A 60,948-nucleotide genomic window follows, 5' to 3' on the forward strand; every position below is an offset into this window, starting at 1 on the left:
AAATGTAAACGAGTTGGCAGTTGTAGAAAGGGTGATCATCCTTTACTAATTCATATACAGCGGTATCCGAATTGCAAATTTGTTCAGGATGAATCTACAGAAAATGTTCCCGTGCTACGCATAACGAACAATCCTTGGAATTTAAGCCCAATGCGATCTGAATTGGTACGAATACAATCGTTTAAAAATTTCCCGATCGATCACATAGACGTAAGAGATTTGGCACAAGCCGGTTTTTACTACACAGATTTCAAAGATTGTGTGAAATGTTTCTCCTGCAATGGAAAGCTGCTATGCTGGAAAAAGAACGATATTCCTTTCGAAGAACATGCAAAATATTACCCGAGATGTAAATTTGTTTTAAAGCAGAACTGTGGTAATATACCGTGCGAGTATCGTTCAAATCAAAAACCCTATTCTAGCTTAAGCGAGAAGGTTTTGGTCTATTGTTTAATTAATAATTTAATTAACAGTCTAGATCGAAAGAAATCTAAACGATTTTGTAGCATTTTATAATTAATTTTTTAGTAAAATATCGGTCGATCGAGTACTATAAAAAAATATTATTTAGTTAACATTTAAATTAAAACAAAAGATAAAATAAATATTAAATTGTTTGTAATTTAGAGTAAAAATATTACGTTGAATAATAAAAAAGGTAGTATGAAAGACTTTTATTTTTGAACATGTTTTCAATACTTATAATTGTGTCTAAAAGAAACGTTAACTACCGAAAAACTCCTAAAATTAAAACAGTAAAAATGTTTCAAAGTTAAAAAACCAATGTTTCAAACTTTAAAAAAATGTGTGTGGAATATATAAACCTTACGAACCACCATACAAGTTACAAGCAAGTGTTTTGATAGGTCACAAAACGTCAAACATCAAAGAAATTGGTAAATTATATAAACGGCAAAACTGACAATCAAATATAGAATTATACAAATAATTTCAATCCTTATGTGCAAAGATTTATTGAAAAGTTACTCCATCGGATGATATTACTGAAAGCACCCGAATCCAATTTCTACAGGGTTAACATCCAAGGAAAAATTGAACGAATTTTTTACACAACGCTATCAACATAATGAAAAATTGAAATTATTTAGAAGTTTGTAAACTTTTGAAATTACTTTGAATAAATTTTTTTAAACCTTATCAAGCTGGCTTATTTCATATTTACTAAACATTTTGGCTGAGGCAAGGAGGTTTGTACTTTTTACAGACAAAAATACATTTAAAAAATCGAGATTGTTAATTTTGTGCGACATTATCATTCGTCTAACTTGTTTTCCTCGAGAACGGTGTAAATGACTAAAAACTATGCAAAATTGGTAGTTTGAAATGTTTTTCGTGACAGTGTGCTCAATTCGTGTAAGACTGTTTTATAAAACTTGAAACTATTGCGAAAATATAAAATTTGTTAAGTAGTAAATTTATGAAATTTTCTTTTAATAAATATTTATTTAAATGTGATGACAGAGAATACATTATTTATTTACAAACTGAAAACACTTTTTAAATATTGTACGTCATTTAAACAATGATACATTAATTCCCTTACGTCAAATGGGCAATAACCTATAAATTGATCCAAAAAATCTTCTTCCACTTGATAATCCTGTGAAATACGAAAGGCGGCGTAGATTTCTACGAAATCACAGAGTGCTTCTCGCTTTTCCAGTGGTTTATAAAAATCTTGAAATTTCGAAAAATTATCAACCAATATAGAAAACATTTGGTTTACAGCAAACATGCTATTTCTTAACAGATTTAACTGTTCATCTATACGCAGTTTAAATTCGTCTAAAGCTATCACTTGCACTCTACTAAGTGAAAAACTGGTTGAATAGTTCATTTCGTATTCAAGATACTTTTGCGTTAAAGGTAATAATGACCACATAAATTTTCCACCATCGGAAGACACTTCAAAACTGTGATGGAAAGTGCAATCGGAATAAGGATCAACGATCGGAATTGGCAGATTAACTTTTTTTTATTGATGTAGAGCTTAGATTTTCAATAATTGAAGACCATGATTTTGTGAGGGCGTCCCATGTTTGCAAGGAAATGATAGTGCTTTGGTTCCCATTGGAAATGTAAATTCCGGGCTCTTTCCGAAAAATTGATACTGTTACAACTAGTCGACTGTCCGACCTAAATTTTAAAGATACTACAACAACAAAAAACAATTTTAAAACAATATAAGTTATTTTAAAAATACAAGTTTTAACGTACCCTTTTTAAAAACCATTGTGTATTTAATGAATTCTTCAAGAGAAATAGTACCAAAAATCCACTTTTTTGTGATCAAAATACACAATTTTTGCCGAGTTAATTAGAAATTCCACGTAACGGTTATAAAACACAGTAAATTTAGTTCTAGCTAGATCGAATAAAACGTGCAGGAATGTTTAATAGAGAGCGTTTCTCACCGTTCTTCCTTATCGTAAGGCTTTTTCTCCCGGTATACCCTGGAGTTGGTGCGCGTAACGTTTTCCCTCACGCTAAGATAGCCCGCCGGCTAAGACAGTTGGGGAAACTCCGCCTTGATGAGGGTTGTTTTATCTGAGCGTTTAGTATGTAATAGTATTATGTAAATTTATAACGCTACCAAGTAAAAACGGTTTTAAATATGCGGTAGATGGCCAAGTCAAATATCGATTTAAAATACTCCTGTATTCATCCATACAACATATTATAAATATAACTATTAAAATATAACTTAACATTTTTAAAGACAATACAAAAGTAAATTAATTAAAATTTAAAAAATGCAGCCGATACATTTAAGCGATCGTACAAAAGAGTAAGAAATCAATTACACGAAACATCGTTATATTGTTTGATTTATAATACATTTTAAGACTCGCTTTTACTCTCTGCTACGTTTTACAGTCTGTGAGGTTGGTATGTTAATTTTTGGGTTTTAGTTCTTTAACAATTAATCTAGTTTACATCTAAAAAGACTAACTTATACCGCCAATGTCTTGCTTATTTGAATAAAATTGATAATAGAACTTTTTTTGCAAAACTTTATTTTTAACATAAAACTCAAAAATGAATAATACAATGTTATAAAATAATTTTCAACTCTGAACCTGAAATTAAATATGTTTGTAAAAAATTGTTATAATTTGTTTTAAAATTATCTTACATCCTTCTAGCTATCACACTCTAAAATTAAAAACTCTGATTTAAAATTTAAAACTTTATAAATATTTTACAACATTTTTTGTTGACACAAAGGAACTATCGTTAATAACATTTAACACGCTTTCAATATAAACCACTAAATCGTCTATCGCCTTTAAGAACCCAGTTTTTGGGGCTCCTTCCAAAAGCATTTCGTGATAATTATGCTCTTTTTGAAAATATCTCATTCTTTGTGCAATCAAATCCATTTCAGTTTTTTCAATTCTTTATTTAAATGTTTAATCAGTTCATAGTCCTTAAACGGTTCCTTATTTTCTTTATAAGTCATTATTCGCCAACAAAAATCAAAGCGAAACTAGTTTGTATAGAAAGCGATGTGGTTTGTTTTATCTAACAGACCACGTAATATAAACTACATTAACAACCCGATTTTAAACAGGTTACACAAAAATATTTTATCGTTACACCTTGAAATAAAAATTATAAATAAAAATTTTTTTAAACTTTTTTTGTGATATTATTTTACATTTCCAATTTGGCAAGAATAAATGGACACAAATGAATCTGATTACCGCGAACTATTAATGGTACATCACAATCTTTCCGTCTTTCAACAATTAAACCGTAGAAAGGGCGAAAAAAGCCCCAGGTGGATAATTCATCTTTACTCAATAATCTTTTTTCTTCCGAAATCCTTTGCAAATATTCGTTAGATAGGTTCCTTTCGTATGAAAGGTAACAAACTTTCAAGGAGTATTCTCTCTGCTATATATTCCGCTTGAAGTTTTCGTTTCTGTTTTTTCAATTCTATAATTGTATGCTGTAGTGACAACAATTCATTCTCCTTACACAATTCTTTATTTTGTTCAGCACTCATTTTTTTCGACTGTCGTCAACAGATTTTATTCTGTTATGTGTCAAAAGTAATGAAATAGGCAAAAATCCATAAAAATCCAAATTTTTGGTATTTGTTCATAGAGTGCCGGTTTTAAATAAAATTCTTTTTTTAATCATCACACTAACATCATTATGGAAAGCACGTGCCAGTTCTATTATTCCCGCCCATTATTTCGTTTTCCATGAAACCTAACGATCGTTTTGTCGTTATAAAACACCAAAGAGCTTGTGAAAATGATAAATTGACTAATCTAAGTTATATATATTATATTTGCTGTTGCCAATAACTAAGTGTTTAAACCAATCTTGTGACGTATACGCTAAAATGTAAAATAATAATAGATGGCTGTATGTATTAAAAATGCAATATACATACATTTTTGTAACGAAATTTTCCATTATTTAATATTTGTACCCAATTAAATTAATTATAAATATAATTAAAATGAAGCATAAGCAAGCGACAATAAAAACCATTGACTGTACGCTTAATAAAGAAACCATTCAAATTAAAAATACCGCCCTCTAGAAATTATAATAGTGGTAATAATAAATGTAATTATAAATGTATTTCATAGTTTACACATAATATAGGTTGTTTACATTAAAAGACGGGAGATAAATAACTCCATATGTCATCTTCAAAACTTATTGTAGCCTATTGAACCAGAAAACGTACAAATACAATAAACAGACTAAGATACGATAAGAACGATTTATTCTTAATTTGTTACGTTTATTCAATACACGAAGAGAAACGTTCACGAATGCAAATTTTTTCACGCGGACAAATACATGAAATTAAGTTTTAATACGCTTATACTAGTTAAGATGCCTAAAAATTCCAGATAATAAGACGTACGTAAATTCTGGTACCTTACAATATTCATTTACCTAATTTTAAGTTTAATTTACGCTTAGATTTATCTTTGTTGTCAACTTATTTCAGAAAATTCAAACTGATCCCAGTTTTTTACAAACTCAGTGAAATATTTCATGCTTCACATTTATAATTTTTAAAGCTTTTAAATAATTTTGTGTGGCAATATAAATTTAGTTTGAGGTCGATGCTATCAATTGTTAATAAAAATTATGCGTTATTGAGTTTTTATTACTAAACTTGGAGAGACTTATTTTATCAATTATTATATTCATCAAACAATCATAGAAGGGATGAACTGATTTAGAAAGAATTGGTCATATATACCCAGTTAATTTTTTAATCGGAATTGTATTTATACATTGTTGTTTTCTTGTAATAAAATTATATTAACTCTATCTTAACAAATTCTATATATAATCATATATACCAATATTTCTTTATATAAAAATTAAATAAAACATTTTTTAACTGTTGGTTAAATATTTATTTAATTATTTTACATAAATTAAATTAAAAACATTAAGTTGTGTTAGTTGGTTGAACCGAACCCATGACATCCTCTTTCCGTTTCTTTAAATTTCTGATTAATAACAAGAAATAGTATATTATGTCAAAACTTTAGGTAAAGTCTTGGTTAAACATACTTCACACTCTACTACTGATGGATAAAATATTCTCTCACAAATCAATTGAGCTATTTTATCACCTCTTAAAATTTTATAATCAGCTTTCCCATGATTGATTAAAACAATACCAATTGGTACAGTATAGTCTATGTCAATAACTCCGGCTAAAACATCAATTCCGTAATGAAGGGCCAAACCACTGCGAGGAGCTTTTTAAACATGGTAAATTAAGAACTGATTTCTTAAATTTTTAGAACATTATGAAAAATTTTACCAATACGACCATAGGGGTTTTCGGGAAGTAAATTTTTTAAATCTGTTTCTATTAACAATCTGGCTCCAGAAACCAATATATAATCATATGCAGATTTTAAATCTAAGCCTGCTGAAAATTTGGTTGCGCGAACTGGATCGAAAGCATTCTTTGATATTTTTACAAATTTTATTTCCATTTAAATCTAGTTCACTTTTATGTAAGAAAAATGTTCAAACACTTGTCTTATTTGAACTACGTCCCCGGAACGAAACAAATTTGTCAGTCAGTGTGCTTTCCTACCATGGAAATGTCACCTTTTTATGCAGAATGTGACTGTATGTGTAATACTATTAACCGTAATTTTTTTAATCTGACAACGCCCTATTTTTATACAAAAGAATACACATGTCTAAAAAAGATAATTAACATTTAACTATACTTAATGTATAATATATCCAAGGTTAGGTTTATAATTTAAAAAATAAGTATAGTTCGTTTTTGTCTTAAATTTGAAATCACCCTTTTAATATGTTTAAAGGATATGTATTTACGAGAATGATGTATTATAATTTACGTTTGATATTAAGTTAGAAGGTTACACCTATTATTTATAATTATAAGAAATTAATTATTTTTGAGACAGTTATTTGATTAATCATTTCTAGAAATGTTTTTTAAAATATGTGACAGTATTAAAAAACTGTACCTTGACACAAATTTGATCAATATTTTTAACTCTCAGCATTCTAATTTAAATTCTTTACTAATTTATATATTTATATTTATCTCACAAAATAAATAAAAACTTGAGAATTTATCTTCAATTAGTTAATAGTAAGATATTTTTGGTTAAAACAGTTATAAGTAAATAGATATATTACCTCATTTTTTAGTTAAGAAGAAAAACTTCTACGAAATAATGTAATTATAAATATTTTTAATTATATCGTTATAATATTTCTAGTTTTTTACAACCATTATTTTTTTCATACTCCTAATAATATCTTTATTGGATGGTTTATTTTGTACAGATTTTTGGAATTGACTTATTTTTTTAAATCTTTATGAATTGTATAATTTATTTTGTAATTCTTCGCAAAAAATGATTTTATTCGAGTAAAATTTTATTTATTTTAATCTTATTAAGTGGTTTGTACTAGGATGGTATTCGTTACATATAGACTTTCTGTGGTCGCCTACAAATTTTGTCTTTGGCAAAATAAATATTATTAAATATTATAAAAAATTGTATCTTCAAAAGTAAATTGTTATTGAATTTTGTTTGAAAGAAATCTTACGTAGGAAAATAATAACAGTGGATTTTATAGAAAAAAGATTTATTTACATGTTTTAAATCATTTTACAAGTTTTTTCAAGATTTTGCAATACTTCAATAGAAGTTTTCATTTTGTTGTTGGGGATTAAAATTTGATTATTTTTACAATATTCTTCAAAATAAAGAGGTGCTTCCAACTGATTATCGCTCGGCATTTTCAAATCGTTTGTAAGTACAGGGTTAGACTCCATTAAAGAATTCAACGTTTCTTCAGCCATGTTAAGAATATTCGAATCTATACTTTCTTCTTCTTTAGTAGTTGGTTCAACATTTGAGATCGAAGGTTGAATCTTACCGTCGATTACTAAATCATCGTACCATTCTTGATTTTTTACGTTAAACTCGTTCAAATAATCAATAATTTGATCGTCTGATATTTCTTTTTCAGGTGTGTATTCCCGTTGATTTAAATCGCATTCATCACGAATGACTTGATTTATATAGCTGGTTGATAAATGATCCATCAAGTGTTGTTTAAAAATTAACTTGTTTGTACATTGTTTTGTACAAATCCAGCATCTAACACTAAAGTTTAAACTATCTATAAAATTAAACGCGTGTTTAGGACATGCCGGTACATAATAACAAGGGTTCTCAGTAGGAGATTTGCATTTAACTTCTGGTTTCCCCATAAATAACTTCATTTTTTTAAGTTTTAAAGAGGGCGATTTTTTAGACGTCTTGCGTTTTCCCATTTCAACTGTGATAAATTAAAAAAAATTACTCGCAATTAGGTTTTTACAGTGATATTATACAGCTCAATCGGGCCCACTACCTGTTGAAAAAACAAGGTCAACAAATAACTTATATTTTGAAAAATATTAAATTCCTCAAGGTTAGCAGGTTTGTGTATTGATGGGGGAAATCACATTCCAACGATACGAACATCCTTTTTAATATATAAAAAGTACATGTATTTACGATAAATTTGTATTATAATTAACGTTTAATAAGGTTGATAATAATTACAAAATATAAATTATTTTTGAAACATAATTATTTGATTAATTATTTCTAAAGGTGATTTTAAATATACTATATTATGAAAAAAGATTTTACCTTGACTTATTTTTATATAACTTAAAATCTTCGGGGTTTTTAATTTATGATAATACTAATATCTACACATACAGCATTTGTATAAAAACTTGAAATATACCTTTAATCATTAGAAATATATTCGCCGTGTAAACGAGAGAGTTGAATATTAAGAAATACAGTTTTTCTTCAATTTTGGAGATAAAAGTATGTTATTTAGTAATTTTAATATTCTTTAATTATATTTTTTAATTATTTCTTCATTTTATACAGTGGACGAGACTTCTTGCAAAATTTTGTTGGAAAGAGGTTCTGTTAAAGTACAAAAAGATGGTTTTATTTGTTGTCCTTATTGTTTTGGATATACTGAGTCGTTAGAAACCTATGGTGGACTCCTATATTATTGTTGGAATAAACAATGTCGATTTTACTACCGACCTGTTGTTTTTAGACAGGGCAATTGTTTATCAATGAGAATTCCATCGGATGCATTATTAATCTTTCCTCAACATTTAATTTGTATAATATGTGGTGTAAGTGGAAATAGAAGACGTTCGAGAGATACAGATTGTATAGAATCCGAATATAGTTCGGTATGAATTTATCCTCAATCTAAAAAAACACTGTGTATAAAATGAAAGAAATCTTTTTTTTATAAATATTTCTTGTATTATATAAAGAAAAGTTACATAAACAACAGAGCAATACAAAATAAAATTGAATTTTTTTAAAAAAAACCGTTTTTTAATTCACATTAAATATATACAACGTTTGTTAGAGCAACCAGTTTTTTTTTCTCTTTATAACGGGGCTCTGTTGAATGTCTCCTGGAAAAACGTGATCTGCGTTTATAATTTTATTGATTAATTCAATCTGGCGCGGAGATGCGAAAGTTGGGAAAAAATAGAGTAGGATCAATGATGCCAGATGTTAATAAACATTTTTGCGTTTAATTGATATAATTAGTCAATTGTTGAAAAATCCAAACTAGTTTTACAAGGCTGTAACTGTAGTTGACAACGTTTACACGTGACGATAATTAAGGGTGGGTATCAAATTACTTCTACAAGGCTAATGCAATAGAATGTTGAACCAGTTATATCCTGGAGGTAGTTTTTATTTATGAATTTAAAGATATAGCTCGCAATCCGGCAGAATTTCATAGAGCGTGTTTCTGCTAACGTGTTTCAGCAGAAAGTTAAAATTATCAATCAATGTAAGTAATGTTTAATTTTGAAAATAATTCAAATTATTAAACTTAATGTTGTTTTAATTTAGCCGCCAATAAATACCCGTTCGTTTACTGTGTATAGTCAGAGAAAATTCTATCTACAATGTTGCTATTTTTAATTTAAAAAATTTAATTATTTTTTATTTATTTTAAATAAATGGTTTTGGAATTCTTATTGATTATGTAATTTAAAAAGGTTTTTCCAACTTAAGAATATATTATTTTACTATTAAAAATTAACCAGACATCCCTTTGGGTAAAATTATAGTCTTTCGAGTTGCAAAAGTTAGTGCTCGGCAGTCGATTAATTTTTTTCCATGAATAAAATAAGCTCGGCTATATTTCAATATTTATTTAAATAACTAATAGTTTAATAAAAATTGCAAAATGTTTAAATAATTGAAAGTGAATAAGCCTATTATTTAAATAAAAACAAACAATTACTTAAATAAATACCGCTTTTATTCATTGTAATTTGTTGTGTTTTTAAAATATGTATTGATTGTTTATTATGTCGTTATTGTATTATTTATTTATCTCCAAAAGTAAATAAAGTTTCATTTCAACAGGGGTAAAACATAAGTTATTGGGCGGATATTGACCAATCAGGCCTATTGCAATTTGTTGTGTTTTAAAATATGTATTTTATTTCGACCGGGGTTATACATAAGGGAATATATCTCGGGCGGATATTCACCAGCCCCATTGTAATTTGTTTTAAAATGTGTATTGATTGTTTATTTATTTATTTCCAAAAAGTAAATAAAGTTTCATTTCAACAGGGGTAAAACATAAGTTATTGGGCGGATATTGACCAATCAGGCCTATTGCAATTTGTTGTGTTTTAAAATATGTATTTTATTTCGACAGGGGTAAGTTAAATTATATTTTATTTCGACCGGGGTTATACATAAGGGAATATATCTCGGGCGGATATTCATCAGCCCCATTGTAATTTGTTTTAAAATGTGTATTTATTTATTTATTAGCATTTTAAACGGCGAAAAAACGAAAAAACGAAAAAAGTGACACCAAAAGTAAATAAGTTGACGTAATCGGGGGATCGCATATTACCGCCCATATCTCGGGCCGACCTTGTCCGATCGTGTCCCAACTTGTTGGGGTGATAGACCGAGGCTTAGGGGTGGTAGACAGTGCTCGAGTGTCGAGGTCAAAGATCATCTTCAAGGTGAAATTTGAGATTTAAATTAAAATATGTTTTTCAATTTTTCCAAGGACAAAAACGGTTTTTTGAATTTTTTTTGACGTCATCATTGGTGAATGGGTCTCTCGAACAATCAAGGTATTACCACATTCCAAACAAGGGTGTGGCCACAAGGAAAAACCAGGGGGGAACATAAGCACTGTTCAAAGCTATAGGCCACCATCTTGGATTACATGTTTAAAGGGACTTACTATCTACTCTGACTATGTCTGTCTGACAAGTCAGCCCGACTTGTCAGGTCAGCTTTCGCGTTCATACTATTTAACTCGTCAGCTTGGTGTTGGATGCGTTTTGTCGGGTAGTTTAAATCGAACGTTAGACGCATGAGGTCGTTTATATATCATTAACCAACCAGAGAATTACTCGATTTGGTCGCGTGACAAAAATCTCGTGGCTTGTCAACTGACTTTAGTGGGAATGGGCCGTAAAAGCGTACTTCCAAATCAAAAGGATATACTGAAGTCCCATCAGGCGTGATTGATTACATTGCGCTGGTCCATTTACATATGTGTTTCTAATAAGTACTTCATATAGTACTAAAGTAGTGAAATATATTTAATTGACGTGTAAAGAATGTTTCTCCCGCTTGAAAATTGATTAATGAGATGGTCATATGCAGATTTAAAATGTGACATGAACTTTACGTTAATTCAGTTCAGTCCTATTGTAAGTTATCACTGCGCAGAGGCATTGTCGTAACTAATGAGGTGTAACCGAGGTGCGACTATTGCTAGTTGAAAACTTAACCCAATTCCCAGCCAAGACGACGTGAAATATCGTCGGCTATGGCAATTTTTGGCAGCCTCACGGGGCTACTTGAGCAATGCAAAATCAAACACCTGTTAAAATTAGTAAGAGAAAGACAATATTTAACAATAGCAATTTAGTGTAACGTATATTTAATATCGCGTAAATGCGATTGGTCTCGTATTTATCGGCATCAAACTACAATGGCAGTAATTTAACCCACAAAGAGAGAGCGTATTTTAATAGGCTTTTCCATGAACTCGCTACGACTGCCCAACTTGTTCTTGAGATAGTGCAGTCTAGCCTATGCACGAATTCATTAGTTCTCCTAAGTGGTAGAGCTGGGCAGTATTGTAGGAGTGGAAATAAACACAGTGAACAAGATGATCGCGTTATTTTATGGAAAAGCCTTTCATCGTACTCGTCGACAATTTTAAGACAATTATTGGGCCGTACAATAATCGTTCTATATAGTAAGTTTGTTCCGGTCATTCGGTCTGAGCGTATCTAGCCTTTTCAATAAACTGCTGGATATTCGCCCCAAAGCATCTGCTTGAAACTTTTTATATTATTTTATTTGTTTTAGTCAAGCTTTTTTACATGGGCTTAACTTGATAGGAACGTTATTGTCATTTATGATTTCTCACTAACTTGTAAGTTTAAGTCAAATTTGCAGCCAATTTACAAATGTTGGATAGTTTTTTTGGGAAATCGAAAATTTTCTGTCCTTGGCACGATACTTCGGCTGGCACTGAATTTTTCAATTACGTCATTTTTCAATTATTCAATTCAATTGAATCTCATGGGAGCTCCCATAATATAAAGAAAACCCTGTTTTTATTGTTTATTGTCTTTCTAATTGAATAAATAAAGAAAAGTCTAGTTTTGGTATTCTCCACACCTTCCGCCTCCAGTATGCCAATTTTAATAAAAACGATGCTACACTTTGAACTTAGCCAAATGTCTGAGAAAGTCATAGGCATAGCCCCGAGTTCAATTTCACAATTTCGGCCCCATTACGTCCCGCAGACTTCTTAGTTCTAGATCTACTCAACGTTCTATCCATGAGCGCGCGCAGGGGGTGGGAACGAATCAAATGCCCCCCTTTTATGAGCTATAAATGCACTAATAAAGGTTTGAAGTTCCTTCCACCTTTTGACTTGGTAAGATCATTGCCCCGAACACTGTCTGCGGGTGCCCCTGATTTTATTAAATTTGCTTGGATTATCTTTGAGAATCAGTGTTCCAAACTAGGACTGACAGCAGGATTAAACTACACTAAAATAAACTACAGTTTCAACCAAATACATGTAGTTTATTTATAAAATGTTAGTGGTTTGGTTTTTAACAGAAAGGTTTTCTTTAGTTTAATCTACGCTCAGAACTTTCACTCAATTTAAGGAGCGTTCAGACTATACATTTTTTAAAGGCCAATTATAGATTGACCACCAAATTTGTCCAGCTTATTGCCAGTTATTTAAGCAGTGTGAACAGCAAACCTTGTTATAACTTTTGGGGGAATAATGCGCCACTAATTTCGGGAGGTGAACCGATTTTGAACCAATGAAATAAATTATTCCGCAACGGCACTCTCGCCGGAAACTAATATACAGGGTGTCCATTAAAAATATGGACCAGGTCGTATATCTCCAAAATGGTTTTAGGTACGAATTTGAAATTTTTAGGTCAATAGTAAAAATTCCAATTAGAAAGTTGTTCTTCGTCACATTTTATGTATTAATAACTTGAAATAAGTTATGAAATTGTAATCAAAATTATTTTTGAGTAAAATTTATTTGTATTTATCTGTCCGATATCTGTTAATGGTATTGGTATGGTGATGGATCACATTATGCACGACCATTTTTATAATTGGTTCAAAACATTTATACCCAATACTCAACATGGTTTTGTGAGAGGACGATCTATTGAAACTAATCTTCTATCCTTCTCAAACCTGATTGATAAGTCCATAAAGGAACGAGGACAGGTCGATACTATTTATATTGACCTGTCAAAGGCATTTGACAGGGTCTCTCATGGACGTCTTATTAATAAGCTCCACATTCATGGTTTATCTGGATCATTACTAAATTGGTGCGAAGACTACTTATTAAATCGAACTAATATATTTAAATGTAATGGTGAAATTAGTACCATTCACTATCGGGTAGGTTGTGGTGTACCACAGGGTTCTTCGTTAGGACCACTTTTTTTAACATATATACGTATGACATTCCTTCCTGCATTTTAAAGTCATATTTATTCCAATTCGCGGATGACCACAAGATTGCGAAATTTATCACTTCTGCAGCGGATTGTCAAGACCTGCAACGTGATCTAGAATAATTGGTGTAGAAGTAATAGCATTCCCATTAACGGAAAAAAAACCTCGGTTGTCTCTTATACAAAAATAAACATAAAAAATATTTATGACTATACATTAAATGGCACTATTCTTGAACGTGTCAGCTCAATTAAAGACTTAGGTGTCACTTATGACGAAAAATTTAATTTTGGGCAACATATTTCAAACACTATTAATAAATGCAACAAACTTCTCGGGTTTAGCTATAGTATTTCCAAGTAGCTAAAATCGGCCGCTTGTTTTATAAATCTCTTTAAATCACTAGTTCTTCATTCGCTATTGTATGGGTCTATAATTTATAGTAATACCTGCCGTACCAATTTGTCTCGGTTGGAGTCTTTACACAGAAAATTTATTTATTTATTAAATTCGCTCTCTCTCTCTTTCCCCTTTGATGGGGTTTAATTATGAGGATAGACTTAAAAATCTCTTGATGGACACTATAGCTGTACAACTTATTAAAACGGATGTAAAATTTTTGCACCGCATTTTAAATAACAAAATTGAATGTTCTGGTTTGACCGAATGTATTAATTTCAACTCCTTAATTCTCGCAATAGAACTTTATTATATTCCAATAAGCAGAGTCCAAGTTCTATGGAACGTTTAATGAATAATTTTAATTATCATGGTTCTCTGAACGATCTATTTAATGGTGTGTGTTTTAAAAACAAAAATATGAAAATTGTATAGTTTTTAAATTATTTTTTCCTTCTAAATTGTAATTTAATTCCGACTATGATTGCATTCAATCGCTTTTGCACGTCCTCGCTAAATTAATTAACGATAATTATTGTTTTTTGTTTTATTTTCCGGTGCAAACCATGTGCGCCCGCTTGCTGGCATACCAAATATGTACTGTTCTGTCGCACAATAAACTTTATTATTATTTATTTATTTAACAATGAAATAAATTTTAAAATAAAGTAACATTTTAAAATTTAAAATAAAATCCTTTATCTTTTCAGACCGAATTATTAGAAAAAGTTTACTATATAGAACGACAATAACGACAATAACGCTCCTATCAAGTTAAGCCCATGTAAAAAAGCTTGACTAAAATAAATAAAATAATATAAAAAGTTTCAAGCAGATGCTTTGGGGCGAATATCCAGCAGTTTATTGAAAAGGCTAGATACGCTCAGACCGAATGACCGGAACAAACTTACTATATAGAACGATTATTGTACGGCCCAATAATTGTCTTAAAATTGTCGACGAGTACGATGAAAGGCTTTTCCATAAAATAACGCGATCATCTTGTTCACTGTGTTTATTTCCACTCCTACAATACTGCCCAGCTCTACCACTTAAGAGAACTAATGAATTCGTGCATAGGCTAGACTGCACTATCTCAAGAACAAGTTGGGCAGTCGTAGCGAGTTCATGGAAAAGCCTATTAAAATACGCTCTCTCTTTGTGGGTTAAATTACTGCCATTGTAGTTTGATGCCGATAAATACGAGACCAATCGCATTTACGCGATATTAAATATACGTTACACGTAACGGGAATATAAAACGTTATTTAAGCCTAAAACGTGACGGGGAACACTTTTATAATTGGAACCAACTTAATTCTAACACTTACGGTTCTCGAGATTGTTTTTGGATGACCTCGAAGATATGGTTCAAGGTCATCGAAATTTTGAAAGTAGGTTTTCCCCTACACACTTTATGCGACATAAAAATTTCAAATTCGTACTTATAACTGGTCCATATTTTAGTGCACACCCTGTATAATGTTGCTATTATCAAAATAGTGGACATGAATTCTTTCGATAGGCTTATACAATTTCTACATTTCAAATGGGAAACTATAGAAGACGCCTACTAAAAAATCCGCAAGATCCTATTGAACAAAGCCATTTTTTAACTCACGGGTGAACCATTGTCGCGCTATACGGCTATATTAAGTGGTGAGTAAAAAATGCTAAACGCTCGCGCTGTTTAAAAGCATGATAAGTCGCTAGATGACTTGGGCCTTAGTTGGGGCTGATTATTATATTTAACTTTCCAACCAACGTGACTTATCTAGTCCGTTATTTTCAGCTCCCTACTTTCTTTGATGCATAATCGAACTCAAAAGGTTTAATTTTAATCATTTTGTTTTGAAATAATTATCTTCTTAGTTCAATTAAATTAGTACTGTAATTTTCGTAAGTGAAGCAGAAAAACCCAATTGAACCGTAAAGCGAAATTGGGAATATTTTTACGAACGAGAAGTCAGAAATAGAAAATTCGTGAAGAAAGCGATCAAAGGCAGACTGAAACCATCGACGGGTTAAAAAATTCGGTAGTTTTGTTAGTTATATAATGAAACATTCATTTAAATAGTTTTGCTAACCATTTCAATTAAACAAAAAAATTACCAATTTTTTAGAATGTTTAAAAATAATGTCATTTAGAGTTCAAACCGGACACGAGACGTGCTCCATAGATTCAATTAAAGAAATCGCGGAAACGCCAGGATGAATGGGGAGCCGAAGCATTAACAAAGTTTGTGAATACGAATCAAATAACGACGAACGTAGAATCTGCAGATCATTGATTTTTAGGTAAGTGGTACAGCGAAAAGAACGAAAATGAAGATGATGAAAGAAAGCGAATTGTAAAAGCCGCCGCTAATATTATTCGAGAAGATATTCGCTAACGAGTCTTCGACACGACGACGTACCCCTCTCATCAAGCGAAGCTCGTCGGAATGAATTCAATGACTGCGATAGTAACTTTGCAGAGATTAAATTGAAGCGTAATAACAAAGTCAAAACTTTGACCTCAATGGTAAATGGAGTAAAAATCCGAGATGAAATTATAGACGTAAATTATCAACAGCTTTTCAACAGGATTACACGCGTGATGGAGTCTAGCGAGAATCTACTGGATTTCATGTCTTACGAGCTCGCTCCACGCTCGCCGTCGTTATTCGATGATATATCCATGAGTAAAGGGAATAAAGCGTCACTAGCAAAAGTGCTAATAGACATAGCGACTAAAGACGCCTATTTAACTAACCCGGATACCGGCTACGTTATCGATGGTGGACATCTTACGCACAAGGTGATTTGGCCAAAACCAGCTACCTACGCGGAAGTATTAGATTTACACGAATCCTACGTGATGGTTCGCGAGTAATTGGGGTTTTTGATGGTTATAATACCCTTAACTCTACAAAGGTAACAGAAAAAAATTGAAGAAGTTCGAAAAACCTTTCGGCCAACTTGAAGTTAAAGATAACATATTTGTGTCAACTACAAAGGCCAATTTTCTAAGTAATTCCCACAACAAAAGCCAATTTATAAACCTCTTACACGATAGACTAGCAAAATCTGGAATTACCAGCTACCAAGCAGAAGTGGACGCTGACAGATCATTCGTCACAACTGCCATTACTGAAGCGAAAAATAAAGATATAACAGTTGTAGCCGAGGATTTTGGTACTTTTGATTGCACTAGCTGACGATTGTCTTGATATTTTTTTCATGAAGCCAGGAGCGTAAAACACTTAAAGAACTCTTATTGGTATCGAATTCCTCAGAAAAGAATTGGTAGAAGTTGCAGAGCACCTTTTTTTATTATTGGTTGTGATACCACGTCCGTGTTTTATGGAAAGAAAGCAGCGCTAAAAATTCTCCAATCCAACCCAGATTTAAGTGCTGAAGTGTCAAAAATTTACTAACCCAATGCATCCCACGATGATATAGCTGCAATCGGTGAAACGTTGTTTCATTATATGGAGGTCAAAATCTCGACACGCTGGACTATTGTCGATACTATAACTATAACCGTTTAGCTATTAAGTTTGTGTTCAAAGCTAGTGAAACTCCCACGTCTGCAGCTGCGAGGCCACATTCTTACAGAGTGTACTATCAAGTACAACAATCGCGAGGCGATGAATTGGATTCTGAAAGATGGGATGGAAACGAGATTTAAACGGTTGCTTAACACCTATTGCAACGCTACTTCCACCAGCCCCAAAAGCTCTTCTAAATCTGATAAGAGGTGGCTGGACATACATCAGATTTATAGCCCGGTGTACCGGTAAGATTGAAACCACACCACCGGAGGTCCATCATCATTATGCCCTACGCCGGCGTCCACAAGCCCGGACAGGTGACAAATCCAGCATGAGTAGCAGTACCCCACTACTGATGGTCGCACCCTCGACGCAAGCCACTCAACCCAGCAGAAGGTGCAGCAATGGGTCGACCAGCCCCCACTTCGCACACAGCAGTGGGAATAAGAGCGGATGCTCTGGCAACGCCGACCGACACCCTACCTTACGTGACTTATCTAGTCCGTTATTTTCAGCTCCCTACTTTCTTTGATGCATAATCGAACTCAAAAGGTTTAATTTTAATCATTTTGTTTTGAAATAATTATCTTCTTAGTTCAATTAAATTAGTACTGTAATTTTCGTAAGTGAAGCAGAAAAACCCAATTGAACCGTAAAGCGAAATTGGGAATATTTTTACGAACGAGAAGTCAGAAATAGAAAATTCGCGAAGAAAGCGATCAAAGGCAGACTGAAACCATCGACGGGTTAAAAAATTCGGTAGTTTTGTTAGTTATATAATGAAACATTCATTTAAATAGTTTTGCTAACCATTTCAATTAAACAAAAAAATTACCAATTTTTTAGAATGTTTAAAAATAATGTCATTTAGAGTTCAAACCGGACACGAGACGTGCTCCATAGATTCAATTAAAGAAATCGCGGAAACGCCAGGATGAATGGGGAGCCGAAGCATTAACAAAGTTTGTGAATACGAATCAAATAACGACGAACGTCAATATTCCTTTAAAGATCCTTTTGAGAAAATGCAAGAATTCTGCGACGAAGAGAACTGTTACACCGAGGTTCATTTCGGGCATACACTAATTCAGGCATTCGGAGATTAAATTAAAATTGCGGATTGTACACTTAATCCAAGTATTTTAACCACCGTAGAATCTGCAGATCATTGATTTTTAGGTAAGTGGTACAGCGAAAAGAACGAAAATGAAGATGATGAAAGAAAGCGAATTGTAAAAGCCGCCGCTAATATTATTCGAGAAGATATTCGCTAACGAGTCTTCGACACGACGACGTACCCCTCTCATCAAGCGAAGCTCGTCGGAATGAATTCAATGACTGCGATAGTAACTTTGCAGAGATTAAATTGAAGCGTAATAAAAAAGTCAAAACTTTGACCTCAATGGTAAATGGAGTAAAAATCCGAGATGAAATTATAGACGTAAATTATCAACAGCTTTTCAACAGGATTACACGCGTGATGGAGTCTAGCGAGAATCTACTGGATTTCATGTCTTACGAGCTCGCTCCACGCTCGCCGTCGTTATTCGATGATATATCCATGAGTAAAGGGAATAAAGCGTCACTAGCAAAAGTGCTAATAGACATAGCGACTAAAGACGCCTATTTAACTAACCCGGATACCGGCTACGTTATCGATGGTGGACATCTTACGCACAAGGTGATTTGGCCAAAACCAGCTACCTACGCGGAAGTATTAGATTTACACGAATCCTACGTGATGGTTCGCGAGTAATTGGGGTTTTTGATGGTTATAATACCCTTAACTCTACAAAGGTAACAGAAAAAAATTGAAGAAGTTCGAAAAACCTTTCGGCCAACTTGAAGTTAAAGATAACATATTTGTGTCAACTACAAAGGCCAATTTTCTAAGTAATTCCCACAACAAAAGCCAATTTATAAACCTCTTACACGATAGACTAGCAAAATCTGGAATTACCAGCTACCAAGCAGAAGTGGACGCTGACAGATCATTCGTCACAACTGCCATTACTGAAGCGAAAAATAAAGATATAACAGTTGTAGCCGAGGATTTTGGTACTTTTGATTGCACTAGCTGACGATTGTCTTGATATTTTTTTCATGAAGCCAGGAGCCTAAAACACTTAAAGAACTCTTATTGGTATCGAATTCCTCAGAAAAGAATTGGTAGAAGTTGCAGAGCACCTTTTTTTATTATTGGTTGTGATACCACGTCCGTGTTTTATGGAAAGAAAGCAGCGCTAAAAATTCTCCAATCCAACCCAGATTTAAGTGCTGAAGTGTCAAAAATTTACTAACCCAATGCATCCCACGATGATATAGCTGCAATCGGTGAAACGTTGTTTCATTATATGGAGGTCAAAATCTCGACACGCTGGACTATTGTCGATACTATAACTATAACCGTTTAGCTATTAAGTTTGTGTTCAAAGCTAGTGAAACTCCCACGTCTGCAGCTGCGAGGCCACATTCTTACAGAGTGTACTATCAAGTACAACAATCGCGAGGCGATGAATTGGATTCTGAAAGATGGGATGGAAACGAGATTTAAACGGTTGCTTAACACCTATTGCAACGCTACTTCCACCAGCCCCAAAAGCTCTTCTAAATCTGATAAGAGGTGGCTGGACATACATCAGATTTATAGCCCGGTGTACCGGTAAGATTGAAACCACACCACCGGAGGTCCATCATCATTATGCCCTACGCCGGCGTCCACAAGCCCGGACAGGTGACAAATCCAGCATGAGTAGCAGTACCCCACTACTGATGGTCGCACCCTCGACGCAAGCCACTCAACCCAGCAGAAGGTGCAGCAATGGGTCGACCAGCCCCCACTTCGCACACAGCAGTGGGAATAAGAGCGGATGCTCTGGCAACGCCGACCGACACCCTACCTAGGAAGGTAGAGAGCCAAGCCCCATTGGAAAGAGCACCTAAAGGGGAACGGCGGGCACACGGCAGCCCGCATATCCCGGCACAGCTGGCACCGGACATCCCGGTGGAACCCCAAAAGGCCGGGAGATGGGTCCGTCGTGCCCTCATACGGAGGCCCGCAGCCCCACAGCAGGCAACTCAATCCGCCGAGACGGCCAGTTTCCCCGGCCCCTCTCCGTTAGCCTGGGCCGAAGCCCAGTTACCAGCCCACACCGGACCGAAGTCGGAGGTGGAGATAGGACCATTTGGACGGAGCTAACATCTCCCAGTGCGCCACCGCCCGTGCTGGGTTACAAGAGCCGGACCCCGACTCCCCGGTAAAGCCACCAGTTATTGCACACTCCGACCCCTCGTGGGCCATAATTGGTGGCTGCAAAGTATCCTGCAAGAAAGCTGGGCTTGTGTGTGTGCACGCTGCCGAGGTAACAGCTGCGATAATTCTGAGCGCTTTTCTATCAACGACGAAGACAAAAATTTTGAATCGTAAATATCCTACTAATACTACTAGTCATTAGTATAGTTATTATAACATTGAGTCATTGACAGATTTTCTCTGTATATTTCTTGTAAAATCTGTAATTACCCTAACTGTATTTCACATAATAACGCCGACGAAAATTACTAGTATAGTCAGTTTCTTTTTCCAAGGTGATACAAAATATTTGAAGATTTCAATTGGTGAATTTTGAATTGCCATTTTAAAATCTTACTAACCAAAAAATGATAAAAAATGGCGGCCTTTAATTCAACTCGGAAACCTTTATCATGTAGATCAGCGGTTCCCAATTTTATTTTGCTATGGAACCCTAAATTATCCACCTAATTCTGGCGGAACCCCAACTCATTTTTTTTACTCATCTTAAACTCTTGACACAAGCAAAGATGGCCACGCTGCGAATTCTCGGAACCCCTGTGACCCTTTTACGGAACCCCAGGGTTCCGCGGAACACCTTTTATGAACCGTTGACGTATATACAGTTTTTAACACTTATTATCCGTTGGAATTTAATTTTTACTGCCTTCCTTTGCGAAAACAAACATTTCCTTCAAAAAACGCGAAATGGCAGTCATTTTCCAAAATGGCGGCCGATTCAATTCGAAATTTTTTCCCTCTTAGATATAGTTCTAAAAGCATATTAGCCGTTGGAATTAAATTTTTACTGTGCTCCGTTGCGAAAATAAAAATTTCTTCAAACATCTCGATTGACGAGGCTGATATCAGGATCGCGATAAAAAGTCTAAATCGAACACTGTCTACAGGTATCGATATTATTCCACTTTTCATCTAACATCTTGGCACCCGTATTACGACACATATTCAAATTTCAAGTAAACACGTTAGTAAATTTCCTGATCTGTGCTATCAGTAATTTACCGATGGTTTAAACCTAACTTTACAGAACGTCAAAACGGATTCTTACAGGCACGATCGGTGGAGACAAATCACGTGTCAAGTAATGAGCCATTGCTAGGTTGATGTCGTGTCCATTTACCTCTCATAAGCGTTCGACCTATTACTAGTGCAAAAGCTAAGGCATTATCAGACCCGTAACCAGCCGCCAAATCTCGGGGGCGCTCAATTTTTGTGGGGGCCTCCAATGCCTTGATACTAATAATCGTAATTTTGAACATTGTTGTAGTATAGTTTTGTCCAATCTTTTTTCTCTATTTCGTGTATCCTGATGTAGCCCAAAAATACCAAGGCAATGTTATATCCGTCGAAACCATAGACATAATAAATAGGATAGACACCCGATTTTACGGGGGGGGTCTCCTACGCTAGGCGAAACTAGCAGACGCAGGGGAAAGCGCCTGGGAGTTTATGACTCTAAATTTTTTATTTCAAGTCATGAATAAGTAGATTGATTTAATGGAAACTTATACGAAAGGTATGTAAATGTTTGATTATACATTACAGGGTTTTTCATAAGGTTGTGCAAATATTTTAAGGAGTTGTAGGGGTGAGTTTTTTCCCATTTTCCTACGATGAGTTAAAAGAGCGCCAGATAGCTTCAAAGTGTGGCCTACTAGCCCCTGGAAGAAGGCTGTAACAAGAACAAAACCAAGCAGCAGGGAAATGCGATTTCAGGGGTGCGATGAATTTGCGAAAAGATCTTGTGATAATAATATTTTTTGCGACCGGCAGGTGGCGAATTTTCTGCCGTTTGTCCTGCGTCTGTTTTTTCTCACATGCGTGTAGGAAAGGCTTGCCCACCCAAGCACCGGGTCTATCCTATTTTTTATGTGTATGGTCGAAACATTTTTGATTGGCTATAGTTCGGTATTTCTTCAATTGAAATATTTAAACTTTGTTCCAGTGAAACGCGCGAAAACTACATTTTTATAACAATAGTAAAATTCTCGGCAGTCGGCAAGCACTGATGATTCTTGGATAAGTTTCTCTCTGTTTCAATCGGCGTGGCGTATACGTTGTCTTTAATGAATTCCCAGAAAACAAATTTCAGATGCGTTAGGTCAGGTAACCTTGGTGGCCAACGTAAAGGACCATTTGTTCCTATCCACTGTTGAGGAAATTCGTTATCTTTTTTTTCGACCAAAAATAAAATCCTGTATGTATACAAGTATGTTATTGTATAAGAAATTAAACGAAATAATTGTTATAAAATAAAGAATTATCACCTCTTTTCAACAAAAGGCTGTATTAAAAATATATTTCTGCACATCTTCTGGCCATTCCCTCCTAGAGTTATGGTTGTTATTTTATTTCAATACTTATATGTAGTGAAGTCGGTAAACGAATTTTTGAAATTTGTCTTTCACAATAAATATTATACTTACTCTTTAGTAATGCCTAGCCGTTGTCGTTATATCCGAATATTGTTAAATTATCAGCTTACCTTAGAATAAATATAAAAGCAGGGCTGTAGAAGGGATGGTTCGAGAAATGATGCTGTTTTCTAGGGGGTCGAAAATTGTAATAACGTAACGGTTGTCTAGATGGTGCTTGGGGTCACGAAAGAGTTTTCTCCGGTATTTTTTCCTTACTGCACTGTTTTCACGCCAGGCAGAGAAAGAAAGAGAAAGGTCGAGAAAAAGCACTAGAAGGTAGATTGCAACACGGAACCCCATCCCTGAATGCCTAGAAACCAGGTCAAGAGAGGAAAGAGCCCCAAACATCCCCCATTCGATGGAAACTTCACCGTTTCAACAGCCTTCCCTCGTACGAACCCAGATTCACAGCACGAGGGATTAATTTTTCTTTTGTCATCCACGCACCCGAGAGGAGAGCGAGACTACGAAGCCCAGTAGAGAGTCTTTGCAACTTAGACGACTCAAGGTCATACTCATCACCAACGAATCCGGATTTCGACCAAACTAAAACCATAAGTAACTGCACCCAACAATTCCTCCCTCCCCAAAAGGAAGGATTACAAAACCGAGAGCCTTGGGGAAAAAAGGCAATTCCAATTCTGGCCGCAAAGCCGAGACTAGTTAATGCTGCTAAAGATAAAAGAATACGAGACAACCCCTACATTAACGGGTCGAACCTTCCCCGGAAATGCTAAAGTAGGATTCCGCTCCACGAATTTCCCCCAAGTTAATTATAAGATGCTAAGAACAATAGGCGGTTAAATAAACCCCTCTGTGACTGTCTTGCCCCTCTGTTGAAAAATGCTGCCAGATCTATGCAGAGAAAATTCTCAGCTTTGGCAGTATAAAGAGAAACCATAGACAAACCAGTTATGTCCAGGCGCCGCAGCACAAACTCTATAATCGGCTATGTATAATCTTTTATTTAAAGGACTATTAAATAATCCAAAAGATTTTACATTATCGGAACGTTGTTCGATCTAGTGAAACCCAAGTTAACGAACTTTTTGCGTAAAGCTTGTTTTCCACTAGCGCGCGTCATAATGTTATTTTCTTTACGCGCCAGTGGAAAACAAGCTTTACGCAAAAAGTGAAAATAATCTAGACTACGTACCCTAGATTGGAAATGCGGCGAGATTCCTACGGGCTCCCGTCTAACCACGGACTGTAAATTTTAGAGGACGAGTAAAGCGTTGCCTTTCCCTGTAGAATTTTGGTTTCCCCGTGCATCAATCACTTCGAAATAGAGAGAGAGAGTCGGTCAAGGTCATTTGTACCAGGCATAGAGCTAGTCCCCCCCCCACGCATGTTATCTGGAAATCTGGCCGACCGAAATACAAGCGCTTTAGTTAATGACCTTGAGCGACTTCCGTCAGCCTGATCGGTGAACGAGGCGTAAAATACCTCGGGAATACCGGTCCTCTAAAATTTACAGTCCGTGGTCTAACCATGCGATTCCCTAGTTGCGGGGGGTAATGTATTAGCGTGGGGGTAAAAAGTCTGAAAAATTCAGTTCGTTTCAGTTTTTAAATCTCGTATTTGCGGTCGTTGCTGGCTGCTGGCACAGCCTGGCAGTCTAAACAAAAAAAATCGGGACTGGAGGACGAGGCCCGAGCCCCGAGGGTTCGACCAAGTTTGATTTGAAGCGTAAATTTTCTTTATTTTACTGATTGGATTTCAAAGGTATTTGTTTTATTAAACTAAGGTTTATTTTATTTTACCAAGGTGTAAATTAAATATGGGAAAATTTTGCCAATTCAAGAGTTGTAAGAACTATCACAAGTCATCTTTAATCATAAGTTGGGTTAAATTGAAATTTTATCGAAGTTTGTAAATATGGACAAGTAATGGAATGCTTCATTTGTCATCATTTTTATTGGATTTGCCTTAATGTTTTCTAAGCGAAGCTGTTTAAAAAGAATATAGAAAAACATTTGAAATTAAGCATTTAAAACTAATTTTTACAAAAGGTAAATCAGGAGATTCAATCTCTTCATTGGCAAAAATATTAATTTTGAAGCGTTTTTTAAAGTTTACCCCTGAAATTATATTTAAAACAAACAATTTATGACTACATCGATGATAATTAAAATTGTAATACTAACCATTCGGCTTTTTAGATTTGGGTTGTTTCTTTTGACAATAAGCGTGATACATTTTTAGCCCGAGGCCCGAACGAGGTCCAGATACCGAAGCAGACGAACCCGCTGAAACTTTTCAGACTAAACTTCCACCCCTACCTCTCCCACTAGGGAATCGCATGAGACAACGCATTTCGCGTACGTTTCTTCCCCTGCTGAGAGTGAAGTAAAGAGAATCCCCCGTTAATCCTCCGAAGTCGTTTGAGATAATCAGATCTTTAAGACCCTGAAGTGAGAAACCGATCCCTCTAAGTCAATCGCAACGTATAAACTTTCCCTCGACCTCCTTCTCCTGGGTCGAAATAACTAACCGTAGTGAAGCATTCCTCCGATAGCCTATTCAAGTTTGAGTTCAGAGAAAGTAGCCCCTAACTCCCTCTACTTTCGGAAGTTGGAGTGCCGCGTAAATCAGTGGCGTAGCGAATTGACGTGGGGTCGAGGGTTGAACGTGAAAAAGCCCCCCCCCCCTATGTGTTTTTAAAACCCACCCATAAAGGTCAACTTAAAAAAGTTCAGACTATTACTAAGTTCTAAACGTTTCAGATTTTAGGTGCCTAATAAAAATCAGTGAAACTTCCGTCAGCACCCCCCCCCCTTGAAATTTTCCCTCAAAACCCCCTCTGAGATGAAATCCTGGATACGCCCTTGGTTGGGATTGGACGCTTCAATAAAAGATACTCGGTTTCTACTCCCCTCTCCAAATTCATCTGGGAAGGAGCTTTTCCGGTCGGTCGGTTAAACGGTTAGAATGGCTAGCCAAAAGTCATATTTAAGCCAATTTGAGACGCGTTTTTGCCCTCATGAGAATTTTGCGTCAGATAAGAAACGCGTCGGCTCACGTTTATAAGGAAGTAAAAGGAACATATTAATGTTAATTTTCGATAATATATTTTAAGGTAAAATATATAATGTTACTAGAACTAAGTATAAGAAGGTAATATTATTATTATTATTATCATCCTCTTATGGTATATATAATGTTACTAAAACTAAGTATAAGAAGGTAATATTATTATTATTATCATCCTCTTATGGTATAAATAATTAAAATAATATGTAATATTTTTATAATACCGGGTAATTTTAAAGCTTCTTATGGAGGCAGAGTTAATTCATTTCGTATAAAATTATCTTTTGGAAAAAGATGAAAACTCATTCCTTTAGAACTATACATATTACTTTTGCAGTACGGTATGCAACAAGTGTTTCCTTTTAACCAGGTAACTTTTTTGGCATGTTAAGGCTTAGCAAAAAAACGGTGTTACGTTCGAGAAAGTTTCCAGCTTTCTAATATTTCAACCAGCACTATATAAATAATAACTTATGGGTCCTGGCTTTCGGAAATATTACTTATTGGCAATTTCTGGGAAGATGTTTTATTTAAGCGCCTATTAGGACTTCGGATTTCTGTATTTCGCGAAACAAGTTTTGGCGTGACTGCCGTCTGCTCTAAAATGACGAGAATACTTTATTATTCTACCCGTGTGGCCATCTATCGCGTTTGCCATAAAAAAGATTTAAGATCACCACATCAAAAAGCGGATGGCGCCACGGGTCGAATGATAAAGTTTTCTGACTTTTCTCGTTATTTTAGAGCAGACAGAACATTGGTTATTTTCAAAACTTGTTTCGCAGGGAGTAGATTTGATTGGATCTCTAGAGTCTAGATTAATATTCCCAACTTAATGGCTAAACCTACCGCTTTGAAATTCATAGGCCGTTAAAGGCATTTATTTTTTAATTATAAGCTTTTATTTTAAATGAAATTATGGAATAATTGAAATAATTATTTTTACCCTAATGTTTTTGCCACTGGCAGCGATTCCCACCCGGGCCACCTCTTCTTGTTCGCGATCGCGATGGGGCCCCCAAAAGGTCGGGTGCCCAGGGAAAACTGTCTAGCAAACCCCGTGTACGATACGCCACTGCCCCAAATAATAGCCAATCCTGATTTGTCTAAGTGTTAGTGTTAATGTATATTATTTTATGTATGTCAATAAAGAGTTGTTTTATATCAAATTTCCATTGAGAATCCTTTTTCAGTTATTACCAAACAAAACGCTCCGGTATAAAAATGTCGTGCGCTAATCTCCGAGCGGTATTAAAATCTACAGACTATACCGGTGAAGGACTGAAGGTATATTATGTGGCAAAGAGACGTAATTAATTCATGAGGAACTTGAGCCAGTAGTGCGTATGCCTCTTAAAAAGTTTTTGTCTGCATGTTAGTTAGGTCAATTAACCAATATAGGCATAATTACTGGAGTTGAAACTGGTAAGCTTTTACATTGGTCCACTCTCTAAAATTTAAGAATTCAATCAATTAATAAATTACAGTCCCAGGGATCATTTAATAAATAAATTGGTCCCATAAATTAAACACCACTTATTTCCGAGCTTGGTTGAGCGGCGAAATTAATCACATAACTTAACGGAAAGCACATTCCTATCTCCTAAAAATTAAAACGAAATATGGCTCCTTTGGAAATTTAGTTCACTGTGGTTTAGGAATGTGTCGCTAAGGAGGGACGGTGAAGTTGGGTAAGCCAACATTGGCAGTTTCCCGCGCAAACCAGAAGAGTAGTTCATTTCGTAACTATACGTAAAGTATACGGTTTTGTCATTATTCATTGGAAATTTTCAGGGTACAACGTACAAAATATACCTAATATCGGTAAGTAGGAATTTATAATTCTAAAGCCCCATTTTCAATCACGATTTTTCCGAACAAAAATCACGATTTTGCGTCAAAACCAACCCCAAGAAGCTTCTCTATCGGCTTTTTTGTCACGAGAAACAGATATCTAAATGGATTTGATATAGGATTATTTTGAAATAAATGCGCGTAAAAAAAGCAAAAGCGAAAAGCCTGAAATTTATCGTAATTGATAACGGGGCTTCCGACATCTAAAATGGATAATTATTTATATCTATTTGAGCCCAAAATTGTAGAGACTAATTTAATTACAAGAAAAAAATATGATAAAATATAAAAAAATTACTTAATACGTTGATAATATGATTTATTGGAAGAAAGGTATAACAGGACTTATAACGTTTTCAAAATTGAGATTTTGTTGTTTGGACTATACTAAACAAACTATATTGCCAAATAGTTTATAAAATGTACCCAACATTTAGATTTTCAATGTTCCTGGAATTTCATTGATTTTAGGAAGAATTTTTGAGTGGAAATACTACTAAAATCATTTTATTTGTATTTAGTCAAAATCTATTTAACGTTGCCTTAGTAGGTTTTTTTGGGCCACCCTTTGAATACCAGAATAAGGAGATTTTACTTTCTCGTAAGGCATATTTCATATACTTCTGCTGTCAACGATTTCTACTTTCATTTAGACATTTTGAAAATGAATTACGACGAAACCGAAAGAGCCGCCTTGGGAAGGAAAGCCTCTCTCGGCGAGTTGTACGACCTTTACAACGACCGATTCACCCGACAGTCCGTCTTTTCGCCAACAGTAGAACCCGACACCTTGAGAGTCTTGACGAAATTCAATTCCGACCACCAAACGTACGCGAGTCTCTATGACAAACTGTTCTCATTATCGAAACCGCTCAAAATTCCTCCAGATCAACTATACGGCCTTCTCTTTGAATGCCACCAAGATGGTCTGAACGGTTACGAAAGCATCGTAGGATGGGAGACATCCGCCACCATACTCATCAAAGGGACATTCGTTCTAAGACATTGCGCCTTCGAAGAGAAGATCGACTTCTCAAGGCTTGAACAGACGGTGAACATAAAGGACACGGTGGGTTCCGATTTAAGTCGAGGCACTCACGCGGTCAGTGGCGTCACGTGGGGCGGACATCTTATCGTGACTTTCACGTGTCGAATTCTTAACGCGTTGGAACGAGAATCAGCTTCTTTTATGATGAAGAACCTCGTTAAGGATTTTGAGGGATGCGTGTCGAATTCAACGTCTTTCAGAGCGGGAATTGAACGATACAGACACCTAAATGATTTAGCGATACAGGTGGACGGCGATATCGATTCAAGCGTGACCATTAACAGTCTGGAAGAATTGTCCGACGACTTTCCAACGCTTATAAAGCAACTAGTCAAGCACCCACGGCCCTTGAAGTACACCTTGTATCCGGTCCTAAAGCTATCGAATCTTCGCTGTTCGGAGCTCGACGTGAGACCATTTTTTCCTTTGTTGGGTTTCCAAATCAGAGAATTGGAGGACTACTTTTTCGAGATGATTCGAATCGTACTGGATTTTGAAGCTTACATCGAACAAGTGAAACGAAAACGCCCCAACTGCCCCGACATTGGCCAAATGATCTCGAATAAAGAAAAAGCTATTGCGTCATTGCAGAAACAGAGAGAGCTAGTGAAAACCGCAGTTACCGGCCACAGAAATGGCCTCTCCTATTTCACTCAACGCCTTTGGCAAAAAATACAAGGCCGTTTGACCGTTGAGAAATTCGTGGAGGTCCTTAAGAAGCCACGTGGAAATCCGGAAAATGAAAGTGGTTCAGATTCGGGAAAGGAACGCGGCTCGCAGACAGGAAAGGTAAATTGTTCAGAGTCAAGTACGGAATGCGGTTCTGGATCACGTAAGGTAAACGGGTCATGATTGTTCACTGACGGGAAATAAAACATATTCAGAGTCAGGAATGGAAAGTGGTTCATAACCTGAAAACGAAAATTGTCTAGACTAATGATTCGGAAGAGGGACATGAAATCTGTTAACAAAGACTGACCATTTCACCAAGACCATTTAAATAGCGTTCTTTTCTCATAAATTTTGATTTTGTTAAATTGTTTAAAATATCATTTAAACTATTCGAATATTTTGGTTTATTTTGAAAGCATTTTTCTTCCATTGTAAAAGTGTTTTAAATTATAAATATTTCGGGATACTAATTAATACATAACAGTTTTTATTGGATATAAAATTAATTTTATAACTTAACGAAAGTTATAACAAGTATTTAAAAGTGTTATAATTTTTTTAGTATAGGAACTCCATATTTAATTACCTGCAAAAGTTGAAAAATGTTTCACCGTCCATTTTATTACAGTTTTTTAAAGATTTCCTGACCAGCGTTTTAACACGCTTTATTTAAAAAGAAGAAGATGGTGTTACACAACAATAGGGCACTTTCCTACTTATCGCATAACGACGTATTACGCGCGCTCAGTGTCACGTGTTAATTGTAATGCACCACGGAGCGCTATTATTAAGTGTGAAATCCTCTTAGTGTTGTGTAACGACATCTTCAGCATGGTCTGAGAAAAAGTCTTCCTCACTAGTAACGAAGTTACATGTATGTGTTGATTTAACACTTCTCATTTCTTAATAGAAAGTGCTTACTTATTTTCAATATCTTCAAAACGTCGAAGATTTTCTTTCAGTGGATAATTTTTGTGATTTTTTAAAACAAAAATTGTATGTATCCAAAATGGTTTACAATGTCTTTTTATGATATAAATTACCATATGCGCACTTTTTGTATATGTATTTTGTGCGTGCGTTTTTAGAAAAATAAACTATTGTCTGGTTTTTGCAAAAGATATTTTACTAAACAAATTTCAACTGTAGAGCCAAGGATGCATTAATTTATATTTATTCAGGATGAGTATGTTAATTTATATTTATTCAGGATGAGTTTGTTAATTTATATTTATTCAGGATGAGTAAGTTAATTTATATTTATTCAGGATGAGTATGTTAATTTATATTTATTCCGGATGAGTATGTTAATTTATATTTATTCCGGATGAGTATGTTAATTTATATTTATTACGGATGAGTTTGTTAATTTATATTTATTCCGGATGAGTATGTTTGATCCTCTGGTATCATGATCGACTTTTCCACTGGAACGAGAGGGGGAGTAAAAACGTCACCCGCGGCGTGTGCTTTAATCGTGTTGGAATGCGTAAGTTTTAGATAACCAATGAGCTACCGGGGTGATATATTTTGGTTAGGGGGAAGAGATTAGAGATTGATGGTGTTTATGAGCAACGCCAAAATTTGTCTCAACGTTGTCATTCTCCTAAAGTATAAATAAATACGTTCTTGGTTGATCATTCTCCTTCAGCGTGTCGCTCATTTGCACATACGGGTAGTTAATCGCAAAGTCTAATAATAGTCACAACAACCAGCTAGGCCAATACCGTAGGCACCACCCTAGACCAGTGGCGTAGCCAGGATTTTGTTTCGGGGGGGACACCCCATTGAAAAAAAATAAAAATATTTGTACGTACGACCATACGTTTCGGGGGGCATGTGCCCCCTGTGCCCCCTGGCTACGCCACTGCCCTAGACCCAAGTCATCTTGCGACTTGGTGCATTTCGGTACAAATATAGGAAGAAGGTATGGAATAGATGTGTGAAAATACAATTTGTTTAAAATACCAGCGACACGCTATTTCAAATATCACCTCGATCGCGTTTTATAAGTTGATAAATTATCTAATAAACATGAATAACGTTATATTTAACTATTAAAAACACGTTCCAAAATGATTATTTCCGTTTCGGTATCATAAAAATTAACGCCATGAAGTGAAAATCTTGGACGATGAATATAAAGTTCAACGAAATTCAAAAATTTCCTTTCAAAACTATTACACTAATATCAAAATAAAGTAGCTTTAAGCATTTTGATCACGGTCGCCCTTCCCTTACATTATCAGGGTTACGCAGGGCCGTCTTTAACCTATTGGAGTCAATGGAAACATTAGGATAATGGGGCCCCTATGACCTTGACTGAGCAATATTTTGTTAGAATAAATTTTTTCGAAATAAATATCGGTTATCGTTTAATGATCTGGCAGGAACTAGGGGGCCCCAATCGATTGCGCGGCCCTGGGCACGTGCCCAGAGTCCCCAGTGGGAAAGAGGGGCCTGGGGTTACGAATAACTTTGATGTTATAATGGCAAAATTTTCGCGTAACCAGGAGGGTGACGAACTCCTGTAATCTCATGCGTCTGGGAGGTAAAGAATACCGCTCGTCGTTGTAGGACCTACTCCCTAAGTATTAATTAATACATTCTTGGTATTGCTTTATGTTTCACGAAATCACGCTGGTAACCATAGTTCAAACATATATCAACATTTTATTGAGTAACTTAAAAATTAATAAACAATGAAATAAAATTCTAAAAACTTGCAGATGATAACATAATTCATACTGACACCTATTTTCTATACAAGTGAAGTAATTAAAAATAAATTGAAACTTATATGGAAAGATTTCATGTTGTGGAAGAGATAAACACTTTTGTTTGGAATGCTGGCAGATCATTTCTTCAAGAGTTGGTTTACTCGATATTGCTCCTTCAATCTATTAAAATGATACAAAATATTGAATCCTTAACGGAATAGGTATTTATAACAATATGAGTCGTGCGTTTGTTGAACATTTAACTTGCCGTCATTTTAACCCCCTTAATAAACACTTATGTAAATTAGTCAGGCCCGGACTGGCCCGGGCGGCTAACCGGCGATCGCCGGTCAGATCGGGGCCAACTCAAATTGGGGGCCAAAGAGGAAAAATTTGGCCAAAATGGGAAATGGTGCCCAGACGATTGCATATCCGGTGAGGTCAACTACTTGCCAGTCCGGCCCTGAAATTAGTAGCTAATCAAACTAAGCCCCTCACCAAAACTACGTAGCGTTACTTCAGTAGGACTTCCAACTTCCTGCTCATTAATGTATGCGAGCGAGGCTTCAGAATCTCTATAATACCAATGCATTGTTGCTTTAATTGAGCTATTTATGCGAGACTTAATTTTAACATGTTGATGAACGTAGCGTAAACAGGGTCGTATTTCTGACTAGGCACTTTCAAATGGCCTGTATTCTAAAAGTAGGTTACGTAACAGCTATTTTAAGAATAAAACAAAAAGCTACATTGTTGGCTGGTTAGAAAAATTTGCCTAGAGCCTCGAAAATTGCTAACGCAGCCCTGAGTGTAAAGTCCGATTACAAACAGTGTTGGCACCAGGATATTTTAGAAGTAGGCGCCCCTATTCACGAAAAGTCACAATGAGTTAATGTAAAATAAATCATTGGTGTTCACTGTATTATCGTTGCATTTACAAAGGCGAAATAGTAAATCTAAATTAGTCTTGCTGTACTTTTGTCCAAATATCGTATTGCATAGTCGTGTACTCTGCTTCACTTACAAATTAAAGAATACAACTAAAGTACTACTGATTGTGGCGAGAGCTCTGCTATAAGCATACCACAGAAGAACAGAATATAATTTTATTTGATCTAAACACGTATTTTAGAATCTAATATTTTCATAGTTCGTTTGCTCATGGGTTCTTCATTTTGAGTTCTTTATTTCTGCCTCCAAGATATTATTGGAAGTAGTAGGCGACACGACTTCGAAAATTTTGTCTGGACAATACTACATTGCAATGTAAGTGAATATAGTAATTCTGATTGTCATTTAGAAGGTTTGTTGATAAATTTGCTCGTTCGTATCTATCCCAGTATATACATTTCACTAGGTACCATATCACAATTTCCACCGTCATTAGCTAGAATACGAGCCCCGATAAGTAAAATACACTACTCTATCAAAATCGGCTTAAAATTGGAATGTGGAATTGTCCAGACTAAATTTTCGTTGTCGTTTTTCCTACTAGACATAATAATATAATGGGTTCAGAAGTAAAGAACTTCCATAACTTTTTACGGCACATTACTTCAATTTTTTTAGGCACGGTGGTAAATTAAGTAGGCACCATCCTAACTCTGCCTGTAAATGGCTGTAATGCAGTTGCCGCCTCTAATTGCCAAGTTTCGTCGTGGGAAATAACCTTCAAGAAGTTCAAGTTTAGCACGAAGCAGTGATACCGGATCGCAAAAACGAAATTTTTCATTTACGGCGTTATTTATATTTTCTTTTTTCAAATTTTTAAGGGTCGAAATTTCCTAGAGGGGAAAATTTCCCTCGAACTGGCATCACTGGCAAGAAGTGAAGATGATAGTACCTGACAGCATGTATTTCGATGAATCCTCCGGCATCGGATGGGGTGTAGTTTCCTTGGACGTCCATGCTGACCAGTTCCTGGTTATACAAAGAATTGGGCGACTCCCTGCCTCGAATGATAATGTTCCCTTTGTACAAACGAATAGTGACTGTCCCGTTGACGACTGACTGACTCTCGCCGATACATTTCCTCGAGTACTCGCCTTCCGGACTGTACCACAAACCTATCACCATTCCATCAAAAAGAATAAATCATTATTTACTACACTTGGTTTCAAGTTTCTTTGGACAGGTGAAACGACTTACCGTTATAAACTTGCTCGGCGAATCTTACGGATAAATATTTCTTCAGACGTCGGACTTCCTAATAGAGAAAAGGACAATTGTACAAAATAAATATTCAATAAATTTAGTTAATTTTTAAAATTTCAAGTTTCACACGACAATCTTAAGTAAAGGGTCACAGAATCATTTGTAAAATTCTAAGCGAATTTTCTATAGCTCCTCCCTTTTCTTACATCGTGGAATATTTCCAGCCCTATATCCGGAGACTAGCGCTAGAAAATAGGTAAATTAAATCAAAGATAATTTAAACTCGTACCCTAGATTCGAATACTGAGAGCTTTCCCATTGACGGTTTTGTTACGAAGCGTTTACCTTTTCCGGCACGTGACTTCAGAAAAATCGGGCTCCATCGGTTGCGGTACAGTGTTGGAAATAAGGCGGTGGCGTCGGTCAAAGACCAGTTTATTTTGGGCTATGACCAGTAAATTAAATAGAATCTGGGAGGTTCACTGGTCATAATAGCCAGTTTATTTTTAATTATAAGTATAATTCTATACCGAATAGAGAAAATGATAAAAGCGTTGCGCTCTCAGTTTCTCACCGCCAATGAAATTGTGGATTTTGACTCCTAAATTGAGCGTATTTCGTGGCATCTGGCAGAAATACAATTTGACGTTCTTCCGCTACAATCAGTCAGAATCGTCGAACCATAAGCCAACCATAAGGTCCCCATAAGCAAAGGTCTAGGCCAAATTTTTGACGGTTACGTACATACCCGTTATTAAAAGGTAAGTATTCAAAATCTACACCTCCCAGTGGCCACATCCTCAACTAGGCATTTCCCCAAATGAACTTCGCGCGTTGCATGATGAGTGCGCAGAAGCCGTGCGCGAACGTTTTTAAACATAGAACCTCCCGCGATAAATCTCCAGCGCGAGCCCTTAGCACCGTAGCCAAGGCTTATTCGCAATTTTATCGTTTTCAAACTTAAAATTAACACTTATCGTTGCAAAATGATTCATCAGAACCTAAAAATGGCTTTTAGAAATAAGAGAAATTGTTTTTGAAGGTATTTATTTTTAAAATTTGAGATTTTGTGGAATTTATCAACCCGAGCGTGGCTGCTCACCCAAAGATAATTTAAACTCGTACCCTAGATTCGAAATTACTCTTTCGCGCGTTGCCGATAGCGTTTACCCACTTCCCGCTGGACTTAGAAAAAATTCGCTCCATGGTTTGCGCCTTACCGCAACCGATGGAGCCCGATTTTTCTGAGGTCACGTGCCGGAAAAGGGTAAACGCTTCGTAACAAAACCGACAAACCGTCAATGGGAAAGCTCTCAGTATTCGAATCTAGGGTACGAGTTTAAATTATCTTTGGCTCTACCAAGTAAGAGAATATTTTGGATGTAGAAATTTTGAAAACGAAGATGGCACTACTACCCTATCGTTGTACGTTAATTTTCTTATCTCCAGCATAACGCCGTTAACGCCCCTATGCTAGACCTTTGCTTATGGGGAATATGTTTAAGAAAATAAGCAAAGAAGACATTGCAATTTCTTTATGACTTTTAGAATAAAAAAGAAGGTCAAAAAGAAGTAAAGCGGTTTCTATTCGAAGAACAAGAAGATGATGAAATATTTTTTAAAAATGTGATAAATATCAAAGCTCTTTGTGATAAATAATAGCTATTAACAACTCACTTTCAAAGGGAAAATAAAAGGGGGGGAGATGTGGGGCAGAAAAGGGTGGTCATGACCAGTAAATTTATTTTTAAGTAGGGGGTATAGTGGTCACATTGACCAGTACTTTTAAAAAGCTTATTTCCAACACTGTTGCGGTAAGGCGCAAACCATGGAGCGAATTTTTTCTGAGTTCCAGCGGGAAGTGGGTAAACGCTATCGGCAACGCGCACGAGACAGTGATTTCGAATCTAGGATACGAGTTTAAATTATCTTTGATTAAATGATTCCCAATTTTTGGTTCATTTTATCCCTCGAAGCAGCGTTGCCATAATTGGTAAAAATAGTACTTTTTCCATATATTTTATACAAAAGTGTATTTTCGGTGTTTTAAAGGGCATATTGGTACTTTGTAAAAATATGTAAATTTTCCAATTCGCAGTGCTTTCAAACTCGTAAAACTTAATTTTTGAAAGCTCCAAACGTTCCAAGATTTCCAAAAATTAACAAAATTTATCATTTGAAACTCATGCTCAATGTTACTAAAATATGGTTGCGAAAAATAAACTTAAGCGCCATCTATTAAAGTTTATTGATATTAAAAAAATATTTAACGCCCTGTTTTCTCTAACAAAGTCGAATTCTCCAAAGGTAGAAAATATCTAGCGGCAACACCGACTCGAAAAAAACACTTCGGCGATTTATCTGTTTAACCGGCAAATAAAACTACTCGCAATTCTTTAAAAAAATACTTTATCTATTGCAATCTATGTTGACCAACGCAATGAAGGTGTGTACATTTTCATACTTTCAAATTTTGGTTCAATCAAAATTTTTTTTATTAAATTTGCCCATAAGCCTCAATGATAAGTCGCCGAACATGTTAAATTTTGGTGAAATACGAGAGCTAGATAATTGGATAGAACTTTTCAAATTCCTATTCGTGGTAATTTTGTCAAGTTTGGACTTACTCTGTCCATTGTGAACACTTCCAAATCCAAATGTGCTTGATATAGTATGGTTCCAGCCGGCGTTTCGTATACCCCTTCGAAAAAAATAAGAAACTTTATCATATGATAAAGATAAAATCTCTCGTGTAAGTAAATATTTCAAATGAAAAATGAAGTTAATGAATATTTCACAAGGGGTGGCTAGTCTATTTTGTTGACAAACTTAATATCTTGAGAACACATGTAATTTCATAGAAATAGATTTTGAGACCATGCAAATTTTGGAACACGCTTTTTGCACTAAATTAATATCTAAGGGACCACCGTAGGCCCAAGTCCACAATCCGAGCAGTTTTCGACTACACGGTGCGTTTGCGTTTGCGAAAAGATTGCGAGATTTAGAAGAAAATTACTGGTAATTCTTAACAAAATACCGCTTCTACCACAAAATATGTCAATTTACATTAATAAAGATATTTACCAATAATATTATCATTTAGTTTCGTATAATCGAAAAGATGTGTAGCAAATTTATTATTAGATTTATATTTTTTACGCTAAACTCGGTCAGAAACACCGTCCGTTCTTCAAAACTTGCCCAACACTTCTTCGTGAAACTATTTTCTTCGTTCACTCGGAGCAACTCGATTTGCAACTCGTGTTTTGCAAAAAATGTTGCTTTTTCTATCGTGTGAATTTAACATAAAACTTATCCCCAAACCACGATAGCACAAACCGCATCACGGCTGGAAATTTACCGCTTGTATTACTCACAATATAAAATGTTAAAATGCCCTTAATAATAAACTATATTTTCCCTGGTAAAATAGTTTAAGATATATATTTCAATTTGGATTTAAGATGAATAAAACTTTATCAGCCTAAAAAAATATAATAACGAATTTCCAGCCCACCATATTGTTTTTCAAAACATTTTTTCAAAATACGACAACATGCGATGGTACAAGTTGCATTAGTGGGATAGAGTTATTAATTCTTCTCTCGTAAGATCTGCTAAAAAGGCCACAGGCAGCCATTTTGGAACAACCTTTTTACTCAAATTAAAACTATTCGCCACCACAGAATCGGAGTAAAATGACTTTATAGCGTCTTACCCTACTCCGAAATCCCGGAACAAGCGAAAAGAAACCACCTATTTTCAATAGTGCAAGGATTATTTTCCCTTTTTTGATCCGCTTAATGTATGTTCCGTGTAAAACAAGGTCTCATTGAAAAAATTTCTATGGAAAGGTCTCACAGAGGCACACTTATAAGAAATTATGTTACATATGATTATATATATTTAATATATATATTATTTAACCTGACCACCGGTAATTGGCTTCACAAATCACTAGTTGACTTAGGCCTGTGTGGTTAATTGGGTATTAGCTTAGCTGATATCATTTAAATATAGGGAGTAATATATCACGCGAACTTATACGAAATTAATATGTAATTACCCCTTGATTTCATTCCAATGAAGCGATTTTCAACGATATCAATCCTTCCAACGCCGTGCTTGCCTCTACGAGAAGAAACAAAAATAATCAATGAACTGAAGCAATGCATCATTCATACACCGTCCCAGCTGCTTTCGAGCGAAACCAACAAAATGGCGACGAGAAGAAAAAACTGTTGATTAAAACTTTGACTACGAGTAATAGCTAAAGTAACATAGTAATATAAATATGACATTTCCTATCCTTGCAACGCTTTTACACACAATCCTAAGGGATTGGTGTGTACTGGGCCCATGCACGCACAGTGTAGTCATTGACGCCGCTGCCGTATTCCACGTAACTCTTCAACAATTAGGTCTAGAAGGTCGGTGATATTTCAATCGAAAGCATATGACATGCCCTCGGTAGCCCGTTATAAATTTTTGGAATCGAAGATCAAGAAGTTAATAATTTTCCCATTTTAGTGGTTATTGGTGATTTTTGCCTTCAAAGTTACATATTTGTTTTAAATTAAGAGCGACTTGCTTGAATATTATATTTTTAGTTAGTAATGATCTTTTCTGAATTGTTTTCGGTTGCAATAAGAAAGATTAATTTTAAGTGAGATTTCTGGCCAATTCACGGGACCCCACAACCCGCGTTCGCACTATTGTCATATTTTAATTTCGTACCAATTGTTACAGGAGCCATCTAACTCGTTCGTGTTTGTCTCCCCTTGCCCTGAGCCGCGCTTGGTGCTGTGCCACCCGCGTCAAGGATGGGCACGTGCCTCCTCGCCCCCCATATGAATCCGCCACTGGTTACTTATGATAATAGCACGGAGTAGAGCTTAATAGTCGCAAGTACTTTCAAATTACGATATATATTGCTAACTTAGTTCCAAAATCAGGTATATAAAAATATTATTACAATTAGAGGTCGGGGATGGTTAACTTTTATTCAATAGATAAATATCTCAAAATTTTTCGTAAAACGTTTTGATCAAGTAATTTATATTTCTGAATTATCCGATTAATGTTTTGATAAATTTGTAAAATTAATCGAAAAAACGACGTTTTTTTCGATAAAAAGCTCAAATTTTACGAATAATAAATGTTTTTTAATCATTTTCCGAAATATTAACCGGTAAATTTCTTTGTTTACATTTTTTCCCGAAAAAAATCTATTTAATCATGGATAATGATTAACCGTCCCCGACCTCTAATTACAATTAATAAAAAAATACTATGCTACTGTTAAAAAATCGATAATATTGTAACTATATCGACCCCATTTTAAATATTATTATTATTTTTAATGAAACTTAAAATTATCTTTAAAAAATTGCCGAAGTACTTCTAAGTCTATTTACTTTGATTTGAAACTAAAGTAGCGATATATCTAAAACAATGAGTTCTTACCCGACTTGGTTTAAGTAGAGGAATAATTCCAGGGGATCTTTCTTGGTGGTTTTGTCTGCTACGTTAGTTACAGATATTGGAATTCCTGCGAAATATTACAAATGATTTATTGGTTTTATTGTAGAATGACGAAAATCACCAAATATGATAAAATACAGATATATTTACCATTTTTGAAGTGGATGATGAAATCTTCGGGTGTGTCGGGAGCTTTCGTCGGATCCGTGGTCATTTGAAACAGATCTTCGTCGGGTGGAGGATTATTTGGATCTTCCAAAATTCCAGATTCGTAACTGAAACGGAATACAACAATTTCTAAACTATAAAATCTAAATACGTTTTTATAAATGCTGGACAATATCAAATATAACGGTACATTATCATAATATATATATTTCTAATTTTAATATTTTGAGAAAGTTTATAGAGCTAAATATAACAAGTTCGTACGTTAGGAGTGTTGTTGTTTGACATTTAGGGTGAAATATCTGTAGTAGCAACTCGTGCGCCGGTTCCGCGGGTGTACCTCAAAGCTTAATTCAAGATAATTTAACAACCATCAGCTAGGCTAATACCCAGGTACCAGCCTAGACCCAGTTGGACAAATCTTCATTTACTTAAAGAGGATTCTGCTAAACTTGAGGAAAACATAATTCGGATTTGGCTAAGTGTGAAATGGGTATTTGGAATGAAAATACTGCTCAAACTATTCTATCCCTAATTTTCAAAACACTATGTACTCCGTATGAAGGGAATATAACCTCAACGCATTTTTTATAGAAGACCCCTACCAATTTGAGCAAACAATTGACTATGCACCAGAAATATCTAAAGTCATATAATGGAGAGGCCAAAGCAAAGGTAACAGTACCTGATATGCATCAGGTTGGCGTCCATACTCCATGGTGCCTTAGGCGTTACTGGAACCGGAATATTTTGCTCCTAAAAATAGAAAATAAAAGATATTTAATATAATGATTGCCAGGAAAGGTCCTGGATGCTCTAGAAATGGACGCTCTGGTTGAACCATTCTTGAAATAACCAATTACCGTTTCTACCCTAACAACAAGAGCTTGAATGATCAGGTGTATTATAAAATTTCCTTTAAGTCGCTGAAAAAAGTATATTGAATGGAATAATATAATTCGAGTCATAAGATGAAACATTTTCCACTACTACACTGTAAAATCTATTTTTCAATGGCTGGCTTTGTAGGTGCGCCTGCATGGAAATTCAATATGTTCACGTTGAGTTTTCGCAGTGCTCAGAAGTGCATACTTTTCTCAGCAACTCAGTATGTTTGCGTTGGTTTCAAGGCCACGAAATTTTGGCATTCAGAAATTATGCCACTTTCAACGTGTAAAATATTTCTCGAAGACCATTTAATAATATTATAGTGTTATGACGGCCCAGGTCAAATGTTGGCTTCAACTTAAGTTTTACTTTAAAATTTGATAAGACAGCTGGTGGAGAAGCACTTTCCAATATTTACCTTTGCGTATACGATAAGTTCTTGACGACCAGGAAATCTTTTATAGAATTCTTCCATTCTCCAAGGAGCGATTACCTATCAAGAGAATAAAAACACTCAGACACCGCTTTCTTAGAGTCGGAGTAAAAGCTTTTAAGCTTTGATCGATTTGAGACCACTTACACTCAACGGGACTCGTAACGCCACACTAAAAATATTCGTCATTTTACGACAGCTTATAAATTTTTGTGGCACATTAATGTAAACTATTAGGCTGCCTTTTAAGTATAATTATTCACAGTAATTCGTAAAGTATTTTGAATTTAAACTAAATATTAATTTAAGAAGTATCTTCAAAGTTCTTATTCAATTCGTAAAATTGTAAATTACGCAGCACCTTCAAAGCTTTTGGAACTTGATAACAGACTCTCATTCGATTTTTAAAAAATCTACCCACGTTTCTAGGATGTGAATTTCTCTGTGGCAACATACAATAAGACTACGTTTCCCGTTGAATGTAAATGGTCTAATGATTGATATGATCCGAGTAGAGTGTGTACCTTAATGGTAGGGCAGAGAGCGTAGCAGACGAGTTCGAATCTGATTTGGTCATTGCCCTTGCCCGTGGCTCCGTGCGAGATGTAAGCGGCCTTCTCGTCCTTGGCCACTTTCACAAGGGCCTTGGCGATGCATGGCCTGGCCAAAGACGTCCCGAGCAGGTATCGGTCTTCGTATATCGCGTCAGCTTGCACGGCTGGCCAAATGTAATTCACCACAAAGTCTTTACTCACGTCTTCAATAACAACCTGAAATCATGTTTTAGATCTGTTAATTACTGTTTTACTAACGATGAATTAAGCTAAAAATGGCTAAACTAAAACATGAAAGGTAAATTAGTTTCTTGTTATAACGTAGTCAGGTTCTGTTTGGATAAAGAGAGCCTCCGATCATATTGAATTGTATTCCAATTTATCCTACAGAAAGAGGGAAAGATTGCACGAGGTGGATGGTCTACTGCCGGGAATCATGAGGCTAACAGCGTACTAATAAAGGCAGAGGTCACCAATTTCAAGGTCGAGATGGCCCTTATTATTATAATTAGTTTTATTTTAAGATACTAAGATCTTATTTTTTAAACATTTTCAGGTCGAATTCGACAATTTTTAGGTTGAGGTCACTATTTTCAAGGTATGCTTTAAATTTGTTTCGAAGTCTTAAAAGCATTATTTAGGCTAAAATTTCTCGTTCAAACGTCGGACATTCAATTATTCTATAATATTATTCAAATGTGAAACGTAATGACTAATGAGAACCCGGCACCAATAAATCTAATATTAAAACACGTTCTGCATTCTTAAGAAATTTCTTTGGAAATGAACTGTATGATAAACGTAAAAATAAAAATACTTAAAAAACTAATTATCGTGTACCTTTTTGGCTCCAATTTTAAGAGCTTTCATCCTGGCTTGGTCGAAATCTTCCTCTTGGCCAATATTTGCCTGAAACACAAACAACTCATAAAGAACAATTCAAGGTTTTCACTTACAACGCGTTTGACTTTCTGGATTGTAAAAATAAATACTAAAAAGGGTACAGACATTATTAACGTATGTCGTTTAAAAATGATATCTTTATGTTTTTGTACTAACTGCTTTAGTGCTTTTAAAAAAGGGAACATATCAGAAAGCGGTATATAATAAATCAATAGATTATTATAGCTCCGTTCAGTGTCAACAATAGACCGTAAATTAAACTACAGATTGAGAATGAAATTGGTGGTCGTTAGTTTAAATTCATTTTCTGTTAGATCTTAATAGGGTGTAAAAGAGTTTGAATTATAGTCGAAGCAATTAAAAAGAAACATTCTTAGAAATGGAAAATGGGGAAATTTAGAGGTTGAATCCGATACTAAGGAATTTGCCCCAAAACATGCAAAATTGAACCACAATTTCCAAATTAAGTGGTTTTAGACGTGGGATGGGAGGAGTTCAAAATGTTTTTTTTTGATTCAAAATGCAAAATACTTTCTCCATAACTCAAAATTCAAAAAATTTAAATGCAAAATACTTCCTCCATAGCTCAAAATGCAAAATAGAAAATGCCTTTTGAAAATTGGTTTTTCTAAATGTAAAATGTTTTGCCAGCGTGTCACTGTACGAATGTTCGTGTGCTTCTGAGTAAGTGAGTAACTGAGTATCGCCATCTATGATTACTTGGAAGTAAAAAGCAGGCACTTTCTCTGATGGTACCAGAGTAAAAACATCTTGAAAAAGCATCTTGAAAATGTTTTCCACATATCAAACCCTCCAAATGTAAAACGCAAAATAGTTTCTTAGAAACTCAAAATGCAAAATGCCTTTTGAACAACCCTGGGAACTAAATGATATATGGCCCGAAATTTTGAAACGATGCTGTGGACTTTTAAAATGAATAAACTTTCCAATACTTTTATAAATTAAGAAAGATTATGTAATTTAACTTGTATCTCTGGGATTGTACAAATACAATTTTTCGGAAATCGAATCGAACCTCAAATATTTCTTTTCGAATAATTTTGTCGAATATTTTTGGATAACAAAACAGGGCCAGCTAGCTGATAAAATCAAATAGTATTTCGAAATCCAAATAATTTGACGAACGTATTTGGTCTTGGTATTAGAGTTTTAGATCTATTTTTCTACTCATTCCAAGCCTCAAAAATCTAACCAATAAGGTGCCTTCACTGTTACGCCTCAGAAATGGGAAAATAAATACACGTTTCCCAATCAATTCGATTGCAGCGCCACACCACGGATCACTATAGCGAAGTAAATTTTTTGAGACGAACATTTGGGAAGTAACCCAAAGTGGTTATTCGATCAGTTTTGGAAACTATTTCAAATATCAAATAATATAATAACCATAGCATTAATCAGCTAGGCTAATACCAAAAGCACCCAGACCAAGTCATCGAGAGATTTTCAATGCCTTTAATTTAGGTTGTACTGAAAACTAAAGACGTAGACGTCGGTTATCGGAGAGTGCTAGTCATTGTTTGTCAAAATTTCAGAAGATGGCCCAGCTGTCGCTCTAGCCTCAATAAATCCAAATTTAAACATTTTATTACAAAATAACCGTTAAATATTTTTCGACGTGGTATCCGCCATTCGAAAAAACATTTCGTGGTCGCATTCTGGAAATTGGGTGCTTAGCCTTGCTCACTCATAATTTTGGGTCAGTTTCAGTTTGCATAACGAAGTACAGCTGGAAAAATGTTCGCGACGTTTTTACGGAAGTCTTTAAATGTTTTTAAATAATTTCGGCAAATATCTACTATTTCAAACAAATCCGTTGAATTATAAAACTCTAAAAATCCGCTAGGCGACTTTTAATGCCTTTAAACAGGTGGCCTGATTATAATGCGTGGTAGGGTGGTGACAAGCCTTTCAAGCCACGCGAGCCAACAGCTCCCTACACTCACTATTACCCTTAACCTCAACAAGATTGTATGAAACCTCTTTCGCTTAGAATATTCGACTAATTTATCATAGAACTCGCGAACATTTTCAAGGTTTATTCGATACGATGAATCGAAAATTAGGTTTGTTACTCGATCGAACTATTTGGTATAACCAAATATTAGACACACCATAAGTAACATAATAACAAGAAATATGACAATTAACGAGATTTACAACCAAACTGATTTTCATAGTTATTGTGTAATCAAGATGTTTTCTCAGCACAGAACCCTCTAGTGTCTAAAATATGCGAGACTTCTGCTAAGCCGAAATATCTGGTTTCCGATAGAAAGGCGGAATATTAGGCTAAAATGATAAAAATTAAAAAAGTTTTTCTCGGCGCCACGAGCTCATGCTTTTTTATCACGCGTAATTCGCACGCGCGCTTCTAAACAAAGCCAAAACCCCTCGCGACTCCAGAACGTGCTCTCCGATATTAGGCTTAAATTTTTATCAAAACGTAATAATAATAATAATATTTATTTCGCAAAGAAACAAACTTTGCAGGCAACCACAGAGGCAAAGCCTATACGTGGTGGTTACCAGGACAATACAAACAAATAAATTAGATTACAGAACGCAAAAAAATAAAGTTAAATAAATAAAATCAAAATAAAAAATTATTAAATTGAAAATTAAGAATTTTGTGAAAGCCAAATGCCAAAAAGAAATTCCGTTACTAAGGAACGAAATTTGGGGATAGAAAACTGAGTGGAATTCTCCTTGATGTCGGCGGGCAACGAGTTCAATGTACGAGCACTCCGGATGAAAAAATTTCCAAGGCCAAGCATCGGGCAAACTTTACGTAGTACGTAGGGCAAGACTGCCGGGTACTATATGTCATGTAATCGCAAAGATTGAATGTCGCTGACCTGGTCATTTTCAAGAGTGTGATCATATCACAAACGTCTCTGCGAACAGTTAGTGGTAGTAGATGAATGTCAGCTAGTCTTTGACTGTACGAGACATATCCGGGTAAGTTAGCACGCGGAGACTTCAAGTAAAATCGAGTGAACGTCCGCTGAACACGTTCCAGAGAAGCAATGTTCTTTTTAAGTGAAGGATTCCAAACCGGAGAGGCGTAGTCAAGTACTGGTAAGCACAGCAAACGAAAGAGCGTCATCCAAAACGGTAAGTCGCGAGTCCAAGTCACAACTTGAAGAGAGTATCAGTGCCGAAAAAAGGTTCGGTTAGAAAATTAGCATTAAAGCAATAGGAAGTGTCATACTTATTGTTATTATGTTACTTATGGACACACCCATGTGGATCTCAGAAATATTCGTCTCAAACGAAAAGAAAAAAGCAGGTTCAATATGTGTATTCTGCTGAACGTTCGATTATTTTAGGATACATTCCCTTTAACCCATGATTAAATCCAATCTTGGTCTTGAAATGAAATTACATCTTAGTAGATACGATACGATTGGGATAAAAATTGGCTACATTCTGTCCTTCTTAACCCAAATTCTTTCAAATTATACGCATCCAATATACTAATTGGTAAAATAAGTCGAATTAAACGATTGATTTTATATGATTATTAATGACGTCAATGAAATGTAAAACCTATTAGTCTGATAAATTGTTGAAAACAACACCGCAACGGTCGTAACTTAACACTTGTAAGAACATTAATTGCTTATAGCTTCAGACGTTGTTTTTTTTCTCGTACGGCTGTGTTTAATTGACTACATTTGAAATAAAATCTATGTTCTCTGTAAAAGATAAAATGTTATATCTGATCACTTAAAACATTAATTAGTGGTCAAATCAAAGATATTGCTTGAATATGCAAAGCGTTCAATCGTACAGAGAAATTATCTTGGAACCCTGGCAACAGCCCTGAAGGAGACCCTGACTTTCCACTTGTAATAAATACGGTTTTTTTACAACACTATCTCTAGTGTGATATCAATTTTGGATAGAAATTTAAAATTTTGCGAGTTTTGGAATATGTTAATATGATAATTACGTTCCGTAGGCGTGTTAGTTAATCAAAAATTATTTTTGATAGCTACTGAGCCACTTTGAACTGATGTTATACAGAATTGATAAGCGCCTTTAGTCAGCCAAATAAGAAACTTAAAAACCAATTATAACGGAAAGATACTAGCCCTAAGAACGACTTCCTGTACTAAAGACTTAGTTTTAAGTACATCAAAGGTGTGTGTCCATACCTAGACATGACACGCGGAAGATAGTGGACTGACCATTGTGGGATTAAAGGACCACTGAATCATTCTGAATTTCCTGTAGCTCCTCTTCTTTCACCACGTGACTCAAGAATACCTTCGTTCTTCCCAAAACACGTGATTATTATTAAATTGAACCGGTCCTCTGACCCTTTAACTACCACCCGGGTACCCACGCTTCAGCTATAAGGGTCCCTGACCTTGCTCCATCTGCATCGTCTTAGGGCCCAGGCCCTACTCAGCCTATTTATTAACCCACCACAGGAACTGACACACTTATGTCGAACGTAATTACAAACATCTGATACGACATTTCAAGAAATCAATGACACTTTTTAAGACTGAAATATTTTCTGAACCTTTAAGGTATGTGTCTATAACTTTTAAGTCTGAAGTTACGTCAGAGTTTCGGCCCCAATTAGAACGGAATGACCCAGTGCGGTTTCCAAATTAAGGATATACGATTTCAATTAGTAGCGTTATCACCGGCAAAATGACAGATATAAAAATAAAAGATGGCGTAACTTTCCGGCCTCTTTGGCTCTTCCTAGTTGTCTATGAGGAAAGTCATTACGCAAGCCAGCAAGAGGAACACCACGTTTTTATCTACGAAAGGAAAAACCGAACTAGAAAAATGTCCCTCTTATCTCCGTAATTCAGCTCGATTTGGCTCGCTTTCGCACACACACACGCATTTTGTCGAGAGAAAGATTTTGCGGAAATCACTGTCAGATGTTGCCTAACTTCTGATTTAGAAGATATTTTCTCCTTTGAAAAATAACGTGAATTTATGTTCTATGTTGACGTAATTTTATCCAATACGAAATTCGGCTAATATCAAGAATGAATTTATTTATACCTAGGGAGAATGTCTATGTCGAGACGGTTTTTAGCCTTTCTCTTAATCCACCCGTTGGTCCCCCCAGTACGCTCCTGCGCTTAAAATAAAACGAATAGTCCGGGTATTTCATTATCTGCTTAAAATTTACGTCACCTAACGCGAGGGTAATCAAACGCCAGTGACGTTTTGTCTTTCCCCCCGCGCGAGACGGGGGAAAGGCGTTCAACGTGCACGGCGATTGTCGCAACATAATCATTCTTCCTAAATATAAATAAATACATTCTTGCTAATATCTTTTCATGGAATTATGGTAAAATGGACATTTTCGACTAGAATGTATTTATTTAAATATAGTACTTTCCCAAGAGTATATTAATGTTTATCAGGAAGAATGATTAGACAGATCACAGACCACCTACCCCAAGAAGGACTCGCGTAAAACTTGAAAAAATGGTGTCTTAGAAGTGCTGCGGCTTTTTTTTTTACAGCAAATAGAAATAGCGCGTGGAAATTATTTATTTTACAAAATGAAAATGGAAAAAGCCGTGTGCGAGCCAGCTTCTACAATACATTTATTATTATCACGCGTACTTAACTGTGTACCTTAAAAACTGCCTCTACTTGCCGTGAGATGGCGCGCTCTTAAAAAGCCACATCCCATTCGAGACAAGAAAAAATTCAAATTACTACCAGCGATACATGTCCCTCTTGGGGTAGGTGGTCCTTGGGCAGGTTAAGCAATCCTAGAAAACGTGTTGGAGTGTAGATTTGCAGCTACGTCCACACACTAAACAAAATTATATCAGCCCGGTATCACACCGGTCGCGGTTTTCCTTCCCCCTTCTCGTGCTGGCGGAAAATTAGACTCCTCTCAACATAGTCATTCTCCCGACAGTATTCTTTCTTGGTTTCATATATTCATGAAAATCCGTGAATGCGAACGTTTAGCCTTTGTTTGGTACCAAACTTTGTTAAAGGGATTGTTAACGAATTTCTTATTATTGCCACTAGGTGTAACAGACGCTAGGAGTGATTTACACCAATTATGTTAAAAACTAGTCGTAGCGCGTGATAGCAGACGATTTATCGATTTGGTTCATTCTCCCTTTAAGGACAATCATTTTTATCTGTATTTTTTATCATATGAAGTCACTAGCGTTGCAAATTACTAATTTTTATTTAAATAATAATAATAATAATCAGCACCACCTTAGACCCAAGCCATCTAGCGACTTTTAATGCCTGAAACAAGTGGCCGGGTTACAATGCGTGGGAGGGAGGTGGCAAGCCCTTCATGTCACGCGAGCCAACAGCTCCCTACACCAACTATTACCGTTAGCCACAACAAGTTTTTACGGACTACGCTGAAGAGGGCGTGGCACGTGTTAACTGGAAGATGCCACGAGGCATGTACCGTTATGGAAAAGGCGGGAAAGCTCCCTAGTTTTGTGTGGCGCCATTCTCAACATCTTCCTCGTTATTGTAATTTGGTAAAATCAAGCTTTTTATAGAAAGTTCTCGCGTACAATTTCGAGTTACTAGTAATTTTCTCGCTTTCAAATTACTCATAAAGACCACTTCATTTTTTTTAAACCAATATACTTCGTATACAATTTTCTTTTTTAGTTCATTTTTAGTTCGACGCATCATACTACATTGAGCAATAATTATATTCTGATAAGGGACAAATTTCATAAGATAAGTTTTGAGCCGACCACAAAGGTAGCACGGACCTTTGTATACTGACTATAGACGGAGAAAGAGAGAAATGAAATTTAAAGGGTTTCATCGCTTCGTCGTTGACGGTTCTAAGAATATGGAGCCCTATTATCTACTGCAGCTGGAAGTTAAATTTCAAAAACTACTTTTAGAATTAAATGAACATGATAAAAACCCAACTTTTAGAATTAAATTAACATTAAAAAGGCCTACTTTTAGAATTAAATGAATATTAATAAAACTACTTTTAAAATTAAATGAATATTAATAAAACTTCTTTTAAAATTAAATGATTATTAAAAAAACCTACTTTTAGAATTAAAGGAATATTAAAAAAGGAACTTTTAGAATTAAATTTAAAGGGCTACTCTAAAAATAAATGAATATTAAATTTAAAGGGCTACTCTAAAAATAAATGAATATTAAATTAACATAAAGAATTGAATAAATGTAACATTTAAATTAATATAAAGAATTGAATAAATGTAACATTTAAATTTACATAAAGAATTGAATAAATGTAACATTTAAATTTACATAAAGAATTGAATAAATGTAACATTTAAATTTACATAAAGAATTGAATAAATGTAACATTTAAATTTACATAAAGAATGAAATTAATGTAACATTTAAATTTACATAAAGAATGAAATTAATGTAACATTAAAATTTAAATAAAGAATTGAATAAATGTAACATTTAAATTTACATAAAGAATGAAATTAATGTAACATTTAAATTTACATAAAGAATGAAATTAATGTAACATTAAAATTTAAATAAAGAATTAAATTAATGTAATATTTAAATTTAAAATAATGCAACAAATAAATTAATGCAACAATTAAATTTATGCAACATTTAAATTTAAATTTATGCAACAATTAAATTTATGCAACAATTAAATTTATATGAATATTAAATTTATATGAATATTAAATTTATATGAATATTAAATTTATATGAATATTAAATTTATATGAATATTAAATTTATATGAATATTAAATTTATATTAAGATTTAAATTAAAGGAGTATTTAATTGATTAAATGAAAATTATATAGAATAAATGAGTATTATATAGAATAAATGAGTATTATTTGATCAAATGAGTATTATTTGATCAAATGAGTATTATTTGATCAAATGAGTATTATTTGATCAAATGAGTATTAAATTGATCAAATGAATATTAAATTGATCAAATGAGTATTAAATTGATCAAAGGAATATTAAATTGATCAAATGAATATTAAATTGATCAAATGAGTATTATCTTGATCAAATGAGTATTATCTTGATCAAATGAGTATTATCTTGATTAAATGAGTATTATCTTGATCAAATGAGTATTATCTTGATCAAATGAGTATTATCTTGATTAAATGAGTATTATCTTGATTAAATGAGTATTATCTTGATTAAATGAGTATTATCTTGATTAAATGAGTATTATCTTGATTAAATGAGTATTATCTTGATTAAATGAGTATTATCTTGATTAAATGAGTATTATCTTGATTAAATGAGTATTATCTTGATTAAATGAGTATTATCTTGATTAAATGAGTATTATCTTGATTAAATGAGTATTATCTTGATTAAATGAGTATTATCTTGATTAAATGAGTATTATCTTGATTAAATGAGTATTATCTTGATTAAATGAGTATTATCTTGATTAAATGAGTATTATCTTGATTAAATGAGTATTATCTTGATTAAATGAGTATTATCTTGATTAAATGAGTATTATCTTGATTAAATGAGTATTATCTTGATTAAATGAGTATTATCTTGATTAAATGAGTATTATCTTGATTAAATGAGTATTATCTTGATTAAATGAGTATTATCTTGATTAAATGAGTATTATCTTGATTAAATGAGTATTATCTTGATTAAATGAGTATTATCTTGATTAAATGAGTATTATCTTGATTAAATGAGTATTATCTTGATTAAATGAGTATTATCTTGATTAAATGAGTATTATCTTGATTAAATGAGTATTATCTTGATTAAATGAGTATTATCTTGATTAAATGAGTATTATCTTGATTAAATGAGTATTATCTTGATTAAATGAGTATTATCTTGATTAAATGAGTATTATCTTGATTAAATGAGTATTATCTTGATTAAATGAGTATTATCTTGATTAAATGAGTATTATCTTGATTAAATGAGTATTATCTTGATTAAATGAGTATTATCTTGATTAAATGAGTATTATCTTGATTAAATGAGTATTATCTTGATTAAATGAGTATTATCTTGATTAAATGAGTATTATCTTGATTAAATGAGTATTATCTTGATTAAATGAGTATTATCTTGATTAAATGAGTATTATCTTGATTAAATGAGTATTATCTTGATTAAATGAGTATTATCTTGATTAAATGAGTATTATCTTGATTAAATGAGTATTATCTTGATTAAATGAGTATTATCTTGATTAAATGAGTATTATCTTGATTAAATGAGTATTATCTTGATTAAATGAGTATTATCTTGATTAAATGAGTATTATCTTGATTAAATGAGTATTATCTTGATTAAATGAGTATTATCTTGATTAAATGAGTATTATCTTGATTAAATGAGTATTATCTTGATTAAATGAGTATTATCTTGATTAAATGAGTATTATCTTGATTAAATGAGTATTATCTTGATTAAATGAGTATTATCTTGATTAAATGAGTATTATCTTGATTAAATGAGTATTATCTTGATTAAATGAGTATTATCTTGATTAAATGAGTATTATCTTGATTAAATGAGTATTATCTTGATTAAATGAGTATTATCTTGATTAAATGAGTATTATCTTGATTAAATGAGTATTATCTTGATTAAATGAGTATTATCTTGATTAAATGAGTATTATCTTGATTAAATGAGTATTATCTTGATTAAATGAGTATTATCTTGATTAAATGAGTATTATCTTGATTAAATGAGTATTATCTTGATTAAATGAGTATTATCTTGATTAAATGAGTATTATCTTGATTAAATGAGTATTATCTTGATTAAATGAGTATTATCTTGATTAAATGAGTATTATCTTGATTAAATGAGTATTATCTTGATTAAATGAGTATTATCTTGATTAAATGAGTATTATCTTGATTAAATGAGTATTATCTTGATTAAATGAGTATTATCTTGATTAAATGAGTATTATCTTGATTAAATGAGTATTATCTTGATTAAATGAGTATTATCTTGATTAAATGAGTATTATCTTGATTAAATGAGTATTATCTTGATTAAATGAGTATTATCTTGATTAAATGAGTATTATCTTGATTAAATGCGTATTATCTTGATTAAATGCGTATTATCTTGATTAAATGCGTATTATCTTGATTAAATGCGTATTATCTTGATTAAATGCGTATTATCTTGATTAAATGCGTATTATCTTGATTAAATGAGTATTATCTTGATTAAATGAGTATTATCTTGATTAAATGAGTATTATCTTGATTAAATGAGTATTATCTTGATTAAATGAGTATTATCTTGATTAAATGAGTATTATCTTGATTAAATGAGTATTATCTTGATTAAATGAGTATTATCTTGATTAAATGAGTATTATCTTGATTAAATGAGTATTATCTTGATTAAATGAGTATTATCTTGATTAAATGAGTATTATCTTGATTAAATGAGTATTATCTTGATTAAATGAGTATTATCTTGATTAAATGAGTATTATCTTGATTAAATGAGTATTATCTTGATTAAATGAGTATTATCTTGATTAAATGAGTATTATCTTGATTAAATGAGTATTATCTTGATTAAATAAGTATTATCTTGATTAAATAAGTATTATCTTGATTAAATGAGTATTATCTTGATTAAATGAGTATTATCTTGATTAAATGAGTATTATCTTGATTAAATGAGTATTATCTTGATTAAATGAGTATTATCTTGATTAAATGAGTATTATCTTGATTAAATGAGTATTATCTTGATTAAATGAGTATTATCTTGATTAAATGAGTATTATCTTGATTAAATGAGTATTATCTTGATTAAATGAGTATTATCTTGATTAAATGAGTATTATCTTGATTAAATGAGTATTATCTTGATTAAATGAGTATTATCTTGATTAAATGAGTATTATCTTGATTAAATGAGTATTATCTTGATTAAATGAGTATTATCTTGATTAAATGAGTATTATCTTGATTAAATGAGTATTATCTTGATTAAATGAGTATTATCTTGATTAAATGAGTATTATCTTGATTAAATGAGTATTATCTTGATTAAATGAGTATTATCTTGATTAAATGAGTATTATCTTGATTAAATGAGTATTATCTTGATTAAATGAGTATTATCTTGATTAAATGAGTATTATCTTGATTAAATGAGTATTATCTTGATTAAATGAGTATTATCTTGATTAAATGAGTACTATCTTGATTAAATGAGTACTATCTTGATTAAATGAGTACTATCTTGATTAAATGAGTATTATCTTGATTAAATGAGTATTATCTTGATTAAATGAGTATTATCTTGATTAAATGCGTATTATCTTGATTAAATGCGTATTATCTTGATTAAATGAGTATTATCTTGATTAAATGAGTATTATCTTGATTAAATGAGTATTATCTTGATTAAATGAGTATTATCTTGATTAAATGAGTATTATCTTGATTAAATGAGTATTATCTTGATTAAATGAGTTTTATCTTGATTAAATGAGTATTATCTTGATTAAATGAGTATTATCTTGATTAAATGAGTATTATCTTGATTAAATGAGTATTATCTTGATTAAATGAGTATTAAATTAATTGAGTATTTAATCGATCAGATGAAAATTAAATTGATCAAATGAATATTAAATTGATCAAATGAATATTAAATTGATCAAATGAATATTAAATTGATCAAATGAATATTAAATTGATTAAATGAGTATTAAATTGATTAAATGAGTATTAAATTGATTAAATGAGTATTAAATTGATCAAGTGAATGTAGATGGCAACTTAAGCGCCGCACAATATTTTTACCTTTTCCCAACTTATTCCTTTTTTAAAAAAAAATTACATCCCGTTCGGTCTTATAACTGCATCACGGATTCAACCACATATTTATTCTACCAGGAAAATCCTCCCTTTATCACCACCTGAGGCTTCCAAGAAGGTTTTTTTCCCAAAAGAAAGGCCTTTTCTAAAGAAAGTTCTATTTGTTATAGGTTAAATCCTTCTCTTCTCTTTCCCCTGACGCAATAAGCCCTTCCTCTCCGTCATTCCGCCTACGCGGTTTCCGCTCTTACAATTTCGAACGAGTAAATTGTTACACGCTTCGTCTAGTCGGACAATATCGATTTAACGGAGTTCATCCTTTTCAAGCACAAGTCTCTTAATTACAATGGTGTTAATTTTTCTAATTAGGCCTTAACGTAGTTTGAAAAAATTATTCTTGATTCGTGCGGTTGTATGTTTCCCAAATTTGATTCCACTTTAACCATAAGTAACATAATAACAATAAGTATGTCAATTAAGAAAAATTATCACTGAACTGATTTTCAAGTCTTTACTTTGATAAACGTTTTGTTAAATTTTGGAACAAATAATTTTTATAATTTTGTAATTATAATTAAATGCAAAATTCACCTTAAAATTGGCAAGCAATGTAGATAACTTACGTAAATTTTCAATTTAAAATAATATTATTATTATACAAAACACGACGGCTTAAAATTAATTTAAGTGATATGGTTAAATTTGTTATATCAAATGTTTAAAGTATAAAAGTATTTCGTTTAATTAACTAGTCAATAAAAGGAGAGGATTTAAATATTTAAAATAACGAAAAATTTAGTACGGTTTCGATGATGTTTAACAGTTTATAGCCTCGTGAACTAAGGCTTAAAATTTCTTTGACAGCCACAGTAGTATATCAGGTAAAGATTGTTGTTTATCATAAAATACTAGCTAGTAAATATCTAAGCAGTAACAATACTTTCACAGAGTTGATATGAGTATTGCAATAATAATTCATTTAATTAGTATCGAAAATAAATTAAAATCAGTTTGAACTCGAAATTCACTAAGCCTAACCCGAGCTCCGTGTAAATTTTTTGTGTAAATTTTACCGAAAAATGCCAAAAGTACAGTCAACTTTTTGTTTCGTTTTAGCGAAATTGGTGGTGGGTGACGTAGAAAAAACAGTGAGAGCACGTAGAAATATTTTATGGAAAGCCCTATTGGAAGTTTCATACCTATATTAGAACTGTTAAGAAAACTTATTTAAAAGGAGTATGAACTGGCATAATTATGGTAGATCATTCAATTGAACATTTCTGCAACCATGTTTAACATTAGCTAGGGGCGATAGGCGATAGTTAAGTTCAAAACCAGACCTAGTAAGTGTTAGCAGACGATTTTTCGATGTTTGTACTAATTTTTTATGGGGTTTATATATTGCGTAACGCTATACTTGTGTAAGCGTTATCAGAAGTTTATAAGAAACCCCATTGAGGGAGTATCTAACTCTTATCCACCTATGTTAAAAACATGTAACCTTGGACGAATAAACTACTGGACCAGAATCATAAGCCAAAGCCCCATTATTCAACTTTCGACTCCACCAGCGCCCCTAAAGAGATAATTGCGAAACATTTCCACCCAAAATAGAAAGCCTGCGCGTAACAACGTTAAGATATTAGGCCTAACGTCGTTCGCTTATAACGCCAACATGTTTAATATTTGAGTGCAAATATTTCCACAATGGACCCCCGTGGCGCTACGATCTCAAAAACAACCAAACGCGCAATCTACATGTAGATTTAGGTCCAGTAGTTTATTTGTCGAAGGTGTAAATTCCTTTTTTACAGCAATGTCCAAAAGAAATTACTAGGAAATACGGGTGTAATAAGCCTTGGTTGGCTTTGAAAACTCAGATGCATTTGTCGTCTGCTTGTTTGTTAAATTTTTTAAATCCGCTTCGTTTATCGCTCACTAATAACGAGCAGCTATCGACGAACTTTTTATTGACTGTTTTACGGTCGTTTCAAATGTGCACGTCCGCGAGTAACGATGTTAAAGAAGAAAACGTGTGTGATACTTCCCTTCCAAATGGGGTTCGTATAAACTTCTGGCCTTACTTGTTACAACGGAGGAGATGTCAGCGGCGGCGATCCCGTGGGGGCTCCGGGGTTCGAGCCTCACAAGGAAAAACATATGGGGGCAAGCCCACTCAGAAATAAAATTCAGGATAAATAGCCACCAGGGAAAAATTTCTAATCTCACTGTTCGAGTTCAATCTTTTTACAGATGTTATTTTAACATTGAAGAATGTGGTAAAATTAAGATGGAATAAGCATAAAATTGATTTCGATAGATTAATCCAAACAGAAAATAACGTCGTCGTGTACCTTGTTTTATCCAATTACCTCGATAGCCGTAAATGTATCATTAATGCATCACGGATTAAACCATGAATGCATGTAGCCAAGAAAGGCTTAATATTATCGCCTTGATCCATGTAATAAGAGAATTTTCGAAAATTTTGTTATCAATGAATTTATTTAATAAATATAGTAATAAAAATTAGAGGTGTACATTTTGTTCCTTAAGTTTTAAGCATCTAAATTTTTGAATAAAAATAATGCCCGGGCCCCAAAATAAAAGTTTTCCTATTGCCTTCGCTGGGAGGTGTTACGTAACAGATCATAATTTAACCAAATTAATAGTTCTTTCTATAAAGTAACATGGCCTTCTTGTTTTAATGTAGCTCTTACGTCACTATATTTACCTTTTCCAACACTACGAGCGCGCGCTCGAATCACGAGGAGCTTCCTATTTTCTAACGCTCGCGCAAATCGCGCGTGCTAAGATAATTCTACCAAAGCCAAGTCTTGTGACGTAAGAGCAACATGTTATACTTCTACTTTTAACAAGTTGGATAAGCGTAAAAAATTTATAGAAAGAACTATTATATTAAATATTATATTAATTTAATATTAATATTATATTTAATAGTTTTCTGTGCTTAAAGATAAACATAATTAATTTTAAACGTAATTAATTAACATTAATAAGGTTGTTGCTGTATTAAATTTGAGATGGTGAATATGTTTAACGTAATTTGTGGGTGGTGTTTTGGATATTGCTCATATTCTTATTGAGGTGGTTGAAAATGTTTTTTGGGTTACGTAATTTAGAATCCCAAAAATTAGATTCCCGAGTAACAAGTAGTCGGTACATATATTTACACAATTACAACAATCCCGAAATTTAGGGTCTTTACATTTAATTAATCAAAAATATGTAGTCATAATAATAAGAGAACTGACACACTTGTTTAAAAATAATTATGATAAAATACTCAAACAATTATCTTGAAAGAAATTAGCTTTGCGCGTCTCTGTCAGTGCCGGATACATATGGGGGGGCACCCCCCCCCCCTTGAGGTTTAAGCTTTGCATGTAACTTGATGATTTGTTATTACACCCATAGCTCAAGATGTCTTGATTTTTTCTGTATCCGCCACTGGTCACTTTCAAACAAATAAGCTATACTTATATATAACGTACTTACCATGAAGCAGACGACATCATAACCCTTTTCGATGAGCCAAGCTAAGATGCAAGACGTGTCCAGCCCTCCACTGTACGCGAGAATCACGGTTTTCGACATGTTTCTGCAAAATAAGAAGGAACAATCATAAATAGAGAATTAATTGTGATCTAATGATGTATTGATTAAATTTAAAAAAATCAATGAAATCCCAAATACGTCCAAATCTAATCTTAGGTTTAATAATTTTCATTTTTTAAATTAATTATCTTGTTCAAATTTAAATTTCGTTCTTATTTTTTTCAAGTAAATTTTGCTCAAATATGTAAAATTTTAAGTTGAAAAGGTAGAAAATCAGGGGCGTTTCTAACGGGAGTGCAGAAAGTGCTTCATCCCCAACACCTGGGTGGGCAAACCAATTAAGGGTTGCCCACAAACTGATTATTATATGTTCAATTTTGAAAAATAAAGAATAATAATCCAATCGTTTTTGAAACCTTTAATCTCATTATATATAAAAAATAGTAGATAGATTTAAATTAATATGGACGCCGATATTATTTTGGCAACTAAGGAACCACCCTGTTGATAAAAATCATAAAACATTTTACTAGACAAAAATTAATATTACAGGCAATGAAAAAGAACTAAAATCTGTTAAAAAATAAATCAAATATTTAATAACAATTATGGTAGAAAAATTATGAGATAAAGAAAAAAAATATTTATTTGGGAAAAATAAGAATACTTCGTTATTTAAATGAAAAATAAAATGTGATGAATCCTGTTGTAATAATTACATCAGATTGCATAACGGACCACCGCGCCGTTCAAACCAGATTGTCACTTATGCTAATATATCATGTCGTTAGCTGAGGAGCAAAAGTGAAGCAACTCTAAAATCCTCCATTTGAAATTAATACCTTTCTGGTTTCATTTATTAAATAATAATGATTAAAAAATTCTAATATCGCTAAAATACTAAGAAAGATTAGTAAAATATATTAAAAATTAAGTAACTTATGTCAAATCAGATAATGATTCTTATTTAGAATTTCTTTGAAAATTAACGTATCTTGACTTACTTCACCCTTTATTTAATTATTTATTTATTATTACTAGGCTATAGGTTTAGCTAACACGTACGTAACATGTAAATGCTAAATATTGTGAGGTTACAAAGATAACGCAACACGTTCCAAAAGATAGAACATACTTCACGACTTGTTATTTTAGTCATAGTTATAGTGAAACCTTTACTTTTAATTTTTTTTAAATTACAAGTTGACAAAGATAAGTATACGAATTAAATATTGTAAAATTATTTTTAAAATTAGGTACAAATCAAATAAACATTTCATTTATTACGTATAGCTAAAAATTCAATAAAATTTAGTCAATATTGTGGCCAAAATACGCATATGTTTAGAGCGAGTTGATTTGAAAAGAACTTACACGTTTGTAGATTTTCGTCGTCAGCTGTAGGTTTCGCAAAACGATTCGTCCTATTGAGACCTTTTCAGAACTGGCCGACAGAGCGAGCGAGAGAGAGAGTCAATTTTGAAAGTCGAGGTTTATATATTGACCCAATAAAAGCGGGTTAGTCCGCTCCGACCGCCCTCCAGCGGAAAACGGAAGAACGAGCAAAACCGGGGGAGTTCAATCTGCGAGAAGCCAACGACGAAAACTCGCGTCATTTAAACAGCGTTTCTCAAACACTCGCGAATTTCTCATTTTCTCTCATCAGTAAAGTTATACATTTTAAAACGAAATTGTTTATTTAATACGTTCTTACATTTTCGGTGTTAATTGTGTTTTAATTTAAATAAGGTAGTGAAACATTAAGAATATTAAATAAATAAGCTTACATTAATAATTTATTAAGATTCATAACATCATTTGACTCCAATGACGAAATAATCGTCGCTCTAGGCATTGTGAAAATTAATCGATATACCAAAGAAATTTCGAATTCAATTAGACCACCAAACGAAGCCAAATTTTTAATTTCGAGTTCTTTGAGGTAAAAAAAAAGAATATTAGGTTTTTATATTTGAGGTGACAGTATTATAAATAGCCCCATAATCGTTTGAGTTTCGAAAATAGGGCTTGAAAAATACCAAATTATCATTCGTTGTATTTGCTAAAACGAGGTACGTCCCCACGGCTGTCCCATGGCAAAACCTTTTAACCAACACGATCGTAATTTTGAGATATTTGACTTTTTCAAAACCTGAGTTATAAGATTTTAACGTGGTTTTTAATGCGAAAATTATAAAATCCAAAACCATTTTTTAAGTCATAAATAGTTAAATTTTTATGACTTTTACCTGAAACTTTTACAGTACTTTTGTACATGCCTTAGAAATACTGATGCGTAAAAATCTAATTTTTCAAAAATTTGTTGG

General features: G+C 33.7%; 2 protein-coding genes and 1 non-coding gene across 4 annotated transcripts; 2 read left to right on the forward strand and 1 right to left on the reverse strand.

The window, feature by feature from the left end:
• Positions 1 to 11,321: 11,321 nt before the first annotated feature.
• On the forward strand, positions 11,322 to 11,460 carry LOC149945777 (U4 spliceosomal RNA). The gene has a single exon (XR_016481100.1). It is a non-coding gene; the product is annotated as a U4 spliceosomal RNA (small nuclear RNA).
• A 16,490-nt stretch (positions 11,461 to 27,950) lies between these two features.
• On the forward strand, positions 27,951 to 30,360 carry LOC149945778 (uncharacterized). 2 transcript variants are annotated; one of them, XM_090175319.1, is made up of 3 exons: positions 27,951 to 28,144; positions 28,828 to 30,011; positions 30,107 to 30,360. In XM_090175319.1, the coding sequence occupies exons 2-3, from the start codon at positions 28,839 to 28,841 to the stop codon at positions 30,152 to 30,154; spliced, it is 1,221 nt and encodes a 406-aa protein (XP_090031445.1). In that variant the 5' UTR covers positions 27,951 to 28,144; positions 28,828 to 28,838; the 3' UTR covers positions 30,155 to 30,360. The 2 variants fall into 2 exon arrangements, with proteins under 2 accessions (XP_090031445.1, XP_090031443.1); XM_090175317.1 differs by having other exon boundaries at positions 28,828 to 30,360.
• A 2,187-nt stretch (positions 30,361 to 32,547) lies between these two features.
• Positions 32,548 to 60,083, reverse strand: Ass (argininosuccinate synthase). Its single transcript, XM_090174368.1, has 13 exons — positions 59,996 to 60,083; positions 58,562 to 58,664; positions 43,139 to 43,207; positions 42,269 to 42,514; positions 41,730 to 41,804; positions 41,109 to 41,179; positions 40,406 to 40,530; positions 40,238 to 40,322; positions 38,838 to 38,902; positions 37,396 to 37,469; positions 34,763 to 34,820; positions 34,458 to 34,680; positions 32,548 to 32,794 (listed from the first exon to the last, which is right to left on the reverse strand). The coding sequence occupies exons 2-13, from the start codon at positions 58,658 to 58,660 to the stop codon at positions 32,752 to 32,754; spliced, it is 1,233 nt and encodes a 410-aa protein (XP_090030494.1). The 5' UTR covers positions 58,661 to 58,664; positions 59,996 to 60,083; the 3' UTR covers positions 32,548 to 32,751.
• Between the last annotated feature and the right edge of the window lie 865 nt (positions 60,084 to 60,948).

This window comes from Leiobunum rupestre, chromosome 5 (genome assembly GCF_980474605.1).
Source record: "Leiobunum rupestre chromosome 5, qqLeiRupe1.1.hap1, whole genome shotgun sequence".
NCBI classification, from domain to species: Eukaryota; Metazoa; Arthropoda; class Arachnida; order Opiliones; family Sclerosomatidae; genus Leiobunum; species Leiobunum rupestre.

Coding starts and splice junctions, on each gene's coding strand:
- LOC149945778 (XM_090175317.1), top strand. CDS start 28,839: ATGAATTACGACGAAACCGAAAGAGCCGCCTTGGGAAGGAAAGCCTCT.
- Ass (XM_090174368.1), bottom strand. CDS start 58,660: ATGTCGAAAACCGTGATTCTCGCGTACAGTGGAGGGCTGGACACGTCT. Junction 43,208..58,561: donor ATGATGTCGTCTGCTTCATG/GTAAGTACGTTA, acceptor TTTGTGTTTCAG/GCAAATATTGGCCAAGAGGA. Junction 32,795..34,457: donor ATCGAAATACATGCTGTCAG/GTACTATCATCT, acceptor TCATTTTAATAG/ATTGAAGGAGCAATATCGAG.